At 44.4% G+C, this 72,089-nt stretch overlaps 1 pseudogene and 1 gene segment (V, D, J or C); both read left to right on the forward strand.

Annotated features, from left to right (window-relative positions):
- Window positions 1-5,823: 5,823 nt before the first annotated feature.
- On the forward strand, window positions 5,824-18,143 carry LOC147091657 (Ig heavy chain V region pseudogene; annotated as a pseudogene).
- A 1,159-nt stretch (window positions 18,144-19,302) lies between these two features.
- Window positions 19,303-48,282, forward strand: LOC147091658 (Ig heavy chain C region, secreted form-like). The segment is given in 8 exon segments: window positions 19,303-19,392; window positions 28,898-29,194; window positions 29,727-30,038; window positions 32,144-32,452; window positions 32,950-33,279; window positions 35,772-36,080; window positions 36,580-36,909; window positions 47,535-48,282. Coding segments are annotated over 8 exon segments (2,073 nt in total).
- Window positions 48,283-72,089: the final 23,807 nt, after the last annotated feature.

A 72,089-nucleotide genomic window follows, 5' to 3' on the forward strand; every position in this document is an offset into this window, starting at 1 on the left:
AAGTATATCCTTCCTTAGTTAAGGAGACCAAACAGTGCACAGTACTCCAGGTGTAGACTCACCAATGCATTGCGCAATTAGAGCAAGGCTTCCTTACTCTTATACTGCAACCTCCTTGCATTCAAGGCCAGCATTTCATTTGCCTCCCTTATTGCTTGCTGTACTTGCATGCTAGCTTTGTGTGTTTATTGCACGGGGACACCCAAAGCACTCTGAACATCAACACTTAAAAGCTTCTCATCAATTTTAAAATATTCTGTCTTTCTATTCTACCTATAAAGGTGAATAAGCCCACAATCACCTACTTTATACTCCATCTGCCACCTTACTGCCCACTCACTTAGTCTATCTATATCCTTTGCAGACACTTTGTGTTCTCCTCACAGCTTACTGTCCCACCTGGCTTTGCATCGTCAGCAAACTTGGATACATTACACTCGGTCCCTTCATCTAGGTCATTAGTATAGATTTTAAGTAGCAGGCGCCATCACTGATCCTTGAGGCTCCCCACAAGTTACAGCCTGCCAACCTGAAAAAGATCTGTTTATCCCAACTCTTTTAATGTTGTTATATTACCCCCAACTCCACTGGTCATTATCTTAACTTGCTTAGTTTCACACACTTGAAGTTTCGCTAAATGGACATCGAGTGAAATAGCAGAATTTTCCGAAATGAATTTTTAATTTTATTATTATCCCTTTGATATAAATCACATCTGTTCTATTTGAACAAAACTGTAACCGATGGTAATGTTCGAGATTTTTCTATTCATTCTGTACCAACTGTCAATATTCTTAAAATAAATCCTTGTGGGAGTTAAAACGAATCAATAAGTGACTTTGTTGACCTGGTTTTGCTGCTATGTTCACTTCATCGAAACCAGAAAGGCGTTTATGTAAATAAACACAGAAATAGAAGGCCCAGATTAGAGCATTGAGCGACAGAAACACAATAATGTTTTCCCCATCAAAAAAACACAGAAATAGAGTGAGCGAAATGCAAATGCCCCAACGGATTCCAGCAACTATTGATTGTTGTGACATTTCTTGAAGTTAAAGGTGAATAAAATAAAGATCATATCAATGGACAGAATGGGGAAAGTTTCCCTCTCGTCAATGTATATAGCGACATGGCAAATGTGTTTGTGAAAATGTCTTGTATTCTCTCCCTCTCTGCCTCTCTCTCCTATTTCCACCTTCTGTCTTGCCTCTAAAGAATGGGTCCTTGTCTTTACAACACAACAAGACGGCAAGAACTTACAAAACTTCTCTCTCAGACATATTTCTAGGCCTCGAGCCAAATCGATGGGAGTGTGCAGAGGGAGATTTAGCTAAAATGTGTCTTGCGATTTCAATGATCTGGGAGTGTTTGATGGGACAGTTTAGAGGGAGCTTTACTCGGTATCTAACACGTGCTGTACCTGCCCTGGGTGTGTTTGATGGGACAGTATAGTGGGTCCATTACTCTGCATTTAAACCATGCTTTAACTGCCCGGGGAATGTTTGATGGGACAGTGTAGAGGGAGCTTTACTCGGTATCTAACACGTGCTGTACCTGCCCTGGGTGTGTTTGATGGGACAGTATTGTGGGTCCATTACTCTGTATTTAAACCATGCTGTTGATGCCCGGGGATGTTTGATGGGACAGTGGATATTGACCTTTCGTCTGTATCAAACCCGTGATGTACCTGCAATGGGAGTGTTTGATTGCAAAGTGTGGAGGGAGCGTTACTTTGTTTCTAACCCGTGATGTAGTTGCCCTCTGATTGTTTGATGGGACAGTGTAGAGGGAGATTTATTCTGTATCAAACAAGTGCTGTACTTGCCCTCCGAGTGTTTGATGAGACAGTGCAGAGGGAGATTTACTATTTAGCTAACCCATCCTGAAAATTCAATGGGAGTGTTTGATGGACTGTGTAGAGGGGCTTTACAGTATCTAACCCGTGCTGTACCTGATCTGGGAGTGTTTGATGGGATCGGGTAGAGGGAGCTTTACTCTATATCTAACCCGTGCTGTCCCTGCCCTGGGAGTGTTTGATGGGACAGTGTTGACGGAATCTAGCTCTGGAACTAAACCATGCTGTAGCTGCTCTGGGAGTGTTGGAAGGGAGAGTATAAAAGCAGATTTACCCTGTATCATTCCGACCTGTCCCTGCCTTGGAAGAGCTTGATGGTGCAGTGTAGAGGGAGTTTAACTTTGCATCTAAACTGTGCTGTACCTGCCCTATGAATGATTGATGGGACAGTGTAGAGGGATCCTTACGCTGTATCTATCACGTGTTGCTACTGCTGTGGGAGAGTTTGATGGGAAAGTGTAGCGGGAGCTTTAGTCTTTCACTAACCCATGCTTTACCTGCCCTGGGAGTGTTTGATTGCTCAGTTTAAAGGGAGTTTTAGTCTGTATCAACCTGTGATGTAAATGCACTGGGTGTGTTTGATGGCACAGTGTAGAGGGAGCTTTACTTTTTACCTCACACGTGCTGTACCTGCACGGCAATTGTTTCATGCATTAGTTTAGAGGGAGCTTTACTCTGTATCTAACATGTGCTGTACTTGCCATGGAAGTGTTTGATGGGACAATGTAGACGGAAGCTAGCTCTGGAACTAATCCATGCTGTACCTGCTCTGGGAGTGTTGGATGACATTGTGTAGATGGAGCATTACTCAGAATAAAACGCACACTTTACCAGCAATGCGAGTTTTGGAAGGGACAGTATAAAGGTATATTTACCCTGTGTCTAGTCCGTGCTGTCCCTGCCTTGGAAATGTTTGATGGTGCAGTTTAGAGGGAGCTTTACTTTGTAGAAGACCGGTGTTGTACCTGCACGCTGAGTGACTGATGGGACAGTGTAGAGTGAACTGTACTCTGTATCTAACATGTGCTGTACCTGCCCTGGAAGTGTTTGATGGGGCAGTTTAGAGGGAGCTTTACTTTGTAGAAGACCGGTGTTGTACCTGCACGCTGAGTGACTGATGGGACAGTGTAGAGTGAACTGTACTCTGTATCTAACATGTGCTGTACCTGCCCTGGAAGTGTTTGATGGGGCAGTTTAGAGGGAGCTTGACTATGCATCAAAAACGTGCTGTACCTTCAATGGAAGTGATTGATAGGACAGTGAAGAGGGACCTTCACTTTATATCTAACCTATGCTGTACCTGCACGGTGGGTGTTTGAATGCAATGTGTAGAGGGAGCTTTACTGAGTATCTAACCCGTGCTGTACCTGCCCCATGAGTGATTGATGGTACAGTGAAGAGGGATGTTTACTTTGTATCTAACATGTGCTGTACCTGCCCTAGGAATGATTGAAGGGACTGTATGAAGGGATATTTAGCCTGTATCTAGTCATTGCTGTCACTGCCTCGGATGCTTTGGACCGTACAGTTTAGTGGGAGCTTTACGCTGTATCTTTCCCGTGTTGTAGCTGCCCTGGGAGTGTCAGATGGCACAGTGTAGATCGAGCATTATTCTGTATCAAACCCGTGATGTCCCTGTCCTGGCAGTGTTGGATGGGACAGTGTAGAGGCAGCTTTACTCTGAACCTAGCACATGCTGAACCTGCCTGGGAGTGTTTGATGGGACAGTTTAGAGGGAGAATTACTCTATAACTAACGCGTGATGTACCTGATCTGGGACTGGTTGATGAGACTGTTTAGTCGCAAATTTAATCAGTATCTATCCCCTGCTGTACCTTAAGTGGGAGTGTTTGATGAGACAGTTTAGAGTGAGCTTTACTCTGCATCCAGCAAGTGCTGCACCTGATCTGCAAGTGATTGATGTGACATTTTAGACGGAATTTTACTCTGAACGTATTCCAGGCTGTACCTGCCCTGGGAGAGTTGATTGGGACAATGTAGAGGGAGCTTTACTCTATACATAAAGCATGCTGTACCTGCCCTGAGAATGTTTGATGGGACATTATAGAGGGACCTTTACGCAGTACCTAACCCATAATATATCTACCATGACGTGTTTGATGGGATATTGTGGAGGGAGCTTTACTCTGACTCTAACCCATGCTGTACATCCCCTGGCAGAATTTGATGGGCAGTGTGGAGGGAGCTTTAATCTGTATTTATCCATCCTGTAAGTGCACTGGGATTGTTTGATGGAACAATGTTGTCAGAGCTTTATTCTGTGTCCAACCCATGCTGTAGCTGCCTTGGGAGCGTTTGATTGGATAGTGTAGAGGGAGCTTTACTCTGTATCTATCACATGCTGTACCTAACCTGGGAGTGCTTGTGGGGCCAATATAAAGGGAGATTTTCTCTGTAGCTAACCAATGCTGTATCTACCCTGAAGTGTTTAATGGGATAGTGTAGAGGAAGATTTCCTCTGTATATAACGAAAGCTGTACCTTCCCTGGGAGTGTTGGTCCAGAAAGTGTATAAGGAGCTTTACTCTATATCTAACCCGTGCTATACCTGCCCTTTGAGTATTTGATGGGACTTTGTAGAGGGAGCTATACAGTTTATCCAACACATGCTGTACCTCCCTTTGGAGTGTTCAAAGTGAGATTTTAGAGGGAGCTGTACTTGGTATGTTACCCGTGCAATACATGCCCTGGTGATATTCGTTAGGAGAGTGCAGAGGGTGTTTTACACTTTATCTAATTCGTGCTGTACCATCTCTGGGAGTGTTTGATGGGACAGTGTATAGGGAGATTTAATCTGTATCTAATCAAATCTGTACCTAACCTGGGAGTGATGAATGGGCCAATACAGAGAGAGTTTTACTCTGTACCTAACCCTGTACCTGCCCTGGGAGTGTTGGATGGGAAAGTGTAGAGGAAGCTTTAATCTGTATCTAACCGGTGCAATACCTGCCCTGGGAGTGTTGGATGGGACAGTGTAGAGGGAGCTTTAATCTGTATCTAACTGGTGCAATACCTGAATTAAAAACAGAAAATGCTGGAAATACTCAGCTGGTCAGGCAGCATCTGTCGAGAGAGAAACAGAGTTAACGTTTCAGGTCGATGACCCTTCGTGAAAACTGGAGAAAGTTGACGATGGAACAGGTTTTTGAACAAGTGTAGGGTCAGGGAGAGGGGGAGGTTAAGAAAGAAAAAAAGGGAAGGTCTGTGATTGGATGGATGTCTGGAGAGATTAAGAGACAAAAGGGATGATGGTGCAAGGGAAAAGGTGATGGTAATGGGACAAGTTAAGAAACAATGGATGACTCTAGATGAAATGTAAATTGCACTGGCAGGGCGATCAACAGCTGCCTTGTGAGAGAGAGAAAAAAATGATTGGGACTGAGGTTATGGTCTGAAATTGTTGAAATCGATGTTGATTCCAGAATGTTGTAAAATGCCTAATCGAAAGTTCCTCGAGCTCACGTTAAGCTACATTGGAACCGTGTAACAGGTCGAGGATGGAGATGTCAGAGAGGGAGTGGAGCGGAATATTAAAGTGACAGGCTACCGGAAGCTCGGGGTCAACTTTATGGATTAAATGGAGGTGTTCAGCAAAGCGATCACCCAATCTGCCTTTAGTCTGCCTATTGAAGAGGGGACCGCAAAGTGAGCGGCGAATACAGTATAATAAATTGCCAGAAGTAGAAGTAAATCCCTTTTTCACCTGGAAGGGGTGTGTGGGTCCTTGGACAATGGGAAGGGTGGAGTAAAAGGGCATGTGTTGCATCTCCTGTGCTTGCAAGGGAATGTGCCATGCGAAGGGGAAGTGGTGAAGGTGGTGATAGAGGTGTGGCCCAGGTTGCTGCGGAGTGAGTGCTTCCATCGGAATGCTGAATTGGGAGGTGAGGGTCCAATGTGCTTGATGGAGGTATCACGCTGGAGTTGGCAGAATTGGCGTAGGATGATACAATGAATGTGAAGGATGATGTGGTGAAATGTGAGGACAAAGGGACACTATCGTGGGTCTGGCTGGGAGGGGAAGGTTTGAGATCAGAAGAGGAGGAAATAGAATGGACTCTGTCAAGGGCCGTGTCAACCATGGTAGAGGGGAATCCTCTGCTGAGGAAAAAGGAAGACATATCGGAAGCACACGTATGGAAGGTGGCATCATCAGAGAAAATGAGGTGGAGATGGAGAAACTGGGAGAATGCAATAGAGTCCTTAAAGGAAGTGGGGTGGGAGGAAGTGTAATACATGTAGATGTGGGAGTCAGTGGGCTTATATTGAATGTTTGTCAATAGCCGATCGCTATGTAGGCAGAGAATGCGCAAAAGAGAAGGGCAGAGTCAGAGAAGAAGAATGGCAAGGTGAGGGAAAGATGGAAATTGGAAGCAAAGTGATTGAAGTTTTCTAGATTAGGGCCAGAGCAGGTAACGGCACAGATACAGTCATCAATGTACCCATATCGGCCCTGGAAGTGTTCGAAACGCAGTGCAGAGAGAGCTTTACTCTGTACCTTACACGTGCTGTATCTGCTTCAGGAGTATTTGACGAGATAGAATAGAGAGAGCTTTATTCTGATGCAGGAAGGCTGTTCCCGATGGCGGGGGAGTCCAGAACCAGGGGTCATAGTCCAAAGATAAGGGGTAAGCAATTTAGGACAGAGAGGAGGAGGAATTTCTTCACCCAGAGAGTGGTGAACCTGTGGAATTCTCTACCACAGATGGCAGTAGAGGCCAATTCATTACATATCTTCAAGAAGGAGTTGGATATATTTCTTAAGGCTAAAGGGATCAAGGGACATGGGGAGAAAGCAGCGACAGGGTACTGAATTTGGATGATCAGCCTTGATCGCATTGAATGGCGGAGCAGGCTCGAGGGGACGAATGGCCTACTCCTGCTCCTATCTTCTATGTTTCTAAGCTGTACAAGTTCTGGAATTGATTGATGGGACAATGTAGAGAGAGCATTACTCTGAAAATAAAGCTTGCTGTGCTGCCCTGCGAGTGTCTGATGAGAATGTGTAGATGGAGCATTCATCTGTATGTAATCCATGCAGTACATTCCCTGTGATTGTTTGAAGGGACGGCAAAATGGATCTTTACTCAGTATCTAGCCCATGCTACACCTGTCCTGGGAATGTTTGATGGGGCATTGTTGAGGGAGATTTAATCTGTACCCAACCCATGCAGTAACTTCCCTGCGAATGTTCCATGGGACCTTGAAGAGGGATTTTTACGCTGTCTGTAATCCATGCTGTAGCTACCCTGGGATTGTTTGCTGGGCCAATATAGAGGGGGCTTTAATATGTATCTAACCCATGCTGTATCTACCCCAGAATGTTTGATGGAATAGTGCAGTTGGAACTTTACTCTGTATCTAATCCTTGCTTTACCTATCCTGGCAGTGTTTGATGGGCATTGTAGGGGGAGCTTTAATCTGTATTTAACTCGCCCTGCACCTGTCCTGGAAGTGTTTGATGGGACAGTGTATTCAAAGCTTTACTCTGTAACTAACCCGAGCTTTACCTGCCCTGGCAAATTCGGATGGAACATTGTACATAAGAACAAAAGAACATTGGGAATAGGAGCAGGAGTAGACCATTAGTTCCTTTGAGCCTGCTCCGGCATTCAATAAGATCATGTCTGATCTATTATTTGCCTCAAATCCACTTGCCTGCCCATTCCCCATAACCCTTGACTCCCTTGTCATTCATAATTACGTCTATCTCCACCTTAAATATATTCAATAACCCAGCCTCCTCAGCTCTCTGGGGTAGATAATTTCACAGATTCTCAACCATCTGAGAGAAGGCATTCCTAACATCTCCCTTTTAAATGGGCGAACCCTTATTATAAAATTATTGCCCCTGCTTCTAGAGTACCCCACGAGGGGAAACATCCTCTCTGCATCTACCTAGTCAAGCCCCCTCAGCATCTTATATTTGTAATAGGATCACCTCTCATTCTTCTAAATTCCAATGAGTATAGGCCCAAACTTCGCAACGTTTATTCATAAGACAACCCCTTCATCTCAGGAATCAACCTAGAGTACCTTCTCTGAACTGCTTCCAATGCAAGATAAAAACCCTTAAGTAAGGAGACCAAAACTGTACGCAGCACACCAGGTGTGGTCTCATCTATACCCTGTACAGTTGTAGCAGAACTTCCCTACATTTATACTCCTTCCCACTTGCAATAAATGCCAACATTCCGTTTGCCTTCAAAATTATTTGCTGTACCTGCATGCTAACTTTTTGTCTTTCATGTACAAGGACCACCAGATCCCTGTGTGCTGCAGCATTTTGTAATCTGTCTTCGTTTAAATAATGATTTGCTTTTTTATTTTTCCCACAACGTGGATAACCTCACATTTCCCCACATTATATTATCCCAGCCACATTTCTGTCCGCTCCCTTAGCATTCCTACATCCCTTTGCAGATTATTTGTGTCCTCTGCACAACTTGCTTTCTCACTTATCTTTGTATCATCAGCAAATTTGGCTGCATTACACTGGCATCCTTCATCCAAGACATTAATATAGATTGCTATTAGTTGAGGCCCCAGTACCGATTTCTGTGGCACCCCACTAGTTACAGTTTGCCAACCTCAAACTGATCCATTTATCCGGACTCTCTTGTTTCTGTTAGTTAACTAATCCACTTTCCATGCTAATATATTACCCCCAACCACTTGAGCTCTTATCTTGTGCGGTAAACTTTTTATGTGGCCACTTATCGAAAGCCTTCTGGAAATCCAAATACACAACAGTTACTGGTTCCCCTTTATCCACCCTGCTCGCTACATCCTCAAAGAACTCCAGAAACTCTTACCCTCTGTTTTTATATCTCTTGCTTGCTTACTCTCATAATCTATCTTCTCTCTCTCTTCATTAATTTTTTAGTCATCGTTTGCAGGTATCTAAAAGTGTCCCAATCTTCTGGACTACCATTAATCTTCGCAACATTTTATGCCATTATAACAACAGAAAATGCTGGAAAAATTCAGCAGGCCAGGGAACATCCGTGGAGAGAAAATAACGTAAACGTTTCGGGCCAAACCCTTTGTCAGGACTGAAGGCCAGGTTGGCAGAGAACAAAAGAGAAGTGAAGAGAAGTTATGAGGTATTCAAAACGAGATGAGATGGTGATAGGACCAGTGGAGACAAATGACGGCTCTAGATTAGATGTGAAATGTGCTGGCAGAATGGAAGACAGCTGCCATGTGGGAGAGAGAAAAAGGGGGGGAAAGGGCCAAAACAAAGGTGTCGATTAAAAACAAGTATCAATGTAACGGGGCCAAGGTTATGAGCTGAAGTTGTTGAACTCAATATTGAGTCCAGAAGGCTGTAAAGTGTCTAATCAGAAGATGAGGTGCTGTTCCTCGAGGTTTCACTGAGCTTCTGTGGAACAATGCAAAAGCCCGAGTACAGTGAGGTCTGAGTGGGAATGGGGCGGTGAATAAAAATGCCAGGCGACTGGAAGCTCAGTGTCATCCATACAGAGTGAACGGAGGTGTTCCGCAAAGCAGTCCCCCAATCTGCGTTTGGTCTCCTCAATGAAGAGGAGACCACATTGTGAGCAGCGAATACAGTATACTAGTTTGCAAGAAGTACAAGTAAATCGCTGTTGCACCTGGAAGGAGTGTTTGGGGCCCTGCACAGTGGGAAGGCGGGGGTCTAAGGGCAGGCATTGCAGCACCTGTGCTTGCACAGGAAGTTGGCGGGCGAAGGGGAAGGTGTGCTGGGGGTGGTAGAGGAGTGGACAAGGGTGTCTGGGAGGGAGCTGTCCCTACGGAATGCTGAAAGGGGAGGGGAGGGGAAGATGTATTTAGTACTGGGATCTCTCCCAGCCTGGCCTTCAGTCTTGACAACGTGTTTGACCCGAAATGTTGACTCTACTTCCTCTCCACGGATGTTGCCTGGCCTGCTGAGTTTTTCCAGCATTTTCTGTTGTTATTTCGGATTTCCAACATCTGCAGTATTTTGCTATCATTTTATGCCATTGTTTTCAATGTGATAATATACCTTAGTTCCTTAGATAGCCACGGATGGTTCGTCCTTCTCTTAGGGTATTTCCTTCTCACTGAAATATATATTTGCTGAGAGTTACAAAGTATCTCCTTAAATATCTGCCACTGCCTCTCTACTGACTTATCCTTTAATGTTTTGTCCCCGTCAACTGTAGCCAACTCTGCCTTCATACGTTTGTAATTGCCTTTTATTAATTTCAAAGCACTGGTTTGTGAACCAACTTTCTCACCGTCAAACTGAATTTGGCGTCCTTTCATTCAATGCTCACTCTTTCCTAGAAAATCCTTTACTATGAGATCATTCATTAATCCTGTGCCATTACACACCGGAGGGAGCATTAACCTGTATCTATGCAGCACTGTACTGGGAGTGTTTGATTGGAGAGTGTAGAAACAGGTTTACTCTGTATATAAACCTGAATATACACGCCTGGGAGTTTTTGATGGGAAAGTTTAGAGGGAGTTTTACTCTGTTGCTAAGCGCGGGTATACCTGTCCTGGGAGTATTTGATGAAACAGTGGAGAGAGAGTTTTACTCTGGAAATAAACCATGCTGTTTATGTTCTGGAAGTGTTTGATGGGAAAGTATAGAGTGAGCTTTAATTTGTATCTAACCCATGCTGTTCCAGCCCTGTGATTATTTGATGCGACAGCATAAAGGGATTTAATCTGTGTCGACCGCTTGCTCGACCTGCCATGGCATTATTTGATGGGCCATTGTACAGTCTGTATATAACACATGATGATGTAACTGCACTGGGAGTGTTTGAAGAGAAAGTGAAGAGGGAGATTTACTCTTTATCCAACCTGTGTTGCAAATGGCCTCGGAGTGTTCGATGGGACATTGTAGAGGAAGTTTTACTCTGTATCTAACCCTTGTAATATCTGCCCTGGGAATGTTTGATAACAAAGTGCAGATGGAGAGTTAATCTGTATCTAATCCGTGCTGCATATTCCCTTGGATTGTTTGATGGGAAAGTATGAATGGAGATGTACTCTGTATCTAACCCGTGCTCTACCTGCCCTGGGAGTGTCAGATGGGATTGTATAGACAGAGCTTTACTCTTTATCTAACCAATGCTGTATCTACTCTGTAGTGTTTGAAGGGATAGTGTAGTGGGAGCATTACTCTGTTTCTAACCTTTGCGTACCAGTCCTGGCAGTGTTTGGTCAGACATTTTAGGGAGAGTTTATCTGTATCTAACCTGGTCTGTACCAGCAGTAGAAGTGTTTGATGGGACAGTGTCCAGGGAGCTTTGCTCTGTTTCTAACAAATGCTTTACTTGCCTTGGTAAAGTTTGGTTGGCAATGCAGAGGGAGCTTTCATCTTTATTTAACCTATCCTGTAACTGCCTTGAGATTGTTTAATGGGACAGCGTAGTCAGAGCTTTAATCTGTATCCAAACCTTGCTAAAACTTCCTGGAAATGTTTGCCTGCAATGTGTAGAGGGAGCTGTATTCTGTATTAACCCACGCTCTAGCTGCCCTAGGAAAGATTGATGGGACATTGTAGAAAGATCTTTACTCTGTATGTAACCCGTGCAATATCTGACCTGGTAGCGTTTGATGGAACAGTGTAAAGGGAGCATTAATCTCTATCAAATCCGTGGAGTACCTGGCCTGGGTGTGTTTTATGGGACAGTATGAAGGGAGCTTTACTCTGTTTCTAACCCGTGCACTAAATGCCCTGGGAGTGTTTATTGAGACAATATAAGGAAGCTTTACTCTGTATCTAAAGCGTGCTTATCTACCCTGGAGTTTAGTGGGACAGTGTAGCTGGAGCATAACTCTATATTTAACACGTACTGTACAGCCCTGGGACTGTTCGATGGGACAGTGTTGAGGGACCTTTACACAGTATTTAACCCGTGCAAAACATGTTGATAGGAGAGTGCAGAGGGAATTTGACTCGATATACAACCCGTGCTATACCTGCCTTTGGAGTTTTTGATGGGATATTTTAGAGGGAGCATTACTCTGTATATAATGCATGCGGTGCCTGAACTGAGAGAGTTTAATGAGAATGTGTAGAAGGATTTTTCTCTCTATCTACACCTCGCTGTTCGTTTCCAGGCACAGTTTGATTTGACAGTGTAGAAAGAGCTTTAATCCGTATCTAAACCGAACTGTACCTGCCCTGGGAGTTTTTGATGGGACAGTGTAGAGGGAGCTTTAGTCTGTATCTAACCAGTGTTGTACCGGCCCTGGGAATGTTTGATGGGACATTGTAGAGGGAGCTTTACTCTGTATATAACACATGCTGTACCTAGCCTGGGAGTGTTTGATGAGAAAGGTTAGAAAGAACTTTACTCAGTATCTAACAAGTGCGATAGCTGCCCTGTGAGTTTTTGATATAACAGTGCAGATGGAGTGTTACTCTGTATCGAATCAGTTCTTTACCTTCCATGGGAGTGTTTGAATGGTCGGTATTAAGGGATTTTAATCTCTATCTAAACCGTGTTGTTCCTGCCCTGTGAGTGCTTGATGGGATATTGTAGAGGCAGATTTACTCTGTATCTAACCCGTGCTATACCTGCCCTGGGAGTGTTCGATGGGACACTGTAAAGGGAGGTTTACAGTTTTTAGAACCTGTGTTGTAATTGACCAGGGAGTGTTTGATTGGGCAGTGTGGACGGAGCTTTATTTTGTACCTAACCCTTGCTATAGCTACCTCCGAGTTTTTGAAGTGCAATATGGAGGGAGTTTCACTCTGTATCTACCTCATGCTCTATGTATCCTGGAATGCTTTATGGGATAGTTCAGAGTGAACTTTACTCTGCCTCTAACCATTGCTGTACCTGCCCTGGCAGTGTTGATGGCACAGTGTAGAGGGAGCTTTACTCTGTTTCTAACCTGGGCTGTACCTGCCCGGGGAGTGATTGATGGGACAGTGTAAAGGGAGATTTACTCTGTTTCTAAACTGGGCAGTGCGTGCCCTGGGATTGTTAAATGACATAGTGTGTCTCCAGTGCCCTTGCAACATGTTTCTATAGGTTCAACTTCCTGTATATTGCATTACGGTTTTAGCAGTTTGGCTTCTTCACATCAGCAACACACATCATCATGATGTGTCATCATCATCAAAACAATTCAGCGTCATCAGTGCCACTAGGTCACCATAGCAACATGAGTGTGACCTCTAACCATCAGCCACTGGAGTACTCGATGTGACCTCATCAGAATGGCCTGAAATTGGACCTTGTGTTGGGGGCTGGGGACACTGCACAGGCGGTGTGGCATTGATCGCCCGTTATACGCACGGCCTGATATTCCAGTCCATGGACTACAACGTAGCTGAATATTGGGCATGTCGGATAACGGGCGGAGTACGTGATTGCGCCTGTTTTACACTCCCCACGACCAATGTATTATTCAATATCATTATTGGAAGGAAATCCCGTTACTGTGAAAAACCCTCTGCTCATTCCCTGTAGTGCTGGAGTAAAAAACACATCAACACGTTAAAAGGGTTAAGCTACTGATTATGTGGGGATCAGCAGTATGTGTCCACAAATACTGGAAGAGCTTGGAGAGGAAACTGTGAAGGGAATAGTCAAGAAATAGAAGATTGTGGAAACAGAAATAGTGTGAAATTCGCTGGAGGGTAACAAGTATCATTCCTTTCCAAACGAGAGAAATATTAATCAGGGATTTACAGATTTATTAACCTCACGTCAGGAACATGTACAGTTTCACTTTCACCATCACTTACACCAATCATCACACACTGGAGTGTTATATCATGAGCTTCTTTTTGAAGGTGAGGTGATGACTGGGCAATAAAGTGCAGAGACTGGTGGGTGGCTGCTCATTATCCTCGGTGTGATTTAATCCTCTTTCCAGCTGAATATAGTCGGAGTCATAGAGTCATAACGACAGAGAAGGAGGCCATCCGACGCATCGCGTCTGTGCCAGCACTCTCTAGAGCAATCCATTCAGTCACATTCCCCTGCTCTAGCCCTGTAGCCCTGCAAGTTTATTTCCCTCAAGTGCCTATCCAGTCTCCCCTTGAAAACATTGAGTGTCTCCGCTTCCATCGGCAGTGAATTCAAGGTCCTCACCACTCACTGCATAAAAAGCTTTTCCTCATATCCCCCCTCTATCTTTTGCCCAAAACCTTAAATCTGTGTCCCCTAGTCCTTATACAATCAACTGGTGGGTACAGATTTTCTCTGTCTAGCCTATCGAAACACGTCATAATCTTGTACACTTCTATCAAATCACCTTTCAACCTCCTTTGCTCTAATGAAAACAAATCCAAATTTTCCAACATCTCCTTCTAGCTAAGATCTCCCATCCCCGGAACCATTCAGGTAAATGTCATCTGCACCCTCTCAACGGCCTTCACATCCGTCCGATGGTGTAGTGGCCAGAACTGAATGCCATACTCCAGTTGTGGCCTAACCAGCGCTCTGTAAAGTTTCAGCATAACTTCACTGGTTTTGTACACAATACCTCTATTTATGAAGCCCAAGGTCCCATATGCTTTGACATCTACACTTTCAATATGTTCTGCCACCTTCGGGGACTTATGCACATTAACTCCCAGGTCCCTCTGTCCCTGTACACACTCTAAAACTGTGCCTCTAAGTGTATATTGCCTCTCTCTGTTCCTTCTGCCAAAAGGAATCACCTAACAATTCTCCTTGCTAAATTCCATCTGCCACTTCTCTGCCCACTCTGCTAGCTTATCTATATCCTGTTGCAGTCGATTGGTATCATCGTCACTGTGTCCCACAACTCCAAGTTGGGTCTCATCAGCAAAATTAGAAGTTCTACTTTTTATTCCAACATATCCAAATCATTTATATATAAATATATATATATATATAGCAAAAACCAGAGGCCCCCGCACAGACCCTTGGGGAACACCACTGTGCACCATCCTCCATTCTTCAAAAACAGCCATTTACCACTACACGCAGTCTTCTGTCCTAAAGCCAACTCATTATCCAAGCTGCCACTGACCCACCTATTCCATCAGCCTCATTATATTTAAGCAGAATTCTATGCAGTACTTTGTCAAACGCCTTCCAAAATCCATGTGAACAGCACCCATTGCATTCCCTTCATCAATCCTCCCTGTTACATCATCAAAAAATTGAAAAAACTATTTATAATGGGAAGAGACATGCTCAACTTGGGAGCGGAATGGTCAATGTGACATTGCTTTCTAAACAAGAGCCCGCAAGTGAATGGGTTATCAATAAATGTTAAAGATATTAAAGGCTCTACAATTACATTTTGAATAAAACAAAATAAAACGTTAAAAAAAAAATTGTGATTTGAATCCTTTATCTCTGTTGAATTCTCTAGCAAAATTTAAGAATCATGCGTTTTGTCCACACACACCGACACACATGTATATTATATACATATATGGCAAATACATTGTGTGTGCATTTTCAGTTGTTCATCTTAACCAGATGAGTTAGTGTTCTGTATGGATACTAGGACCCTTCATCAGCCCACCCTGTGGGGTCAAGGTTCCAGGCTCCGTCTAAAACAATCTGTGGGTCGCTCGAAAGCTAAATGGAAAATATTGCAGGAAAAATAATCCTTAACTAAAAAATCTGTGAGCAATTGGCACAGAACAGCACAAGTGTAAATTTGTAAAGCTCGATCCATCCATCCATCCATCGTCCATTTATCTAATCCTCCATCCATATATATATATGTATATATATATTTATATATCTAACTACTGCCTATATATCTATCATTCTAAATCGCTATCTCGCTACTTGTCTATCTGGCTATCTATCTATCTATCTATCTAGCTATCTATCTATTTATCTATCTATCTATCTATCTATCTGGCTATCTATCTATTCATCTATCTATCTATCTATCTATCTATCTATCTATCTATTTATCTATCCCTCTCTCTCTCTCTCTCTATCTATCTATCTATCTATTTATCTAGCTATCTGTCTATCTATCTATCTATCTATCTATCTATCTATCTATCTATCACTCTCTATCTATCTATCTTCTATCTATCTATCTATTACAGGGCTGTGAAGAGCTGGACAGATCCTCCAGCTGACTGCTGTCTGAGACGTTGGGTATATTTCCATTCCTGTGAGATGGGAAGAGTTACAACTAGATATACAACTAAAATAGTTAATTTTTCTCCCGTAGTGTTGCTGGGTAGATTTGTATATAAATAGGCCTGATTGACAATGTAAAGGGTTTGAAGTTGACTTTCAGCCAAGCGGTCAGTAATGAGGAAACAGATCTTTGATTTACTGCACTGAACCCCCAGATGCTTCCTGTAAATGACACTGGGCGTTCAGCCTCGCTAACGGCAGTCGGCTGGGTTGCTGCCAAATACTGTATGGGGCAGATTAGCGTCAATATGAATGGAATCATGATGAGATTTTACTATTTGAGCATTAAATGATTCAGTAGCGCTCTTAAAAGAAATAAACATTTTAATGATATTAAATTGTAAAGAATGATTTTCGGTAAATTCCATACTCACAATATCATAAAATAGGATCCGAAAATAGAAATTGATCCATATGGTATTCAATTAAATCTATTTTCAAATAAAGTTAATTCTAGATAATTCAGCCCATTTATTCGGTACTGCATGAAGTGCCGGGGAGAGATTTAATGAACCCATACACACAAGTTAATGAGCTGAGTGGGAATCGCAAAGTAAATAATACAGCGGTGGAATTGCCTTGAACCCGCTGGGCTACGCTGTATATTCTCAGAGTTGTGTGCCTGATTTAAAATAAAGGCTCCCTTATTACTGATTAGCAGCCGCGCACTGTGCAGTTTAATTGGTGCTGATTTGGATTCCTGAACAAGCCCGCTCACAGCCCAGCTACCAATGGGTAGAGAAATATCCAGTTTGTGATCTGTTTCAGCGGGAGATAAAGCATTTAATCTTGTGACATTCTGTAACATGCCGCTGTGTCCTGATATACTGTGTTCCTGATACCAGTGTGTTACACAGTCGGTCGTTATTAAAGGTCGCTGCAAGGATTTGGATGCCGGGGTTTACTGATCGCATTATCGGTTCTCATTCACCAGCTTCTCTCTTAAGAAGCTGATCTGAAGTGAGCGGGCCCCAAATTGTTATGTGTCTCTGTCAACTCAATCCTTAATTATCAGGCAAGCGGCCTTATTATACAGCTAATTTTATAAAGGACTGTCTTAGGGTCACAGACTCGGGGGGCAGTAAGAGAAATGCAATGAGAGACACTTGTATAATGTGAGAGGATTGTACTCGTCTCCAGACACAAATCGTGCAGCTATAGTCATCCACATTGTAAATACAATCACATTACCCATCTCCCGCATTCAGTTACATAGACCTAAAGCAGTTCATAATAGAGTGGATACTTTATTGGTGCAGAGTGAAGGGATAGGTACCGGGAGATGGAGTAACACACACTGGCAGTCTCTTTAGCCCTGATAATTTAATTTAAACTTAGAGATCCACTCCTCCTTTAATAGTGAGGATATAAAGGGATTAATTTACAGACCAGATGTAAGTCCTTTCTCTTGGTGATGTGGACGGTGTGACGTGGCTCCAGCAGACACCTCTATCAGTGAATCAATAGGCGGCGCCTCCAACCACGCCCCCATCTGCCGGGTATTTAACTGCCGGTCACTGGGTCCGTAACACAAGAGTCCGGGAGTGGGTTTGCTCAGTGAGTTCCTGCCAGAACCATTTCCCACACATTGCCAGAAGGATGGGGTCGGCGATTTTTCTCAGTCTGTTGCTGGTTTTCTTATCCGGTGAGTAGTTTTAATTGTCCAAGTCTCTCAGTGTTAAAGTCTCAGTGTTAGTCTCTCTCTTACAGAGTCAGAAATCATTTCACCAGGATTAATCCTCGGGGTTTTTGATTTTTTTTTCAGGTGTCCAGCCGGATGAAATAGTGTTGACTCAGCCCGAGGCCGAGACCGGACATCCCGGGAACTCCCTGAGACTGACCTGTAAAACCAGCGGGTTCAATCTTGGTAGCTACAGCATGTACTGGATCCGACAGGTTCCCGGACAGGGGCTGGAGTGGCTGGTTCGCTACTACAGTTCATCCAGCAACAGCTACGCCCCCGGGATTGAGAGCCAATTTACTGCGTCCAAAGACATTTCAAACAACATCTTCGCGTTGGACATGAAGACCCTGAAGACCGAAGACACCGCCATCTATTACTGTGCTAGAGACCACAGTGAGAGGAACCAGGGCTGGACCCGTACAAGAACAGACCGAGGGGAAATTCAGCAACTTCCATCGTAACCTGATGGTCAGTAATTGTGTCAAATGCAATATTAACGGCCGTGTTCAGAACAAGACCACAAGCCGCTTGTTACAGAAATAACAAACTGAACATTCAATGGTAAATGTCTAACCCACTAACCGATGTACTGAGGAGATGTTCTCATTGTGCTCCTGTTTACAGTTAACAGTGTCAGCAATTGTAGAGCTGGATATGATGCTCGGTTCAATCTGACTGGTACCAGGAGGGAGATGGTTGGAACTGTGTTCAGTTTCATTCAGTTTTGCATACTGTTGGAGTAAATTCTAAACTGGATCAGAAATGAATGTCTATTTGAAGTGAATGTCTATTTGAAGTGAATGTTGAGAGTCAGTACTGCACAGAGAGTGAGTGCAGTATTTGTGCGGGTTCCTGTCACTGTGGGAGGATATGGGGGTCACGGTGTTGTACACAGCGAGCTCCACATACAAAAACCCCAAACTGGGAGTTTGCTCAAACCTGCGATCACTACCACGCCAGGAGCTTCGCAGGAATTTAGGCTTACATACACATAATGAGTAGAAGTAATATATATTGTATTAAAGTATAAAGTGTTCTGCATTATTAATGTTGACACTCATGTTAAATCTGCACAGATGCTTCACAAGTAATCCAATCCGTTTTATAAATATAATGACCAGAACAAACTGACATATCTCACTGGTGCACTCTTAGTGGAGTCGGAACCAGGTTTTTTAGACCGCTGTGGAATTTAATCTCTGTATTTTACAAGTTAACAGTCCGCCGGAGTATTTGACATGGCGTGTCTCACTGTGATATACTGGGATGGCACAGCAGTTAGTGTCAATACAAAAACCCCTCAGCACTAATTGACTGAGTTTGGGTCAGTGATCGCTTTTACAATCCAACTGTATATGCAATAGAGTATTATTTGTGTCCAGCACTGTCCTACTAGCACGTTTCAATATGAATACACTGTGATATTTATTCATTCAACAGTTGGTGATTTCGATAAATGTTCTTGGGCTACTCTGTGAAACATAAACCATCACGTTATTTTGTGAAGAGTGAAAAGTTTCCATTAACGCATTTAGCATTTTATGAAGATCCAGCGTGATTTTCTTTGCCCTGGGATATGGATATTTAAACTAATGTTGTGTTTCTGTCTCTTCCCTGCAGTGCCGGTTATTGCGTGACCAGCCCGGGGAATGTAACACTGTGACTATCTCGACTACTGGGGACAAGGGACCATGGTGACGGTGACTGCAGGTAAGAAACATGCACTCATTCAGTAACTGTTGTCTTCGTATTTTGATTTTATATTTCTGTTAATTTTAACAATGAATTCGTTCACTGAAACTTGGGCTCGGTCGATCCTGTATTGAGATTTTTTGCAATGTGTTATTTGATTCTGCTGCAATGGGATCATCGATTTAAACTGTTTCTTCACTGAAACTGCTGTTGAGGGCTTGAGTCTCTGATTGATGTGATTTGTTGTTTATCGGCTGATGAGATTGTGGGCCTGGGTTACTTTAAAAACCTAACGGTTTTTAAACTGATAGGAGTTTTTGCAATGTTTAATCTCGGTGACATCGATTTTTCTACAGGTTTTCTGATCAAAACCAAACATTGTGTTTAAATGTGTCTGAAAGGAGATTGTAGGCACAAAACAGAGAGCGTTAGTGCTCAGAAATAACCTTAAGATATTTTAACGATTTTTTATTTGTGATACTTACAAGACATCTATTAATCTAATGTTCATGAACGTTTATATTTAGTACGTGATATGTTACTGTAATTAAGAAATTCAAAATTAACAAATTAGCAACCGGAACAGAATTAAATTAATATTACTTACAAAATTAGTAATATCACCCAATATTATTAAAATATGCTATAAAATCAATATTAATGTATTGAACATGATCTGCTTAATCACAACTCTGCCATCATTATTTTATATTCCTGCTTATTTCAATAATGAATTAGGTCAGTGACAAGCGGATTCGTTGGATTGTGTATTGAGGTTTTATGCAATGATACATTTGATTCTGCTGAAAGAGTTTATAGAATTAAGCAGCTGCTCCATGAAAGGTTCTGTCGCGGGATTCAGCCCCTCGGTGACATGATTCAGTGTTGATCTGCTGAGGAGAGTGTGGATTCAGCCCCTCAGTGACATGATTCAGTGTTGATCTGCTGAGGAGAGTGTGGATTCAGCCCCTCAGTGATGTGATTTAGTGTTGATCTGCTGAGGAGAGTGTGGATTCAGCCCCTCAGTGATGTGATTTAGTGTTGATCTGCTGAGGAGAGTGTGGATTCAACCCCTCAGTGATGTGATTCAGTGTTGATCTGCTGAGGAGAGTGTGGATTCAGCCCCTCAGTGATGTGATTTAGTGTTGATCTGCTGAGGAGAGTGTGGATTCAGCCCCTCGGTGACATGATTCAGTGTTGATCTGCTGAGGAGAGTGTGGATTCAGCCCCTCAGTGATGTGATTCAGTGTTGATCTGCTGAGGAGAGTGTGGATTCAGCCCCTCAGTGATGTGATTTAGTGTTGATCTGCTGAGGAGAGTGTGGATTCAGCCCCTCAGTGATGTGATTCAGTGTTGATCTGCTGCGGAGAGTGTGGATTCAGCCCCTCAGTGATGTGATTTAGTGTTGATCTGCTGAGGAGAGTGTGGATTCAGCCCCTCAGTGATGTGATTCAGTGTTGATCTGCTGAGGGGAGTGTGGATTCAGCCCCTCAGTGATGTGATTTAGTGTTGATCTGCTGAGGAGAGTGTGGATTCAGCCCCTCAGTGATGTGATTTAGTGTTGATCTGCTGAGGAGAGTTTGTGTCTGTGTTACTCTGAATACCCAGAATTTGTGAAACTATTTGGCGTTTCTACAATGTTTAATCTGGGTGACATCAAGCGGCAGCAGGTTTCTGATCTAAAGCAAACATTATATGTGTTTCAAACTATCACAAAACAGGAATGTTTTAGAAATAAAAAGTAATTGAAGGGTATTTAAAGTAACTTTATATTGAAGTGATAATTATGCATTTAACTATTAATCTATAGACTATTATGCTCATATTTAATACGTGAAATGTTACTGTAATTACTATCTACATCATTAACAAGTGTTCAGGTTGTAGTTAATTTTAATTAATATTAATCAGCGATAATAACGCGATAATGCCTCCCAATATTACTAAAATATGCTACAGTAAAAATATGAATTACTAAAGTTTATTCGCCTTCCACAGTTCTGCAGTACACTGGGGAAAATTAACATGAGTGGAAAGGTTTATTCACCTTCCACAGTTCTGCAGTACACTGGGGGAAATTAACATGAGCGGAAAAGTTTATTCGCCTTCCACAGTTCTGCAGTACACTGGGGAAAATTAACATGAGCGGAAGGTTTATTCACCTTCCACAGTTCTGCAGTACACTGGGGGAAATTAACATGAGCGGAGAAGTTTAGAGGCTGGAGAGAGTTGTTAATTATGCCTGCAATGATTCTCATAACATCCTGATTTCACCGCTGTGTTCAGATGGATTAGGGATGTTTTACACAGATGAATGACGGGTTGTATTCAAATACTACTTAAATCCGTGTTGTAAATTGCAGTTTGTCAATTTAATATACGCGGCGAGTTATGAAATTCATACTGTGCTGCCGAAACCATATTATTCCTTCAATAATATTGATTGTTTGACAGTGGGACAATTATCACTAAACTAATCAGCAAGTCCAAAGTCTAAGAGAAAAAAGGTCGCTGGCAGTCAAATAATTGTTCATGTGATTCTATTTTAATTCAAGGAAGGTTCAGACTGCGTAAGGCTGGAGACAGAAAAATAATCTATTGAAAGTCAAACATTTTAATTTAAACACAAGAGGTTCATATTATCTTAAATTTAAAACAACATCCTGTCTCCCATAGCTCTGCTCTATATGGGATAGAACGAAAGGCAAAGGACAGATTATTTCTGAGAGTTATGTTTCATTCTTATTAATATTAAATTGATTAACAATATTTCTCCTCCAATTGCTCAATAAGTTTCAGTGCCGCAGATGGTCTGAATGAATTGTTCTCCTCCAGTTTTATTTGATCATAATGTAAATAGCAGACTATATATAATAATGAATTTACGGGCATTCTGTGAGTTACAGGAGTAAAATATAAAGGATTGTCTGTTATTAAATAGCAGAGGCTATGTTACTGACTGCAAACTGCACCGGTGGTTTTTAATTAACACAAATATTTGTTATTTTTAAGATTGAGGAGAATATTTCAACTCGAGAGTCCAGCTTTAGGTAACAGGTGGTGTTACAGCCCGTCGGTAGTTAGTGAGATGTGACCCCGGCCGGAAATTGTACTATTTAAAACAGTCCACTCCGAAATCCATAATGTGAAATACACTCTGAGAGTAGACAGACTTCAGGTTATATCAGAGTTCAGAAAAATGATGAGATTGAACACGTGTAGGCAGAGAGCTGGAGAGTATTACATTTTCCTGATCATTTTTAATTATTCAAATGTGATTGGATTTAAGTAAAAATAATACATTTATCTGATTGTATTGATGTATTATACTATTTAATATTTTAATTATGTCGAATTATCCTTCCAATTGAAGTAAAACCCTATTATATCAAAAGTAAATAGTCAGAATTAGGTTTAAAATTACTATTAATTAATTTTATTAATAAGGCTGGAGATGACAGGCAACACAATGAATTTCAAGCAGATTCATTTCATTACACAAGTTCCAGGAGCGGGTGGTTCTGAGGAGGAAGGTCCAGAAAGGCTCACAGAATATTAACACGGAATCACCAGTGGGGACCCGAATTTCCGGCCCAATGAATTGATAATCTTTAAACATTTTGAGTATCAGCTAATTATTGAATGAGATTGGCGTGATCCTGAGCTCACTTTCTGAATAAACATTTTCAGGAAGTGACGGTAACGCTCCAGAAAGCAGCGCCGATTCTGATCTTCCGGGAAGCTGGAAGTTATTTTGACAATTTAAACAGATAGTGTAATGCTTTACTCAGTATCTGACCCGTGTTGAACCTGCCCTGTGAGTGTTTGATGGGACAGTGTAGAGGGAGATTTGCTCTGTATCTAACCCGTGCTTTAACTGCACTGGGAGCGTTTGGTGGGACAGTGAAGAGGGAGTGTTACTCTGTACCTAACCCGTGTTGTACCTGCCCTGGGACTGTTTGACGGGGCAGTGTAGAGGAGGTTTTATTCTGTATGTAACCTGCGCTGTACCTGCCCTAAGTGTGTTTGATGGGACAGTGCAGAGTGCGCTTTACTCTGTATCTAACCCGTGCTGCACCTGTCCTGGGAATGTTTGATGGGACAGTGTAGAGTGAGCTTTAGTCTGTATCTAAGCCGTGCTGTACCTGCCCTGACTGTGTTTGATGGGACAGTGTAGTGGAGATTTTAGACTGTATCTAACCTGCGCTGTACCTGCCCTGAGTGCGTTTGAAGGGCAGTGCAGAAGGAGATCTAGCCTCCTACTTACAATGACGTGGAGGTGATGGGCACGTTCAATACAGATTCACCTTCTATCCAATCATTGCTATATGTGAGCTGGAACGCTTTAATGAAATAGTGTATTTGAAGCTTTATGTTGTATATAATTGTGCTTTACCTAACTGAGCAAATTGTAAAAGCATTTTATGGAGAAGTTATTTTGTATCCAAACTGTGCTTTTGTAGAGCTGGGAATCGTTGATGGGACAAAATGGTAAAAAGTTTTACTCTGTTTCTGAACCGAGTATCAACTTGCCGCACAGTCTTTGGTCGGACCGTGTAGAAGGAGGTTTACACTGTATGTAGTTTCTGTTGTATGTGAGCCGTGAATATTTGCCTGGGCAGTGCTTATGGAGCTGTTTTCTCTATCTAACTCGTCTTGAATCTGACCTGGCAATTTAAAAATATATCTATCTCTTACTATATTTGACCCAGAGAGCCTGACAGGACAGTGGAGAGGGAGCATTTCTCAGCATCCAAACCTTGCTATTCCCGATCTGACCAGCAGGTTAATTCAGAGCGATCGTCATTCTATCTTATCCGTGCTATATCGGACCTGAGAGTGCTTGGTCAGACCCTTAAACTGCAGCTAACCAATAACTTGAGAGTGCTCGAGTCAGATATGTAACAATAAATTGTTCCATTGCCCAGGTTGAACAAGGCACATTTATTGATGGCAACATTTTTTGGAAAACATGCCCAAATTTGAATAAAGTGTTAATGTTTAATCATTTTGGATATCAGCTAATTATTGAATGAGATTGACCTGATCCTGAGCTCACTTTCAGAACAAACAGTTTGAGGAAGTGGCTGTAGCGCCAGAAGGCAGCACCTGTTCTAATCTGATGGGAGGCTGGAAGTTATTTTAAAAATTTAAATGCAGAAAGATGATAGTCCCGCTCGGTGTAACCATCTTGGGAACTTTAAGTTTGACATCATAACTTCGTTCATTTTTCTTTTGAAAAGGGACAAATTCGACCGAGTTGCATTTGTTGGACTGGGTCACAACACAAGGCAGACAATCACTGAGCTGCACTTCTGTGAAACAATTAAAGATTTACATTCAGCCTGCAATGAGTCATCATTCACAATGAGCTTTAAGCCTTTATAATATAACCAAGTCACACATTTGCGTCAGATTGCTCAGATCCCTTTGTTTTAAATATCCTCTTTCATTGTAACAAACAATAAAATAGATCTGATAGAAGTGGCATAAAAATAAAACAAAAAAGGTGACTCAATCGCGGCTAACAAGGGAAATTAGGGACAGCATAAGATCCGAGGAGAGGACATATAAATTAGCCAGAAAAAGCAGTAAACCTGAGGACTGGGAGCAGTTTACGATTGAGCAAAGGAGGACAAAAGGATTAATTAAGAGGGGGAAGATATATTCTAGAGTAAGCTTGCAGGAACATAAAAACTGACTGTAAAAGCTTCTATAGATATGAGAAGAGAAAAAGATTGTTGAAGTCAAGCATAGGTCCCTTGCAGGCAGAATCAGGGGAATTTATAATGGGGAACAAAGAAATGGCAGACCAATAAAATACATACTTTGATTCTGCCTTCACAAAGGAGGATACAAAGAACCTCCCAGATATGTTAGGGTACATAGGGTCGAATGAGTGGGAGGGATTGCATGACATCAGTATTTGTAGGGAAATGGTGTTAGGGAAATTGATGGGATTGAATGCTGAGAAATCCCCAAGTCCTGATAATCTACATCCTAGGGTACTTAAGGAAGAGGCACTGGAAATACTGGATGCATTGCTGGTCATCTTCCAAAATTCTATAGGCTCTGGAGCAGTTCCAATGGATTGGAGGGTAGCTATTGTACCTCCACTATTTATAAAGGGTGATAGAGAGAAAACGGGGATTTATATACTGATAAGCCTGACATCGGAACTGGGGAAAATGCTAGAGTACATTATAAAAGATGCAATTGCAGAGCACTTGGAAAACAGTGACAGGATCGGACAAAGTCAACATGGATTTAGAAAAGGTAATTCATGCTTGACTGTTCCACTGGAAGTTTTTGAGGATGTAACGGACAGAATAGATAAGGGAGAACCAGTCGATGTGGTGTATTTGGAATTTGAGAAGGCTTTCGAAAAATCCCGCATAAGGGATTAGCGTGCAATGTTAAAGCACATGGGATTGGGGGTAAGGTAATAACTTGGATAGAAAACTGGTTGGCAGAAAGGAAGCAAAGTGTTGGAATAAACGGGTCTTTTTCTGAGTGGCAGGCAGTGACTAGTGGGTACTGCAGGGTTCAGTGCTAGGACCCCAACTATTCACAATATATATTAATGAACTAGACGAGGGAACTAGATGTAATATCTCCAAGTTTGCAGACGGCACAAAGCTGGGTGGGCGTGTGTGCTGTGAGGAGGATGCAGAGAAACTCCAGTATGATCTGGACAGGTTGGGTGATTGGGGAGATGCATGGCAAATGCAGTATAATGTGGAAATATGCGAGGTTATCCACTTTGGTGGCAAAAACAGGAAGAAAGATTATTATCTTAATGGCAATAGATTGGGAAAAGAGGAAGTGTAACGAGACCTGGGTTACCTTGTTCACCAGTCGCTGAAGCTAATCATGCAGGTGCAGCAGGTGGTTAAGAAGGCAAATGGTATGTTGGCCTTCATAGCAAGAGGATTAGAGTAGAGGAGCAAGGATGTCTTGCTGCAGTTGTACAGGGCCTTGGTGAGACCACACCTTGAGTATTGTGTGCAGGTTTGGTCGGCTTATCGGAGGAAGGATTCTCTTGCCATGGAGGGAGTGCAGCGAAGATTCACCAGGCTGATACCTGGGATGTCGTATGAAGAGAGATTGGATCGATTAGGCTTATATTCGCTAGCGTTTAGAAGAATGAGAGTTGATCTCATTGAAACTTATAAAATTCTGACAGGACTAGACAGACTAGATGCAGGAAGGATGTTCCCCATGGCGGGGAGTCCAGGCCCAGAGGTCACAGTCTACGGATAAGTGGTAAGCCATTTAGGACTAAGAGGAGGAGGAATTTCTTCACCCAGAAAGTGGTGAACTTGAGGAATTCTCTGCCACACAGGGCAGTTGAGGCCAATTCATTACATATTTTCAAGAAGGAGTTAGATATATTTCTTAATGCTAAAGTGATCATGGGATATTGGGAGAAAGCAGGGACAGGGTAATGAGTTTGGATGATCAGCCATGATCTCATTAAATGGTGGAACAGGTTCGAGGGGCCGAATGGTCTACTCCTGCTCCTATATTCTATGTTTCTATGTTTCAGAATATGAAGTGTTTCCTTCCATTAAATCGGGAAGAACAATTTCCGCTGACTCCTCTAGAATCAGAGCAACGTACATCACAGGAAGAGGCCATTCGGCCCGTCCTGCCTGTGCCAGCTCTGAAAACTGTCCAATTTCCTCAAAAACCCCAGCCTTTTCCTCCTAACCCTGCAAATGGGTCCTCTTCAAGTACATGTCCAGCCAGCTGGTGCTTTCCAGTAATTAGCAACCCTCTTGTGGGAAATACCCCAATTGTCCCGCTAGATCTTCGGGAAATTATTTTAAATCTGTCACCTTCGGTTAACAACCTACTTGCCAAAGGAATCAGTTTCTGCCTATTTGCTCTAGCAAACCTCCCATAACTTTGAACAGCTCTGTTAAGTCTCCACTTAACCTCTGCTCTAACTAGAATATCCCAGCTTCTCCAATCTCTCCACAACTGAAATTCCTCATCCCTGGTAACTTCCTGGTAAACCTCTTCTCTACCCTCTCAAAGGCCTTTCATCCTTCCTGAATTGTGCTGACAGGATTGTGCTCAATACTCCAGCTGAGGCCTGACCCCTGATTTGTAAAGGTTTTGCATAGCTTCCTTTTTTAAATAATCCGTGTATCTTTTTACAAAGCCCAGTGTCCTATACGCCTTCATAACAGCTTTATCAACTTTCCCCGCCAACTTCAATGATTTGTGTATATGCACATCCATATCTCTCTGTTCTTGCATCCTCTCAAAATAGTACCATATAGATTATACTGCTTCTCCATGTTGTTCCTCCCAAGGTGCGTCGCTTCACACTTATCCACACTAAATTGCACCTACCATGTGCCTGTTCTTTTCACTAGTCTGTTTAAGTCCTCCTGAAGTCTGCTACTATCCTGCTCACTATTTGCTACTTTGCCAAGATTTGAATCATCTGGGAACTTCAAAATTGTACTCCCTATACCCAAGTCCAGGTCATTTTTATATAACAAGAACAACAATGGTCCTCATACCGATCCATGGGAGACCCCACTGCATTATTTTCTACAGTTTGTACAACATCCGCTCACCACTACTCCCTGCCTCATATAAATGTATAATATTTAAGTGTTACCAATATTAGATTTTTATAGAAGAAACCTCTCCCCATGATTAGATTATGCTCGATACAATCAGCAACAAGAGGTGCCTGTTACGACCCAGAAAGCAGTGCCTGTTCTCATTGGTGGGAGGTCATCAGGTACTTTTGTAACTGAAATGGGCCATTTAAAGAGACACTACCATTAACCGGATTTCGGAATCATATATTATAGTCGGATAATTAATTGAGTGGGAGCGAGGAGGAACTTCATGAAGCATCCATTCAATAGAATGGGACAGAGCACAAATGACAGGGCGTTGAAGTACATCGCTCAAATACTGAGCAGGAAAGAGATAGATTCGACCCAATCCCGATTCATCTGCAGCTTTTATCTTAGAAACTAGCCGTGAAAAAGTTTCCTGTTCAATTCTGTGTGTGTCGGATTTGAGCTGATGTTTTGCTAGTTTTATAAGCGCGGATTACGCTGTTACCTTTGAAGTAGAGTCACTGCTGTTTTGTAGGGAAAAGCATTAGTCAATTGACACAGAGCAAATTTCCAAAAACTGCAATGAAGTAAATGACCAGAAGTGGTGTTGATTGATAAATAAATGCTGGCCGAAATTGCAGGAAAAACTCTCTGCCCTTCTATTGTAAGATCGAATGAAAGATGCCTTATTGAGGTGAGGTGAAAATGTTCTTATATTTGCAATATGATAGAACTCGGACAGAGAGGTGTGTTCCCGACCAGGGGGTCGACAGGCGCGTATGATGGACCTGACAAAAGCGCAAATGCCGCTGTAGTTTTTGATCGTCAAATGATGGAAAGAGTTTATCCTGGAGTCAAATTTCGCGTTGTTTGGTTGTTTTATGAGCTCGGATTACAGATTCTAACTTGCCTAATTGGCCATTCTTTCCCAGCGACACCATCTCCTCCCACCCTCTACGCTCTACTCTCCTGTGAACCACCCAACACAGACGGCTCCATCATTTTCGGCTGTTTGGCAATGGACTACAACCCCGAAATCACCAGCGTTTCCTGGACAAAAGATAAACAGCCGATCAACACTGGATTGATGACTTACCCGTCAGTGCTCAACAAGAGGGGAACCTACACACTGAGCAGCCAGTTAACCATCACCGAGTCAGAAATGGGGAGCAGCACAATCTACTGCGTGGTTCAACGAAGAGATTCCGTGTGGATCGTTCCAATGCCAGGTTAGTGTAGTGGGATGCAGGGGCAAACTGTGAAAAGCAGGGAAGTTATGTTCAACTTGAATAGAAACTTGGTTATTCCACACTTAGCGTATTGTGAACAGTTCTGGTCTCCACTTCACACTTAGAGTACGGAGCACAATCCTAGACTCCATATCACACTTCGAATGCCGTGTACAGTCCGGTTACCTTCTCACACTTGCAATACTGTGCAGACTTCTGGTCACCGTATCACACTTAGAATACTGTGCACATTCCTGGTCTCCATATCACTCATAGAATACTGTGCAGAGTTCTGGTCTCCATATCACAATTAGAATACTGTGCAGAGTCCTGGTGTCCATATCACTTTTAGAATATTGTGCACAGTCCTGGTCTCCATATCACACTTCGAATATCGTGCAGAATTCTGGTCCTTGGAAATGCCTTGCTAATGTGTGCCAGATAGTAAAGGACTTGTTTAATGATAAGGACACTATGCATTTCTTAATCATTTATTTTGCAATGAATGTCCAAAACATGTATTCCCCAGAAGATGGTACAGTGGTCCATCCAACTGTTATCCTCACGGCGAGTTCCAGTGACCAAATCACCAGCAGCAGATATGCAAAGGTCGTGTGTTCAATCATGGACTTCCATCCAGAGTCACTGACCGTGAATTGGTTGAAGAATGGACAACTCATGCATTCGGGCTTCGTCACCTCTCTCGTCTGTGAAGTGAACGGGACCTTCTCGACCACCAGTCTGCTGACAGTCCCCGCTGGCGAATGGTTCAGCGGCTCGGTCTACACCTGCCAGGTCACTCATGAAGGGGTTACCCAAAGCCGAAACATTGCCAACTCTCAGGGTAAGAGGCACAGTCGGGGAGTTCCAACCCATTTCCAGTGCCGCTCTGAGTCAGAATTTTATTGGAATTAGTCCATAGCACAGCACAGTTTCTAATTTACAAGCAAACACTTTGGTGTTTCCTTCCGATATAAGTGGGATTCCTCAAGGTTTAGGATTCCATCCCTTCACCAGCAAAGAAGAATTCCCTCAGCTGTAATGTCAGACAGTGAGTGAGGTGTCCTTATTTTCAGATTTACCCTGTGTTAGCTCTAATTATAATATACAATCATGCAGTTTGTGTTTCCTTCGGATGTAAAAGATAATAAAGAATTGGCTTTATACAGCGCCTTCCGGGACCTCAGGCTACCGCAAATCGATTGACAACCAATGAATTACGCTTGAAATGTGGCCACTGTTGTAATGTACAAAATGAGGAAGACATTTTGTGCACAACAAGCTCCCACAAACAGCAATGTGATAAAGACCAGATTTTTTTTTGTGATATTTGTTGAGGGGTAATTATTTGCCATGGCACCGGGACAACTCCCCTGCTCATCTTTGAAATGGTGCCATGGGATGTCTTACGTCCAATTGAGAGGGCAGATTGATCCTCGCTTGAACACCTCATCCAAAATACAGTGCAGCGCTCAATCAGTACTGCATTGGGAGTGTCAGTTTCCATTCTGTGTTCAAGTCTCTGGAGTGGGACTTGAACCAACCATCTTCATCAATTAGGATTCCTCACAGTTCTGGATTTAATAACCTCGCTATAGGTTTCCCTCGACTCTGATGTCAGACAGTGAGTGAGGTGTCCTTGGGCTCCGGTTTATCCTGAGCTGGCTGATCATATTCCGAGCGGCAGTAGGTGTCTGGAGGCCTTTACTGATAATTTTCCAGGAACCCACTGCTAGAAAGGTCATTTACCCTATTTAGAGAACTGTGTTCAGTTCTGGGCTCCACACATCAGGCAGGATATAATGACCTTGGAGGGGGTGCGTTGCAGATTTACCAGAATGTTACGGGGCAAGAAGTATTACATTTTGAGGACATATTGCACTGACTAGGCGTGTATTGCTTTGAGTATAGAAGATTAAAGGGTGAACGAATTAAGATAATTTTTGGAATTGGTGGTCATATAGAGATAAAGTATTTCCTCTGCTGGGGAAGTCCAGAACAACGGGGGATAATCTTAAAATTTGAGCTAGGCCGTTCAGGGGTGAGGTCAGAAACCACTTCTTCGTGCAAAGGGCTGTGGAAATCCGGAACACACTCTCCCACAAAGCTGTTCAAGATGGGCGTCAATTGATAATATCAATACTGAGATTGATAGATTTATGTTGGGCAAGGGTTACAGAAACATTGCAGGTAGATGGTGTTGAGGTGCAGATCAGCCATGATCTCATTGAATGGCGGGACAGGCTGGATGGGCTGAATGGCCTCCTCCTGTTGCTGTGTTTCTATTGCTGCCATGAGGTCATATTTCATTCTGAGTCTCTCTCACCAGGCATGAGAAAAGCTCACTATGACAGAAATAAACAAACTGCCTCACACCGGCTTTACAAATTATTCCCCACCAAAAACACCCCTTTGGAATTCCAGCTCCCGACAATTCACTTCTACTCTGAGTATTCCTACACATTTTCATCGCCCCAAATATCGGAACAAGAAACCAGAAGATTCAGTTTTTTCTTGTTGCACCGAAAATCATGGATTTTATTTGACAGCCTTTTTGAAACAGTGTAATTTTCGTGAAGAGCTCTTGAACCTGGGGACAGAGACATTATAATGAGCGGAGATGTGTTCGGGCACCAGGATGTATGGACGGGCATAAAGGAGCAAGGGATTATGGGAAGAGCTGTTTTCAGTGCGTAAATAAATTGCACCCGAACTTATTCATTGTTTAACGCCGGGTAATTGCTTCACAGCCCATTACAGGAGTTCTGGGGGCAAATACACAGGAAATATTAAAGAGTCCCCCAGAATCGTTGACAATTTATTGTCATTCCAATAACGCTGGTGCTTAATCAACAGGGAGATTTATTCTGCTTGAGTCAGAAATGGGTGAATACTGGTGTCCTGATTCTGAAGATGAAACATTGCTTGACTTTCATTTCTGTTTCACAGATTGTTCCTCATGCAGCGATCTAGTGATTACTCTTCACCAACCGTCACTAGAACAGGTCTTACTGGAGGCGACGGTCACCTTAACCTGCGTCCTGTCTAATGGTCCTTATGGAGTCACCGTGACCTGGACCCGAGGAAAGGAATCTTTGAAATCAGAGATTGCAGTTCAACCCGGAGAGGATCCCAACAGCGTGATCAGCAAAATAAACATCTCGACACAAGCCTGGCTGAGTGGGGATGAGTTCTACTGCGTGGTGAGCCATCAGGATATGCCAACTCCTATCAGAGATTCCATCCACAAAGAAACAGGTGAGCAGTGAGAGTGTAGCAATAAGTGAGACACTGTGGCTGTTTCCTAGGTTTGAGTAAGGACCAATTCGTTCTATTATGAGTTCTAATGGACTACTCTGATCATTCAGATTGATAATTCCACTAACTAAATACCCTGGGAACCGAGGTAATGCACTTAAGGGGAAGATAGATAAGTTCATGAGGGAAAACAGAATCGAAGGATATGCCATTAGGGTTTAGATAAATGAGGTGGGAGGTGTCTCTTGTGGAGCATAATCACCGGCTCAGAGCTGTTGGGCCGAAGAGCCTGATTCTGTGCGGTAAACCCAACTCTTCAGGCTCACAGAGAAGGATTGCATATCAGTCAGCTCAGGCTTGGAAACCGAACAGGGTCCAGAGGAGAATATAAATCCTTTAAAAATCGGCGTGAAGCACATTTCTCTCACATCTAACCACCGCTTCCATTGTCTCTGGAATTCTCCAGCTTATTGTTCTTTATTCTAATTGTCCTGCAGCTCAAGATCCACGGCAACCGTCCGTGTCTGTCCTCCTGCCCTCGGCAGAAGATGTCTCCGCTCAGAGGTCCGTCACCCTCACCTGCTTAGCGAGAGGTTTCTCCCCACGAGAGGTCTTCATCAAGTGGACCGTTAATGACAAGCCGCTCAATTCCAGCAACTACAAGAACACCGAGGTGTTGGCGGAGAACGGCAGCAGTTCCTTCTTCATCTACAGCCTGTTATCCATTGCAGCGGAGGAGTGGGCCAGCGGCGCTTCCTACTCCTGTGTGGTGGGACATGAAGCGATCCCCTTGAAGATCATCACCAGAACGGTCAATAAATCCAGCGGTAAAGAATGCTAATGAACATTTCCCTTGTACTGATGGACGCCGTTAATTCTTGTCAATGAGAAACACTCGCTTGCATTTAAGTTCTTAAATAAACATCAATAAAGGTCTTTTCTTCCATTCCTGAGTTAAAAACACACCTTTCAATTAATTTTGTTTCCATTTTTGCCAAGGTTTCAGGTCGATTACCTTTCGGCAGCCCGTTTTGATGAAGGGTCGTCGACCTGAAAGTTTGACTCTGTTCCTATCTGCACAGATTCCGCCTGACTTGCTGAGTTTTTGCAGCCATTTCTGTTTTTATCCCAGTTACCATTGTTGTCCATCCCTTCAGAATTGGGGACATTTACATTTCAATAATCGCAGCAACTGCGAACTGATGTGAAGGCCACAAACGAGCACGAAATGTACCCCCACCAGAGAGAGAGGGAAGGCCAATTGTTAACCCACAGTAGCCTCACTGTCCCACCAGAGAGAGGGTAAAGGGCAATTATTAACCAACTGTACCCCCACTCTCCCAGCACAGAGAGGGGAAAGGGCAATTGTTAACCCACACTAGCCTCACTGTCCCACTAGAGAGATGGTAAAGTGCAATTATTAACCCACTGTACCCCCACTCTCCCAGCAGAGAGAGGGGAAAGTGCAATTATTAACCAACAGTACCCCCACTGTCTCACAAGATAGAGGGGAAAGGGCAATTGTTAACCCACAGTAGTCACACTGTCCCACCAGAGAGAAGGGAAAGGGCAATTAATAACCCACTGGACCCCTACTGCCCCACCAGAGAGAGGGGACAGTGAAAATCTTCACTCACTGTATCTCCACTCACCCACGAGAGAGATGGTAAGGGCAATTGTTAACCAAATGCACCCACACTCCACCACCATAGATAGGGAAAGGGCAGTTGTTAACCAACTCTACCGCCACTCCATCACCACAGAAAATGAAAGGGCAGTGTTTAACCCACTGTGCCCCACACACCCTCCAATGATAGGGCAAGGGCAGTTGTTAACTCACTGTACTCCACTCCCACACCATTGATAGGGAAAGGACAATTGTAAGCCCACCGTATCTTCAATCGCCCAGCAGAAAGAGGGGAAATGGCGACTGTTAACCCATGAACCCCACTCTCCCACCAGAGAGAGGTGAACAGGCTATTGTTAACCCACTGTACACCCACTACCCCACCAGAAAGAGGGGAAAGGGCAATTTTTAAGCCACTGTATCTCCACTCACCCACCAGCGAGAGAATGAAGGGCAATTGGATTACCACTCTACCTCCCACTCCCCCAACAGAGAGAGGGGAAAGTGCAATTGTTATACCCACTGTATCTCCACTCACCCACCAGAGAGAGAATAAAGGGCAATTGTTATACCATTGTAACTCCCACTCCCCCAACAGAGAGAGGGGGAAGGGCAATTCTTAACCCACTGAATCTCCACTCACCCACCAGAGAATGAGGAAAGGGCAACTGTTATACCACTGTAACTGCCACTACCCACCTTCGAGTGGGGAGAGGGCAATTGTGAAGCCACTGGTTCTCCAGTCATCCACCAGTGAGAGAGGAAAGGGCATTTGTTATACCACTGTATCTCACAATCTCTCCCCCAAATGACGTTGAGGATGGGCGGCAACTGAAAATAGCAAAACAGAGATTGATAGATTTTTGTTAGGCAAGGTTATCAAGGGTTACAGAAAGAAAGCTGGTAGATGGTGTTCAGGTGCAAATCCGCCATGATCTCATTGAATAACAGAACAAGCTGGATGGGATGAATGCCCATCTCCTATTCCTGTGTTCCTATTGCTGCCCTGCGGTCATACTTCATTCTGACTGTCACACCAGACATGAGAAATGCTCACTAATGACACAAATTAGCAAACTAACACACCACGGCATTTCAAATCATTCCCCACCACAAAAGAGGCCTTGGAGCTCCATTCTCCCGACGTATCACCTCTCCTCTGATGGGGGCTGCAACAGGTTCCTGCCCATATTCATCGCCCCAAAAATCATAACAAGAAAACAGGAAATTCACTTTTTTCCTGTTCCACCTAAAATCCTGGATTTTATTTGACAGCCGTTTTGAAGCAGTGTAATTTTCGAGCTCCTGACACCTTGGGGCAGATGCATTATAATGATCAGAGATGTGTTTGGGCACCAGGATCTATAGACGGGCATAAAGGAGCAATGGATTTCGGCAAGAGCTCTAGTTAGTGCGTAACACAATTGCGCTTGAATTTATTCTTTTTTTTACGCCACGTATTTGCTTCACAGCACATTACAGGAAGCTCTGGGTGCAAATACTCAGGAAATGTTAAAGAGTTAGCCGGATTCGGTGCCATTTCTTTGTCAATCCAATAACGATGGTGTTTAAGCAACAGCGACAGGGTGAACTCACAATGGTGATTGAATCTCCTTGAGCCAGTAATGGCTGAATGCTGGTGTCCAGATTCTGAAGATGAAGCTTTGCTTGACTTTCATTTCCATTTCACAGATCCTATCACAAACAGCGATCCACTGATTATGCTTCGACAGCCATCACTAGAACAGGTCTTACTGGAGACGATGGTGATCTTAACCTGCGTCGTGTCTAATGCTCCTTATGGATTCACCGTGTCCTGGACCCGAGGAAAGGAGACTTTGAAATCAGAAATTGCCATTCAACCCGGAGAGGAACCCAACAGCGTCATCAGCAACATAAACATCTCGACACAAGCCTGGCTGAGTGGGGATGAGTTCTCCTGCGTGGTGAGCCATCAGGATATGCCGACTGCTATAAGCGATTCCATCCACAAGGAAACAGGTGAGCAGTGAGAGTGTAGCAATAAGTGAGACACTGTGGCTATTTCCTGTGTATGTATACGGGCCAATTCATTATAGTAAGAGCTTTAATGGACCACTCTGATAATTCAGATTGGTAATTCCACTAACTAAACATTCTGGGACCCGAAATAATTCACCTAAGGGGAAAGTAGATAAGCCCATGAGGGAAAAGGTAATAGAACGATATGCTATTGTGGTTAGATGAAGTAAGGTGGGAGGTGTCTCCTGTGGAGCATAAACACCTGCCCAGATTTGTTGGGCCGAATGGCCAGTTTCTGTGCTGTGAATTCAACTATTCAAGCTCTCAGAGAGAAGGATTGCATATCCCTCAACTGCGGGTTGAAAACCGGACAGGATCCAGAGGGGAAAATATGTACTTTAAAATTCAGCGTGAATCACATTTCCCTCACATCTAACCACCGCTTTCATTGTCTCTGGAATTCTCCAGCTTATTCTCCTTTATTCTAATTGTCCTGCAGCTAAAGATCTGCGTCAACCATCCGTGTCTATCCTCCTGCCCTCGTCAGAAGAAATCTCCACACAGAGGTCCGTCACCCTCACCTGCTTAGCGAGAGGTTTCTCCCCCCGAGAGATCTTCATCAAGTGGACCGTCAATGACAAGCCGCTCAATTCCAGCAACTACAAGAACACCGAGGTGTTGGCGGAGAACGGCAGCAGTTCCTTCTTCATCTACAGCCTGTTATCCATTGCAGCGGAGGAGTGGGCCAACGGTGCTTCCTACTCCTGTGTGGTGGGACATGAAGCGATCCCCTTGAAGATCATCACCAGAACGGTCAATAAATCCAGTGGTAAACCAAGTTTTCTGAACATTTCCCTTATACTGATGGACACCGTCAATTCTTGTCAATGAGAAACTCTCGATTGCATTTCCGTTCTTAAATAAATATCAATAAATGCGTTGTCTTCCAACCATGAGTTAAAAACACAGCCACTTAGTAAGTTGTGCTTCCCATTGTTGTCAAGGTGCGGGCTTTGTATCTGAAGTTGGGAGTTTTTGGGTCTTGGGTCCATGGCTTGTATAGTCAGCGCTCCCTGCTCAGATTCACCGTGAGTTAGAGATAAAATGAAGCTTTCTCATAAAACTTTACTCAACGTAACTTCAGCAACTTTCCTCCCGCTGGGGGAAGCTTAAAATTCCCATTTCCGACAAACAAAAGCAGCAGATTAAGATCTCGGTCTCCGCATTTCTTGTTCAATAGCAGAATCCTGCAGATGGTGGAAATCTTAGATAAAAACAGGAAATGCTGGAAATTCTCAGCATTCAGGCGGCATCTGTGCAGAGAGAAATAGTTAACGTTTCAGGTCGATGACCATTTGCCTGCCTGTTGTTAACCCAATGTACCACAACACCCCTACCAGAGAGAGAGGAAAGGGCATTTGTTAACCCACTGTGCCACAACTCCACTACCAGAGAGAGGGGAAAGTGCAATTCTTAACCCACTGTACCACAACTCCCCTTCTAGAGAGAGGGGAAAGTGCAATTCTTAACCCACTGTATCACAACTCCCCTTCTAGAGAGAGGGGAAAGTGCAATTCTTAACCCAATGTACCACAACTCCCCTTCTAGAGAGAGGGGAAAGTGCAATTCTTAACCCACTGTACCACAACTCCCCTTCTAGAGAGAGGGGAAAGTGCAATTCTTAACCCACTGTACCACAACTCCCCTTCTAGAGAGAGGGGAAAGTGCAAGTGTTAACCCACTGTACCACAACTCCCCTTCTAGAGAGAGGGGAAAGTGCAAGTGTTAACCCAATGTACCACAACTCCCCTACCAGAGAGAGAGGAAAGGGCAATTGTTAACCCACTGTACCACAACACCCTTACCAGAGAGAGGGGAAAGGGCAATTGTTAACCCACTGTACCACAACTCCCCTAACAGAGAGGGGAAAAGGTAATTGTTAACCCACTGTACCACAACTCCCCTAACAGAGAGGGGAAAAGGTAATTGTTAACCCAGTGTACCACAACACCCCTTACCAGAAAGACAGGAAAGGGCAATTGTTAACCCACTGTACCACAACTCCCCTAACAGAGAGGGGAAAAGATAATTGTTAACCCACTGTACCACAACTCCCCTAACAGAGAGGGGAAAAGGTAATTGTTAACCCAGTGTACCACAACACCCCTTACCAGAAAGACAGGAAAGGGCAATTGTTAACCCACTGTACCACAACACTCCTACCAGAGAGAGGGGAAAGAACAATTGTTAACCCAATGTACCACAACACTCCTACCAGAGAGAGGGGAAAGGGCAATTGTTAACCCAATGTACCACAACACTCCTACCAGAGAGAGGGGAAAGTGCAATTGTTAACCCACTGTACCACAACTCCACTACCAGAGAGAGGGGAAAGGGCAATTGTTAACCTACTGTACCCCAACTCCCCTTCCAGAGAGAGGGGAAAGGGCAATTGTTAACCCAATGTACCACAACTCCCCTTCCAGAGAGAGGGGAAAGGGCAATTGTTAACCTACTGTACAACAACACCCCTGCCAGAGAGAGGGGAAAGTGCAATTGTTAACCCACTGTACCACAACTCCACTACCAGAGAGAGGGGAAAGGGCAATTGTTAACCCACTGTACCACAACACCCCTACCAGAGAGAGGGGAAAGTGCAATTGTTAACCCACTGTACCACAACACCCCTACCAGAGAGAGGGGAAAGTGCAATTGTTAACCCACTGTACCACAACTCCACTACCAGAGAGAGGGGAAAGGGCAATTGTTAACCCACTGTACCACAACACCCCTACCAGAGAGAGGGGAAAGTGCAATTGTTAACCCACTGTACCACAACTCCACTACCAGAGAGAGGGGAAAGGGCAATTGTTAACCCACTGTACCACAACTCCCCTTCCAGAGAGAGGGGAAAGGGCAATTGTTAACCCAATGTACCACAACTCCCCTTCCAGAGAGAGGGGAAAGGGCAATTGTTAACCTACTGTACAACAACACCCCTGCCAGAGAGAGAGGAAAGGGCAATTGTTAACCCAATGTACCACAACTCCCTAACAGAGAGACAGGACAGGGCATGTGTTATTCCACTGTACCACAACTGCCCTACCACAGAGAGGGGAAAGGGCAATTGTTAACCCACTGTACCCCAACTTCCCCACCAGAGAGAGAGGAAAGGGCAATTGTTAACCCACTGTACCACAACTCCCCTACCAGAGAGAGGAGAAAGAGCAATTGTTAACCCACTGGACCACAACTCCCTGCCAGAGAGAGAGGGGAAAGGGCAATTGTTAACCCACTGTACCACAACTCCCTGCCAGAGAGAGAGGGGAAAGGGCAATTGTTAACCCAATGTACAACAACACCCTGCCAGAGAGAGAGGAAAGGGCAATTGTTAAACCACTGTACACCCACTCCCCCACAGAGAGAGGGGAAAGGACAATTGTTAACCCACTGTACACCCACTCCCCCACAGAGAGAGAGGAAAGTACAATTGTTAACCCACTGTACACCCACTCCTCTACAAGAGAGAGAGGAAAGTGCAATTGTTAACCCACAGTACACCCACTCCTCTACAAGAGCGAGAGGAACGTGCAATTGTAAACCCACTGTACCCCCACTCCCCCACCAGAGAGAAAGGAAAGTGCAATTGTGAACACATTGTACACCCACTCCCCCACCACAAGAGAGAGAGTGGAAAGGTCAATTGTTAACCCAATGTACCACAACTCCCCTACCAGAGAGAGGAAAGGGCAATTGTTAACCCACAGTACACCCACACCCCTTCAGAGATATGTGAAAGGGCAAATGTTAACCCACTGTACGACCACACCCCTACCAGAGAGAGAGGAAAGAGCATTGTTAACCCACTGTACACCCACTCCCCCACCAGAGAGAGGAAAGAGCAATTGTTATCCCACTGTACACCCCACCCCACCACAAGAGAGAGAGTGGAAAGGACAATTGTTAACCCACTGTATCACAACCACACAACCAGAGAGCGAGGAAAGGGCAATTGTTAACCCTCTGTACTCCCACACCCCTACCAGAGAGAAGGGAAAGTGTAAATGTTAACCCACTGTACTCACACACCCCTACCAGAGAGAGAGGAAAGGGAGATTGTTAACCCACTGTTCCCCGACTCCCTCTCCAGAGAGAGAGGAAAGGGCAATTGTTAACCGACTGTTTCTCCACTCCCCCAAAAGAGAGAGAGGAAAGGGCAATTGATAACCTACTGTTCCAACCACGCACACACCAGAGAGAGAGGAAATGGCAATTGTTAAACCAATGTACCACAAGTCCCCCACCAGAGAGAGGGGAAAGTACAATGGTTAACCCAATGTACCACAAGTCCCCCACCAGAGAGAGGGGAAAGTACAATGGTTAACCCAATGTACCACAACTCCCCCACCAGAGAGAGAGGAAAGAACAATTGTTAACCCAATGTACCACAACTCCCCCACCAGAGAGAGGGGAAAGAACAATTGTTAACCCAATGTACCACAACTCCCCCACCAGAGAGAGAGGAAAGAACAATTGTTAACCCAATGTACCACAACTCCCCCACCAGAGAGAGGGGAAAGTACAATTGTTAACCCAATGTACCACAACTCCCCCACCAGAGAGAGGGGAAAGAACAATTGTTAACCCAATGTAACACAACTCCCCCACCAGAGAGAGAGGAAAGAACAATTGTTAACCCAATGTACCACAACACCCCACCAGAGAGAGAGGAAAGTGCAATTGTTAACCCTGTGTACCACAACACCACACCAGAGAGAGAGGAAAGGGCAATTGTTAATCCAATTTACCACCACTCCCCTACCAGAGAGAGAGGAAAGGGCAATTTTTAACCCACTGTACCAAACACCCCACCAGAGAGAGAGGAAAGGGCAATTGTTAACCCACTGTACTACCACTCGCCTACCCAAGAGAGAGGAAAGGGCAATTGCTAACCCACTGTAACACAACACCCCACCAGAGAGTTGGGAAAGGTCAATAGTTAACCCAGTGTATCTCCACACCCCCCACCAAAGATACAGCAAAGGGCAATTTTTAACCCACTGTACCACAACTCCCACACCTGAGAGAGGGGAAAGAGCTCTTGTTAACCCATTGACTGCCCCACCAGACAGAGGGCAAAGAGCAAATATTAACTCACTGTACCACACATTCCCCCACCAGAGAGAGGGGAAATGGCATTTGTTAACCCACTGTACATTCATTCCCCCACCAGAGAAATGGGAAAGGACAATTGTTAACCTAATTGTTCTCCACTCACTCACCGGAGAGAGGGTAAAGGGCAATATTTAACCCACTGTACTTCCACACACACACCAGAGAGAGGGGAAAGGGCAATATTTAACCCACTTTACTTCCACGCACACACCAGAGAGAGGGGAAAGGGCATTTGGTAACCCACTGTACATTCATTCCCCCACCAGAGAAATGGGAAAGGACAATTGTTAACCTAATTGTTCTCCACTCACTCACCAGAGAGAGGGGAAAGGGCAATATTTAACCCACTGTACTTCCACACACACACCAGAGAGAGGGGAAAGGGCAATATTTAACCCGCTGTACTTCCACGCACACACCAGAGAGAGGGGAAAGGGCAATATTTAACCCACTGTACTTCCACGCACACACCAGAGAGAGGGGAAAGGGCATTTGGTAACCCACTGTACCTCGCAGTCCCCCACCAGAGAGAGGGCAAAGGGCCATTGATAACCCTCTTTAACCCACACTCCCGAGAGAGAGAAAGGGGAGGTGACCCAATATCTATTGTATGTACTCAGTTATCGTTAGTTAAAAAGCAGTTTCTAACTCACTGCTCAAAACTGTTCAAAATGCCGCATGAGAATCATATTGTAAAAAAATATATTCAACATGCTATTTTTATATAGGGTTTGGGATAAATTTGTCCCATTTATTTGTAAAGTAATATATTATTATGTTAGACCAGATACATGCTGATGATTGACTCCACTTCTCATTTATCACGGTTGTGTCCCTGATGTTGCTGAGGACCATCGGTTGAAATGTTGCATTCCACCCTCTCTGTGCACACTTACACTTAAACACACACAGACACTCATATTAACACACACATCAATACACACACACTAGCACATCAAAACACAGACACTCACCCTAACACACACATCAATACACTCACACTTACACAAAGCACACACAGACACCTGTATTAACACACACATCAATACACACACCCTTACACAAAGCACACACAGACACTCACCCTAACACACACATCAATACACACATACTTACACAAAGCACACACAGACACTTACCCTAAAACACACATCAATACACACACACTTACACATCATCAGACACTCCTATTAACACACAGATCAATACACACACTCTTACACATCAACACACACAGCACACACCCTAACACACACATCAATACACACACACTAACACATCAACACACACAGACACTCACCCTAACACACACATCAATACACACACACTTACACATAAACACACACAGACACTCCTATTAACACACACATCAATACACACACATTTACACAAAGCACATGCAGACACTCATATTAACACACACATCAATACACACACACTTACACATCAACACACACAGACACTCACCCTAACACACACATCAATACACACACACTTACACAAAGCACATGCAGACACTCATATTAACACACACATCAATACACACACACTTACACATCAACACACACAGACACTCACCCTAACACACACATCAATACACACACACTTACACATCAACACACACAGTCTCTCACCCTAACACACATCAATACACACACACTTACACATAAACACACACAGACACTCATATTAACACACACATCAATACACACACACTTACACAAAGCACACACAGACACCAGTATTAACACACACAAACAGGCACCCACAATAACACACACACAGACACACGCACAAACATACACATTAACACACAATTATACAAAACACACGCGGACACCCATATTAACACACACAAACAGACACTCACATTAATACACACACACACAGACACCAGCACAAACATATACATTAACACACACTTACAGAAAACAAACACACACACCCGGATTAACAAACACACACATTCACTCATATAAGCAGACACATCGACACAGACACACTTACAGAAGAGACACACAGACACCTGCATGAGCACACACATCAACACACACACTCATTAAAACAAAGCACACACAGACTCCTGCATTAACACAAATTTCAACATACACATTTGCACAAAACACAAACAGACACCCAAATTAACACACACATCAAGACACACACACGTACACAAAACACACACTGACACCCAAATTAACAAACACATCAATACACACACACTTACAAAAAACACACACCGACACCCACATTAGCACACACATCAATACACACACACTTACACAAAACACACACAGACACCCACAGTAATGTAAATATCAACACACACAGACCATTACACCAAACACACACAGACACCCGCATTAACACAAACATCAACACACACACACACTTACATAAAACACACACAGACACCCGCATTAGCACACACATCAACACACACACACCCTTGCACAAATCACACACAGAGACACCCGCATTAACACAAACATCAACACAGACACCCTTACAAAAAACACACACAGGAACCCACATTAACATAAATATCAACACACACAGACCCTTATATAAAACAGACATAGACACCCGCATTAACACACACATCAACACACACACACCCTTATAAAAAACACAAACAGACACCCGCATTAACACAATCATCAACACACACACTTACAAAAAGCACAAACAGACACCCACATTTATGCACACATCAAGGCACATACACTTACACAAAGCACACACAGACACCCACATTAACGCACACTTCCACATACAGACACCCTTACACGAAGCACAAACAGACACTCGCATAAAAACTCACATAAACACACAAACACAACACAACCACACACAGACATCTGCATTAACACATCCATCAACACACACACCCTTACACAGAACACACACAGACACGTGCATTACCGGCACATCAACACACACACACACACTTACACAAAACACACACAGACACCAGCATTAACACACACACAACACACACACATTCTTATCCAAGGACACACAGACACCCATGTTATCAAACTCAACACACAAACAATCCCTTACACAAAAACTCACAGACACCCACATTAACACATACATCAACACAAAAACAAACACTTACACAAACACACACAGGCACCTGCATTAACAGACAAACAAGCCCTTACACAAAAACACTCAGACACCCGCATTAACACACACATCAACACACAAACAAACCCTTACACAAAACACACACAGACACCCGCATTAACACACATCAACACACACACCCTTTCACAAACTCACAGACACCATCATTAACACAAACATCAATACAAACATACACAGACAACCGCATTAACACACATCAATAGGCACACACACCCTTACACAAAACACAGACAGACACCCACAGTAACACACATAACACACACACACACTTACACAAAACACAGACAGACACCCGCATTAACACACACATCAACAAACACACATCCTTACACAAAACACACACAGACACCTGCATTAACACACATCAACAGACACACAAACCATTACACAAAACACCCAGAGACACCAGCATTGACACACTCATCAACAGACACACACACGTACATGAAACACACACAGACACCCGCATTAACACACATATCAACACACACAGACCCTTTCACAAACACACAAAGACACCCGCATTAACACACATCAACAGACACACACACCATTACACAAAACACACACAGACACCCGAATTAACACACATCAACAGACACACACACCATTACACAAAACACCCAGAGACACCAGCATTGACACACTCATCAACAGACACACACAGACACCCGCATTAACACACATATCAACACACACACCCTTACACAAAACGCACACAGCCACCAGCATTAACACACACAACACACACACACTTACACAAAACACACAGACACCAGCATTAACACATACATAAAAAACACACCCTTACACAAAACACAGACAGACACCCGCATTAACACACACATCAACAAACACACATCCTTACACAATACTCACACAGACACCGCATTGACACACACATCAACACACACAAACCCTTACACAATACACAAACAGACACCAGCATTAGCACACATCAACAAACACACATCCTTACACAAAACACACACCGACCCCCATATTAACACACAACAACACACACACACCATTACACAAAATACACACAGACACCTGCATTAGCACACACATCAACACACACACAAATCCTTACACAAAACACACACAGACACCCGCATTAACACATGTCAAAACACAAACACATACACCTGCATAAACACACATCAACACATACACCATTACACAAAACACACAGAGTCCCCCGCATAAACAAACACATCAACTCGCACACACTTACAGAAAACAAACACCGACACCCACCTTAAAACACACATCAACACCCACACACGCTTACACAAAACTCACACAGACACTCGCAAAAACAAACACAACACACACACACCCTTGCACAAAACACACAGAGACACCTGCATTAACACACACAACTCACATACACACCCTTACACACAGCACAAACAGACACCCTCATTAACACACAAAACACACACACCCTTACACATAACACACACGGACACCCACATTAACACACATATCAACGCACACAATCGTACAAAATACACACATACCCGCATTAACACGCACAATACACACATTTACACAAAACGCACAGAGAACCCCACGTTAAAACATATATCAACACATGCACACAACATTACACAAACACACACAGACACCCGCATTAACAAAAACATCATCACAAACACAACCTTGCAAATAACACACATAGAGATCCGCATTGACACACACACACACTTACACAAAACACAAACAGGCACCTGTATTAACACACACATAAATACACACACACCCTTACAAAAACACGCACATCATCGAGCATACACCCTTATACAAAACACACACAGAGACCCGCATTTTGATACAGAACACACACACACACTTACACAAAACACACACATAACCCTGCATTAAACACACATCATCACACACACTCGCTTACGCACAAAACTCAGACAACTGCATTAACACATATTAACACACATACAGAATTACACAAAACACGAAGACACCAGCATTAACACACAAATCAACACACAAACCCTTACACAAAACATAAACAGACACCCACAATAACGGATAAAACACACACACACCCTTACACAAACAGACAAAGACACCCACAATAGCACACACAAACACACACACCCTTACACAAAACACATGTAAAACCCTGCAGTACCACTCTCACAACACAAACACTAACACAAAACACACACAGAGACCCACATTAACAGAAACATCAACAAGACACAAAACACACACAGACCCCTGCATTAACACACACAACACACACGCACCCTTACACAAAACAAACACAGACACCCGCATTAATACACACAACACACACACACCCTTACACAAAACACACACAGCCACTCGCATTAATACACAAAACACAAACACACCCTTACACAAAACACACACAGACACCCGCATTAACACACACAACATACACACACCCTTACACAAACACACACAGGCACCCGCATTAACACACAAATCACACATACACCCTTACACAAAACACACAATGGCACCCACATTAACACACACAACACACACAGGCACCCACATTAAAACACACAACACACTCACACCCTTACACACAACACACCCAGACACCCGCATTAATACACACAACAAACACACACCCTTACACAAAACACACACAGACACTCGCATTAATACACAAAACACGCACACACCCTTAAACAAACACACAGCACCAGCATTAACACACACAACACACACAAACCCTTACACAAAACACACACAGAGACCCGTATTAAAACACACAACACACACAAACCCTTACACAAAACACACACAGGCACCCACATTAAAACACACAACTCAAACACACCCTTACACAAAACACACACAGGCACCCACATTAAAACACACAACTCAAACACACCCTTACACAAAACACACACAGACACCCGCATTAACATGCAAAACACACACACACCCTTACACAAAACACACACAGGCTCCTGCATTAAAACACACAACACACTCACACCATTACACAAAACACACACAGACACCCACATTAACACACAAAACACCCACACACTATAATTATATGATATCTTGGATTAAAAATGATCTGAATTTATTTCCTCCTCTACATCCCTGTAGATTCCTCAGACCACATCTGGATTGAAGACTATGAGGACGAGAGCGGCAATATTTGGACAACCGCTTCCACATTCATCCTCCTGTTCTTCCTGAGCATTTTCTACAGCGCTGCTGTCACGCTGGTGAAGGTGAGAAGATTCAATCCACTCAAACTTCGACATGACTGAAGCGGTTTGACAAATCTCTGAAAGTTTCATTGATAAAAATACTGAGATAATTATCCTAGACCACTAAAGTCCTGCTTCATTCTTTTATCCCTCTTTTAAAGGTCAAGTGATGGGCTGAATTTCAGATGCCATGGATTTTCCTCATCTGTTTATTAACATCGCTGTGTTCTGAAAATAAAATATTTCCACTTGTTGATTCTCAAAGTAAAATGTCTTCAGTTATAAAGATCCGAATCTATAGCTGAGAAAAATATAACCTTGAATTCCGTCTTTCTGTTTGAAATGTGTGAGATAATCGGGGCTACAAGGTATATGTATCTTAGAGTTGTTTGAATGTTTCACATGTAAGTAAGTCACTTTTTTCTATTCTAATTCACAATTGTTCCCTTCCCTTTATGTGGAGCCCCTGTTTTCTCTCTCTGGTGTCTGTAAGAGATGTACAGATAACTTGCAGCTCAGACCACATGTATTCAGTTCTCAATGTGACGCTCAGTTATTATATTCACTTTGTGTTACCTTTTTAAACCATTCTCTGTAAATTGTATGCTGTGAAATTGTTAATAAATCTGGAATGAAAAATTGACTAACTTAGACTTTGCTGATTTCCTTTCACCGAGGCTCCTCCACACTGCTCCAGTTTCCCTATCACACATTCTTTATTTCCCTGACAGGTATTTTTCACCCGTCCTGTCTGAGTTATAATTGAACCCAAGTCCCTTTGGTTAAGGAGCCGCTGCGCCACCCAGTGTCCCATCAGAGAAAAGACACTTTTACCCAGGCCTTTTTATGTCAGGCAGTATAGGTGGAATGATTGCAGAGAGCCCAGATGCACCATGCAGTCTCCTCTGATATTATGGTCCGTACGATTCACATGTCAGGCTCTGTTAAAGGGCAGGGCTCTGCTCTATCGCAGCCTGATACAGTGCAGTACATGGCAAAGTAAATCTCCCTTTAAACTCCCCAGCTACCACTGCCAGGCAAGGCACAGCACTGGTTAGTTAGAGAGTAACGCTCCCACTTCACTCCCCATCCAACACTCCCAGTGCAGGTTCACAACATGCGTTATGCAGAGTAAATCTCCCTTGACACTGACCCATCAAAGAGTCCCATGCTGGTGCAGCACGGGTTAAATACAGAGTAAAACACCCTCTATAATGTCCCATCAAACATTCCCAGGGAAGGTACAGTTCTGGTCAGATAGAGAGAACAGCTCCTTCCACACTCTCCCATCAAATAGTATCAGGGCAGGTACAGCATGGCTTAGATACAGCGTAAAGCTCCCTCTATACTGTCCCAAGACACACTCCAAGGGCAGGTAGAGCACGTGTTTGATACCGAGTAAAGTTAAGAACATAAGAACATAAGAAATAAGAGCAGGAGTAGGCCAATCGGCCTTTCGAGCCTGCTCCGCCATTCAACAAGATCATGGCTGATCTGATCCTAACCTCAAATCTACTTCCACTCTCCATCCCACCAGATCCCATGTGATCTCCCGGGAGAGGCAAAAAACCAGGTAAAAAACCCAATGGCCAATTTGGGAGAATAAATCTGGGAAATTCATCTCCGACCCATCTAGGCGATCGAAACTCGTCCAGGAGATCACTCTGTACCTATACTTGCTGCAATACTTACCTTCTGTAAAAGGCGATCTCCACCCCAGCCAGGAACAGGCCCAATTTACTCTTGAAGGACTCCTAGCTGGCAGCCTGTTCCCGAGGTCTCCACTAATCCCTGTGAATAAAACCATCTCCTGAAATCTAACACAGAATTAGAACACAAGAAGTAGGAGCAGGACCAGGCTACACGGCCCCTGGGCCCGCTCCGCCACCCACAGGGCCATGATTGATCCGAACCTAGACTCATGTCCAATTTCCTGCCAGCTCCCCGGAACCCCTAATTCCCTTTACTTCTAGGAAAGTGGCTATTTCTGTTTTAAATTTATTTAATGATGTAGCTTCCACAGCTTTCTGGGGCAGCAAAGTCCACAGACCTACTACCCTCTGAGTGAAGAAGTTTCTCCTCATCTCAGTTTTGAAAGAGCAGCCCCTTATTCTAAGATTATGCCCCCTAGTTCTAGTTTCACCCATCATTGGGAACATCCTCACCTCATCCACCCGATCAAGCCCCTTCACAATCTTATATGTTTCAAAAAGATCGCCTCTCATTCTTCGGAACTCCAATGAGTAGAGTCCCAATCTACTCAGCCTCTCCTCATATGTCCACCCCTTCATCCCCGGGATTAACCGAGTGAACCTTCTTTGTACTACCTCGAGAGCAAGTATGTCTTTTCTTAAGTATGGACACCAAAACTGTATGCAGTATTCCAGGTGCGGTCTCACCAATACCTTGTATAACTGCAGCAATACCTCCCTGTTTTTATATTCTATCCTGCTAGCAATAAAAACCAACATTCCATTGGCCTTCTTGATCATCTGCTGCACCTGCATACTAAATTTTTGAGTTTCGTGCACCAGGACCCCCAGATCCCTTTGTAATGCGTTACTTTCCAGTTTCTTGCCATTAAGATAATAACTTGCTCTATGACTTTTGCTGCCAAAGTGCATAACCTCACACTTTCCAGTATTGTATTCCATCTGCCGAATCTCTGCCCACTTACTTAGCCTGTCTATGTCCCTTTGCAGGTTTTTTGTATCCTCCTCACTCCCTACTTTCCCTCCCATCTTTGTAAGTTGCCTCTATACTGTCCCTTTAAACATTCCCAGGGAAGTTACAGCACTGGTCAGATACAGAGTAATGTTCCCTCCACACTGCCCCATCAAATACTCCCTGTGCAGCTACAGCACTGGTCTGATACAGAGTATATCTCCCTCTACATTGTCCAATCAAACAGTCCCAGTGCAGGTACAGCACGGTACACATCAGAGAGCGCAAAGCTGGGAATGATTCCCAGAGTCTGGTGCCTATCAGACAGACACACTCTCACGATCGTCTTGTGTTATACACACCGACTCTCTCCATGTTTCAGTTAAACACACAGAGTGTCTCCAGCTTTCAGACAGTATTTGAGGTAGATGAGAGGGGGGATCACATTGTGTCCGCGGGCATTTTGAGCCTTCTGCGCCAGTGGGCATCGCTGGACACAGGTTCAGGATAGAATCATAGAAATTTACAGCACAGAAGGAGGCCATTAGTTCCATCATCCATGCCGGCCGACAAAGAGCAATCCACCCTGACCCCAGTTTCCAGCATTAGGCCCGTAGCCCTGTAGGTTACGGCACTTCAAGTGCATATCTAAGTAATTTTAAATGTGTTGAGGTTCTCTGTCTCTACCACCATTTCAGGCAGTGAGTGCCAGACCCCACCAACCTATGGGTTCACAAAATTCTCAAATCCCCTCAAAACCTCCGACCAACTACTTTAAAACTATACACCCCTGGTTACTGACCCTTCTGCTATGGGAAATAGGTCCGTCGTGTCCACTCTATCTGGGCCTCTCATAATATTTACACCTCAATTAAGTCTCCCCTCAGCCTCCTCTGTTCCAATGAAAATAACCCCATCCATTCCATTATTTTCTCATAGCTAATTATTCCCCAGCCCAGGCAAAATCCTTGCATATATCCTCTGCACCCGCTCGAGTGCAATCACAGCCTTCTTATAATGCGGTGAGCAGAACTGCACGCAGTATTCTAGCTGTGGCTTAACTAATATGTTATAGAGATGAAGCACAACCTCCCTGCTCTTATATATTAAGCCTCGGCTAATAAAGGCATGTATCCCGTCTGCCTTATTAACTAGCTTATCGACCCTTCCTGCTACCTTCAGGGATCTGTGGACAGGCACTCCAAGGTCCCTCTGATCTTCCGCACTTCTCAGTGTCCTACAAGTTATAGTGTCTTCCCTTGCTTTGTTAGCCCTCCCCATAAGTATTATCTCACACTTTTCCAGGTTGAATTCCATTTGCAATTCTTCTGCCCACCTTTCCAGTTCATTGATATCTTCCTGCAGTCTACAGGTTTACTCTTCATTATCAATCACACGACTAAATTTTGTATTATCTGCAAACTTCTTAATCATACTTCATACATTCAAGTCAAAACCATTGATATATACCACTAACACCAAAGGACCCAGCACTGGACACTGCAGAAACCCACTGGAAACAGTCTTCCAGTCACAAAAATACACTTCGACCAATGCCCTTTGCTTCCGGCCTCTGAGCCAATATTGGAACCAACTTGCCAGTTTGCCTTCGATCCCATGGGCTTTTACTTTCGCGACCAGTATGCCATATGGGACCTTATTAAAAGCCTTGCTAAAATACATATGAACTACATCAAATGCACTACCGTCATCGAACCTCCCTGTTACCTCTGCAAAAATTCTATCAAATTATACAGACACGACCTTCCCTTAACAAATCGACGCTAACTGTCCCTGATTAAACCGTGTTCTTCTAAATGATGATTTTCCTGGACCTCGGAATTTTACATACAATTTTCCTCCTACCGAGGTTAGGCTGACTGCCCTAAAATGTCTCGGTCTATCCCTTTCTTCCTTTTTAAACAACGGTACCACATTAGCACTCCTCCAGTCCTCCGGCACCATAATCTAACCAGATAGGATTGGAAAACAATGGTTAGTGCCTCTGCTATTTCCGATTTTACTTCTCTTAACCGTCTGCGATGCATTTCATTCAGGCCTCGAGATTTAGCCACTTTCAAAGAGGCTAAACCTGTTAATACTCCCTCTTTCACTCTATTTATTTCTTCTAATATTTCACATACCTCCCCCCTGATTGCAATGTCTGCATCGTCCGTCTCATTTGTGAAAACATACGCAAAGTACTCATTAAGAACCATACCCATATCTTCCCCTTCCACACACAGGTTACATTTATTGTCCCTAATAGGCCCAACACTTACATTGTTATCCCCTTTCTCTTAACGTATTTGTAAAACATATTTTATTGCCAATGTTTTTTCATGCCCCCTGTTTGCTTTTCTAAATTCCTTTTGAACGTCACTTCTGCACTTTTTATATCCACTAGGCTTTCTGCAATATTGCGTTCTCGATATCTGTCATAATCTTCATTTTTTAAATCTTTATCCTATCCTGTAGGCCCCTTGACATCCAGGGTGCTCTAGATTTGTTAGTCCCTCACATTTACTTTAAGAGAACATACTTGCGCAGAATCCTCACTATCACCTCCTTGAATGCCTCCCACTGCTCTGATAATAATTTACCATCAGGTTTCTGTCTCCAGTCCACCTTGGCTAAATCACCTCTCAGCTTAGTAAACTTATCTTGTCCCCAATTGAGAAATTCAATTCCTGGTCTGTCCTTAGCCTTTTTATAAACTGCCCTAAATATAACTGAGTTATGATCACTACCAGAAATATGCACTCCCATTGATAACCTTTCCACCTGCCAAGATTTGTTCCCTAAAACTAGATCCCAAACCGCCACCTCTCTTGTTGGACTTGCTATGTACTAGGTAAAAATTACCTCCTGAATACAATTTAAGAATTCTGCTCCCTCTATACCTGTCAAAGTACTTTTATCCCAGTTATTATTAGGGAAGTTGAAATCCCCTTCTATAACTGTCCTATTTCTGCAAGTTTCAGAAATTATCCGACATATTTGCTCTTCTAACTCCTTCTTACCAGCACTGCGATTGCCTCTTTTTTTGTTTTTCAGTTCAACATATAAGGACTCACTTGATGATCCTTCTAAGATATCATCCCGCCTCACAGCTGTAATTGATTCTTTAATCAATATTGCGTCCGCCTCTTTTTTATCCACCTCTCCATCTCATCAGAAATCCCAGTAACGAGGAATGTTGAGTTGCCATTCCTGTCCTTCGTTCAGCCATGTCTCAGTAACACCTGTAATATCAAACTCCCACGTGTCTGTATGTGCGCTCAGCTCATCTGCTTTATTCCCTTGACTCCTTGCTTTGACGTCTATGTCATTTAGCACTGCCAAACTCATTTCTTGTCTATTTAATAGTCTTTCTTTCCTCTGCCTTACAAATTCGCTTACTAATTTGTTGAATTGCAGGGTTGCTTCTTGCCCTTCTGAAAATACTCTCAGGTTCCTATCCACCTGCCAAGCTCGTTAAATCCTCCCCAACAGCACTAGCAATGACCACCCACCCTCAAGCCATGAGGACATTGATCCAAGTCTGTTGAGGTGCAACCTTCCAGTTTTTGGCGGTATAAGCGAGTTGTCTCTCTTTATATTAAACTAGATCCTGTCTATGTTTATATTACACTAGATCCAGTCTCTGTTTATATTACACTAGACACTGTCTCTTTTATTTTAAACTAGACCCTGTCTCTGTTTATATTACAATAGGCAATGTCTCTGTTTATATTACTCTAGATGCTGTCTATATTTATATTACATTAGACCCTGTCTGAGTTCATATTACATAAGACCCTATCTCTGATTATATTAAACTAGATCTTGTCCCGGTTTATATTACACTAGACCCCGTCTCTGCTTATATTTCACTAGACCCTGTCTCTATTTATATTACACTAGAGCCTGTCTCTGTTTATATTACACTACACGCTGTCTCTGTATATATTACACCAGACCCTGTCTTTGTTTATATCACACTAGACCCTGCATTTGCCTATATTACACTAGACCATGTCGCTGTTTATTTTATACTAGGCCCTATCTCTGTTTTTATTTCACTCGACCCTGTCTCTGTTTATATTACACTAGGCACATTCTCTGTTTATATTTCCCTAGGCCTGTCTCTGTTTATATTGCGCTAGACCCTGACTCTGTTTATATTACTCTAGACCCTGACCCTGTTTATATTACACTAGACCCTGTCCCTGTTTCTATTTCCCTAGGCCATATCTCTGTTTATATCACATTGGGCCCTTTCTCAGTTATTAATATACCAGACACTGTCTATGTTTCTGTTACACTAATGTCTGTCTCTGTTTGTAGTACACTCGGCATTGCCTGTTTATATTACACTAGACCCTGTCTCTCTTTATATTACACTAGACCCTGTCTCTGCTTATATTCCCCTAGGCCCTGTCTCCTTTTATATTACACTAGACCCTGTCTCTGCTTATATTACCCTAGGCCCTGTTTATATTACCCTAGGCCCTGTCTCTTTTTATTTTACACTAGACTCTGTCTCTGTTTCTATTATCCTAGGCCATATCTCTGTTTATATTACATTGGTCACTTTCTCAGTTATTAATATACCAGACACTGTCTCTGTTTCTGTTACACTAATGTCTGTCTCTGTTTGTAGTACACTCGGCATTGGATGTTTATGTTACACTAGGCACCGTCTCTTTTATTATTGCACCAGAGAATGTCTGTTTCTATTGCACTAGACATTGTAGCTGATGCTGATGCAGTAGACCATACTGCTTTTTAAATTACACGATACCCTTTCTCAGTTATTACTGCCATGTCAATGTTTAAACACATCATGACTGATCAATATATTGACTCTATCAAGCTATCGTTTCCTAACTAAAATCTACCAATCAATCTCTGGCAGCATAGAGAAATTAATGCCACTGCCTTTCCAAGCTTTCTCTGCATGAAGGGGTTTGAGCGATCTGATAGTGAGGTACAATTTCAACTGACAGGAGTGTCGGTATCCAGAGGACACAGATTTCATATATTTAGCAAATAAAATCAGTGGGGGGAAGATGAGAATTTTTGGCCAGCGAATTGTTTTAATCTGGAATGCACTGCCTGAAAGTGTCAATAGAAAATATCAAAAGGGACATGGAAATATGTTGTAATGAAATATTTGCAGGCCGTTGGAGAAAAGCAGTAGAGTGGGACTAATAGGATATCTTTTCAAAGAGCGGACACAGGAGCAATGGGCCGAATGTTCCTTCTGTGCAATAAGATTGCACGATTCTCTTAATTTAAATTACACTAATCACAAATTTTCTAAATGTACTATTGAAGTTGATATTTGTGATATTAATGTGCGGATGCTTAATGACAATGATATTATCCAATATTACTCTAAAATAGTACATATAAAATTCCACCTGAGACCATGAAACATTTTAGCAGCAGCTTGTCTAAAGTGGCTTGATTCTTGTTTCAGAATCAGTAGATTGTGGATTCCAGCTCAAACTAATCACACATTAACTCGGTGTCTAATCATAGAATCATAGAAATTTACCGCAGAGAAGGAGGTCATTTCGGCCCATTGTGTCCACGCCGGCCAACAAAGAGCTATCCAGCCTAATCCCACGTCCCAGCTCTTGGTCCATAGCCCTGCTGGTTACAGCATGCCGAGTCTGCATCCAAGTACCTTTTAAATGTGGATAGATTTTCTGGCTCTACCACTCTTTCAGGAAGTGAGTTCCAGACCCCCACAAACCTCCGGGTGAAGAAGTTTCCCCTCAACTCCCCTGTAAACATTCCACCAATTACTGTAAATCTAATCCACCGGAATAAAGACAGGGTCTAGTGTAATATAAATAGAGACAGGGTCTAGTGGCTTATAAACAGAGACAGGGTCTAGTGTAATATAAACAGAGACAGGGTCTCGTGTAATATAAAAAGAGACAGGATCTAGTGGCTTATAAACAGAGACAGGGTTTGGTGTAATATAAACAGAGACAGGGTCTCGTGTAATATAAATAGAGGCAGGGTCTAGTGGCTTATAAACAGAGACAGGGTCTAGTGTAATATAACAGAGATAGAGTCAAGTGTAATATAAAGAGAGACAGGGTCTAGTGTAATATAAACAGAGACAGGGTCTAGTGTAATATAAACAGAGACAGGGTCTAGTGTAATATAAACAGAGACAGGGTCTAGTGTAATATAACAGAGATAGAGTCAAGTGTAATATAAACAGAGACAGGGTCTAGTGTAATATAAACAGAGACAGGGTCTAGCGTAATATAAACAGAGACAGGGTCTAGTGTAATATAAACAGAGACAGGGTCTAGTGTAATATAAACAGAGACAGTGCCTAGTGTAATATAAACAGAGACAGGGTATAGTGTAATATAAACAGAGAGAGTGTCTAGTGTAATATAAACAGAGACAGGGTCTAGTGTAATATAAACAGAGACAGGGTCTAGTGTAATATAAACAGTGACAGGGTGTAGTGTAATATAAACAGAGACAGGGTGTAGTGTAATATAAACAGAGACAGGGTCTAGTGTAATATAAACAGAGACAGGGTCTAGTGTAATATAAACAGAGACAGTGCCTAGTGTAATATAAACAGAGACAGGGTGTAGTGTAATATAAACAGAGACAGGGTGTAGTGTAATATAAACAGAGACAGGGTCCAGTGTAATATAAACAGAGACAGGGTCTAGTGTAATATAAACAGAGACAGGGCCTAGTGTAATATAAACAGAGACAGGGTCTAGTGCAATACAAACAGTGACAGGGTCTAGTGTAATATAAACAGAGACAGGGTCTAGTGTAATATAAACAGAGACAGGGTCGAGAGTAATGTAAGCAGAGACAGGGTTTAGTGTAATATAAACAGAGACAGGGTCTAGTGCAATACAAACAGTGACAGGGTCTAGTGTAATATAAACAGAGACAGGGTCTAGTGTAATATAAACAGAGACAGAGTCTAGTGTAATACAAACAGTGACAGGGTCTAGTGCAATACAAACAGATACTGGAGATAGCGTAATACAAACAGTGACAGGATCTATTGTAACAGAAACAGAGACAGTGTCCAGTGTAATTCAAACAGAGACAAGGGCTAATGATATATACACAGAGACCGGGTCTAATGCAGTAATAACGTAACTGGGGTCTTCTGTAAAACTATAAGAAACAAGTCACTGTGCAATAATAACTGAATCAGGTGATATTGTAACACTAACAGAAGCCGGGTCTGCTTTAACAATCCCAGATACAAACTCTGTTGAATACAACAGAGACAAGTTCTACAGTTATGATAATTGAGGCATGCACTAGAACTGGGATAACCGGCAGGTTATTTTCTAATAACAGCCGAGGCAGCATCTAGTGTAACAATTAAAGAGACAGGGTCTCACACAATAAGAAATAAGAACAAAAGAATATAAGAAATAGGTGCAGGTAATAGGCCTTTCGGCCCGTCAAACCTGCTCTGCCATTCAACCTGATCATGCCTGATGTTCTACCTCAAATACACTCTCCTGAAACCCTCACAACATTTAAGAAGCATTTGGATGTGCACTTGAAATGCCATAGCATACAAGGCTACGGGCCAAATGCTGGAATATGGGATTAGATTAGACAGGGCTTGATGGCCGGCGCGGACACGATGGGCCGAAGGGCCTCTATCCGTGCTGTATTACTCTATGACTCTATGACTCTATCTCCATATCCCTTGATTCCCTTAATATCCAATAACCTATCGATTTTAAATATATTCAACGACTGAGCCTCCACAGCCCTGTGGGGTAGAGAATTCCAAAGATTCACCACCCACTCAGTGAAGATATTTCAACTCATTTCAGTCCTAAATAGCAGACCCCTTATTCTAAGATTGTGATGCCTGATTCTAGACTTCCCAGCCAGGGGAAACATCCTCCCTGCATTAACCCTGTCAAGTCATGTCAGAATTGTGCATGTTTCAAATACATCACCTCCAGTTCTTCTAAACTCGAGAGAATATAGGCCTAGTCTACACAATCTTTCCTCATAGGAAAATCTCCTCATCCAAGGATACTTCGTTGCAATCCCTCTATGGCATGTATATCCTTCCTTATGTATGGAGACCAAAACTGGGCCCTATATAATTGCAGTGCGACATCTTTACACTTACACTCAAATCATCGTGTAATGATGGCGAACATATAATTTGCTTTCCGAATTGTTTGCTCTACCTGCGTGTTAACTTTCAGTGATTCGTGTACAGGGGCGCCCAGTTATCTCTGAACACCAAAATGTCCTAATACCTCACCATTGAAAATACACTATGCTCTTCTATTATCCTGCCAAATTGGATAACTTCACATTTGCCATGTCCCTTCCCACTCGCTTAGCCTCTGTATATCCCCTCACAGCCCCCTCACAACTTACATTCCCACTAAACCTTGTATCATCAGCAAACTTGGAATAGTAAATTTGTTCCCATCATCCAAATAATTGATGTAGATTGGAAATCGCTGAGGCCCAAGCACTGATCCTTGTGGCACACCAGTAGTTACATCCTGCCAATCCGAAAATAAACCGTGTGTTCCTACTCTCTGTTTTCTGTCCATTAACCCATCCTCAATCCATGCATGTACATTACCACCATTCTCATGACCCCAAATTTTGTTCAAAACTTCTTGAGTAGCACCTTATGGAATGCCTTCTGAAAATCCAAATTCAACACATGCACTGATGGTTGCCCTTCATCTATTCTGCTAGGTACAACCTCAAAAAACTAACCATGACGGGTGTGTAGTTTAACAAGTGTGATATGGAAAATTGTTTAAGAATAACATAGGGAAGTGATAAGAAGAGTACCGAGGTCTAGTGCAAATATAAAGGGGCAGGAGAGGTCTGAAAGCTGGAAGTTACATGAGTCCTTTTGAGGCCATAAGTAAGGCCCCGGAACCTTTACCTGGTTACCTGCATGTTAACTTTCAGTTATTCATGTACAGGGGCGCCCAGTTATCTCTGAACACCAAAATGCCCTAATACCTCGGCGGCAGTTCAAACCGATGGCAGTGAGTCAGGAGCAGCCCGACTAGAGCGGGCCTTGTGGGGACACAGCATCGGCAGCAGTTCAAACCGGCGGCAGTGAGTCAGGAGCAGCCCGACTAGAGTGGGCCTTGTGGGGACACAGCATCGGCGGCAGTTCAAACCAGCGGCAATGAGTCAGGAGCAGCCCGACTAGAGTGGGCCTTGTGGGAACCCAGCATCGGCGGGAGTTCAAACCGGCGGCAGTGAGTCAGGTGCAGCCCGACTAGAGTGGGCCTTGTGGGAACACAGCATCAGCGGCAGTTCAAACTGGCGGCAGTGATTCAGGAGCAGCCCGACTAGAGTGGGCCTTGTGGGAACCCAGCATCGGTGGCAGTTCAAACTGGCGGCAGTGATTCAGGAGCAGCCCGACTAGAGCGGGCCTTGTGGGAACACAGCATCGGCGGCAGTTTAAACCGGCGGCAGTGAGTCAGGAGCAGCCCGACTAGAGCGGGCCTTGTGGGAACACAGCATCAGCGGCAGTTCAAACCGGCAGCAGTGAGTCAGGAGCAGCCCGACTAGAGTGGGCCTGTGTGAGAACACAGCATCGGTGGCAGTTACACCGGCGGCAGTGAGTCAGGAGCAGCCCGACTAGAGTGGGCCTTGTGGGAACACAGCATCGGCGGCAGTTTAAACTGGCGGCAGTGAGTCAGGAGCAGCCCGACTAGAGCGGGCCTTGTGGGAACACAGCATCGGCGGCAGTTACACCGGCGGCAGTGAGTCAGGAGCAGCCCGACTAGAGTGGGCCTTGTGGGAACACAGCATCGGTGGCAGTTCAAACTGGCGGAAGTGATTCAGGAGCAGCCCGACTAGAGCGGGCCTTGTGGGAAACCAGCATCGGCGGGAGTTCAAACCGGCGGCAGTGATTCAGGAGCAGCCCGACTAGAGTGGGCCTTGTGGGAACACAGCATCAGCGGCAGTTCAAACCGGCAGCAGTGAGTCAGGAGCAGCCCGACTAGAGCGGGCCTTGTGGGAACACAACATCGGCGGCAGTTACACCGGCGGCAGTGAGTCAGGAGCAGCCCGACTAGAGTGGGCCTTGTGGGAACACAACATCGGCGGCAGTTACACCGGCGGCAGTGAGTCAGGAGCAGCCCGACTAGAGTGGGCCTTGTGGGAACACAGCATCGGCGGCAGTTACACCGGCGGCAGTGAGTCAGGAGCAGCCCGACTAGAGTGGGCCTTATGGGAACACAGCATCGGCGGCAGTTCAAACCGGCGGCAGTGAGTCAGGAGCAGCCCGACTAGAGCGGGCCTTGTGGGAACACAGCATCAGCGGCAGTTACACCGGCGGCAGTGAGTCAGGAGCAGCCCGACGAGAGCGGGCCTGTGTGAGAACACAGCATCGGTGGCAGTTACACCGGCGGCAGTGAGTCAGGAGCAGCCCGACTAGAGTGGGCCTTATGGGAACACAGCATCGGCGGCAGTTCAAACCGGCGGCAGTGAGTCAGGAGCAGCCCGACTAGAGTGGGCCTTGTGGGAACACAGCATCGGTGGCAGTTACACCGGCGGCAGTGAGTCAGGAGCAGCCCGACTAGAGTGGGCCTTGTGGGAACACAGCATCGGCGGCAGTTACACCGGCGGCAGTGAGTCAGGAGCAGCCCGACTAGAGCGGGCCTTGTGGGAACACAGCATCGGCGGCAGTTACACCGGCGGCAGTGACTCAGGAGCAGCCCGACTAGAGCGGGCCTTGTGGGAACACAGCATCGGCGGCAGTTACACCGGCGGCAGTGAGTCAGGAGCAGCCCGACTAGAGTGGGCCTTGTGAGAACACAGCATCGGCGGCAGTTACACCGGCGGCAGTGAGTCAGGAGCAGCCCGACTAGAGCGGGCCTTGTGGGAACACAGCATCAGCGGCAGTTCAAACCGGCAGCAGTGAGTCAGGAGGAGCCCGACTGGAGTGGGCCTTGTGGGAACACAGCATCGGCGGCAGTTACACCGGCGGCAGTGAGTCAGGAGCAGCCCGACTAGAGCGGGCCTTATGGGAACACAGCATCGGCGGCAGTTCAAACCGGCGGCAGTGAGTCAGGAGCAGCCCGACTAGAGCGGGCCTTATGGGAACACAGCATCGGCGGCAGTTCAAACCGGCGGCAATGAGTCAGGAGCAGCCCGACTAGAGCGGGCCTTGTGAGAACACAGCATCGGCGGCAGTTACACCGGCGGCAGTGAGTCAGGAGCAGCCCGACTAGAGTGGGCCTTGTGGGAACACAGCATCGGCGGCAGTTACACCGGCGGCAGTGACTCAGGAGCAGCCCGACTAGGGTGGGCCTTATGGGAACACAGCATCGGTGGCAGTTACACCGGCGGCAGTGAGTCAGGAGCAGCCCGACTAGAGTGGGCCTTGTGGGAACACAGCATCGGCGGCAGTTACACCGGCGGCAGTGACTCAGGAGCAGCCCGACTAGAGCGGGCCTTGTGGGAACACAGCATCGGCGGCAGTTACACCGGCGGCAGTGAGTCAGGAGCAGCCCGACTAGAGTGGGCCTTGTGAGAACACAGCATCGGCGGCAGTTACACTGGCGGCAGTGAGTCAGGAGCAGCCCGACTAGAGTGGGCCTTGTGAGAACACAGCATCGGCGGCAGTTACACCGGCGGCAGTGACTCAGGAGCAGCCCGACTAGAGTGGGCCTTGTGGGAACACAGCATCGGCGGCAGTTACACCGGCGGCAGTGAGTCAGGAGCAGCCCGACTAGAGTGGACCTTGTGGGAACACAGCATCGGCGGCAGTTACACCGGCGGCAGTGACTCAGGAGCAGCCCGACTAGAGTGGGCCTTGTGGGAACACAGCATCGGCGGCAGTTACACCGGCGGCAGTGAGTCAGGAGCAGCCCGACTAGAGCGGGCCTTGTGGGAACACAGCATCGGCGGCAGTTACACCGGCGGCAGAGTCAGGAGCAGCCCGACTAGAGTGGGCCTTGTGGGAACACAGCATCGGCGGCAGTTACACCGGCGGCAGTGAGTCAGGAGCAGCCCGACTAGAGCGGGCCTTGTGGGAACACAGCATCGGCGGCAGTTACACCGGCGGCAGTGAGTCAGGAGCAGCCCGACTAGAGTGGGCCTTGTGGGAACACAGCATCGGCGGCAGTTACACCGGCGGCAGTGAGTCAGGAGCAGCCCGACTAGAGCGGGCCTTGTGGGAACACAGCATCGGCGGCAGTTACACCGGCGGCAGTGAGTCAGGAGCAGCCCGACTACAGTGGGCCTTGTGGGAACACAGCATCGGCGGCAGTTACACCGGCGGCAGTGAGTCAGGAGCAGCCCGACTAGAGTGGGCCTTGTGGGAACACAGCATCGGCGGCAGTTACACCGGCGGCAGTGAGTCAGGAGCAGCCCGACTAGAGTGGGCCTTGTGGGAACACAGCATCGGCGGCAGTTACACCGGCGGCAGTGAGTCAGGAGCAGCCCGACTAGAGCGGGCCTTGTGGGAACACAGCATCGGCGGTAGTTATACCGGCGGCAGTGAGTCAGGAGCAGCCCGACCAATTCAACAGCAGGGGAGAGAGGTAAAAAGTAATCAAAGTGTGACGTCACCAGGAAGCAGGTAAGTGATTGGTTGGTGAGTATTTGGTTGGTGAGTATATCTCTTTTTTTTTTAAACTTTAACTCTGGTTTGTAGTTTCTAAGGTCTCTCTGGTGTAGCAGGGACTGTTGGTAAACCAGTTAACTGTAGTGTAATTAGTGGGATTGATTGATTTAATTTAAATTCAATTTATTAAAGGGTAAGTCATGGCAGGAAAGCCGGGCCCCGTGATCTGCTCCTCCTGCGATATGTGGGAACTCAGGGACACTTCCTGTGTCCCTGACAACTACATGTGCTGGAAGTGCATCCAGCTGCAGCTACTGACAGAACGCATTGCGGCGCTGGAGCTGCGATTGGACACATAATGGAGCATTCACGATGCTCAGGACAACGTGAATAGCTCATTTACAGAGTTGGACACACCGCAGGTAGAGGTTGGACAGGAATCAAGGGAACGGGTGACCAAGAGGCAGAGTACTAGGCGCAGGCAGGTAGTGCAGGGGTCCCCTGTGGCTATCCCCCTCGCCACAGATACACCACTTGGAGTACTGTTGGGGGGGATGGCTTATCAGAGGAAGGCAGCAGCAGCCAACTTCCTGGCACCAGGGGTGGCTCTGCTGCACAGAATGGGAGGAAAAAGAGGGGTAGAGCTATAGTAATAGGGGATTCAATTCAAAGGAGAATAGATAGGCGTTTCTGCGGCCGCAAATGAGACTCCAGGATGGTGTGTTGCCTCCCTGGTGCAAGGGTCAAGGATGTCTCCGAGCGACTCCAGAACATCTTGGAAGGGGAGGGTGAACAGCCAGTTGTCGTGGTGCATATAGGCACCAACGATATAGGTAAAAAGCGGGATGAGGTCCTCAAAGCGGAGCATAGGGAGTTAGGAGATAAATTAAAAAACAGGACCTCAAAGTTAGTAATCTCAGGATTGCTACCAGTGCCACGTGCTAGTCAGAGTAGAAATAGAAGGATACTTCAGATGAATACGTGGCTAGAGGAATGGTGCCAGGGGGAGGGATTCAAGTTCCTGGGACATTGGAACCGGTTCTGGGGGAGGTGGGACCAGTTCAAACCGGACGGTTTGCACCTGGGCAGGGCTGGAACCAATGTCCTAGGGGGAGTGTTTGCTAGTGCTGTGGGGGAGGGTTTCAACTAAAATGGCAGGGGGTTGGGAACCTGAGCAGGGAGACAGAGGAAAGGGAAACAAGGATAAAAGCAAAAGATAGGAAGGAGAAAAACAAAAGTGGCAGTCAGAGAAATCAACGGTTTAAATCAAACATGGCCACAGTAAATATTAATTCTAATAGGTCTAAGAGCATTAAAAAAACAAGCCTGAAGGCTTTGTGTCTTAATGCGAGGAGCATTTGTAATAAGGTGGATGAATTGGCTGCGCAAATAGAAGTAAACAAATACGGTTTGGTTGGGATTACGGAAACGTGGCTCAAGGAAGGCTAGGACTGGGAACTCAACATCCAGGGGTATTCGATATTCAGGATAGATAGGCAAAAAGGAAAGGGAGGTGGGGTAGCATTACTGGTTAAGGAAGGGATTAACACAATTGTAATGAAGGATATTAGCTCTGATGAGGTGGAATCTGTATGGGTAGAATTGAGAAATACTAAGGGGAAATAAACGTTAGTGGGAGTGGTTTATAGACCTCCAAACAGTAAGGCGGAGGTTGGGGATGGCATTAAACGAGAAATTAAAGAAGCGTGCATTAAGGGCACAGCAGTCATCATGGGTGACTTTAATCTACATATAGATTGGGCCAACCAAATTAGTACCAATACTGTGGAGGAGGAATTCCTGGAGTGTTTATGGGATGGTTTCCTGGACCAATATGTCGTGGAACCAACCAGAGATCAGGTCATCTTAGACTGGGTATTATGTAACGAGAAAGGATTAATTAGCAATCTTGTTGTAAGAGGCCCCTTGGGTCGGAGCGATCATAATATGATCTAATTCTTCATTAAGATGGAGAATGAAGTAGTTGACTCGGAGACTAGGGTCCTCAATTTAAATAAAGGAAACTATGATGATCTGAGGAGCGAGTTGGGTAGGATTGATTGGGGAATGGCACTCAAAGGGTTGACGGTGGTTTGGCAATGGCAAACATTCAAAGACCGAATGGATGAACGACAGAATTTGTTCATCCCAGTTTGGCATAAAAATAAAACAAAAAAGGTGACCCAACCGTGGCTAACAAGGGAAATTAGGGGTAGCATAAGGTCCAAGGAGAGGGCATATAAATTGGCCAGCAAAAGCAATAATCCTGAGGATTGGGAGCAGTTTAGGATTCAACAAAGGAGGACAAAGGGATTAATTAAGAAAGGGAAAATAGAATATGAGAGTAAGCTTGCAGAGAACATAAAAACTGACTGTAAAAGCTTTTATAGATATGTGAAGAGAAAAAGATTGGTGAAGTCAAGCGTAGGTCCCTTGCAGTCAGAATCGGGGAAATTTATAATGGGGAACAAATAAATGGCCGACCAATTAAATACATATATTGGTTCTGTCTTCACAAAGGAGGACACAAATAACCTCCCAGAGATGCCGGGGAACATAGGGTCTGATGAAATGGTGGAACTGAAAGAAATCAGTATTTGTAGGGAAATGGTGTTCGGAAAATTGATTGGACTAAAGGCCGATAAACCCCCAGGGCCTGATAATCTACATCCCAGGGTACTTAAGGAAGTGGCCCTAGAAATAGTAAATGCATTGCTGGTCATCATCCAGAACTCGATGGACTCTGGAACGGTGCCCATGGATTGGCGGGTAGCTAATGTTACCCCACTATTCAAAAAAGGTGGTAGAGAAAAGGCGGGGAATTATAGACCAGTAAACTTGACATCGGTAGTGGGGAAAATGCTAGAGTCCATTATAAAAGATGTAATAGCAGAGCACTTGGAAAGCAGTGACTGGATCGGACAAAATCAACATGGATTTACAAAAGGTAAATCATGCTTGACTAATCTACTGGAATTTTTTGAGGATGTAACTGGTAAAATAGATAAGGGAGAACCAGTGGATGTGGTGTATTTTGACTTTCAGAAGGCTTTCGATAAGGTCCCGCATAAGAGACTATCGTGCAATATTAAGGCACATGGGATTGGGGGCAAGGTATTGGCTTGGATAGAGAACTGGTTGGTGGACAGAAAGCAAAGAGTTGGAATAAACGGGTCGTTTTCCGAGTGGCAGGCAGTGACTAGTGGGGTACTGCAAGGATCGGCCCTAGGACCCCAGCTGTTCACAATATATATTAATGATCTGGACGAGGGAATTGGATGTAATATCTCCAAATTTGCAGACGACACAAAGCTGGGGGGGAGGGTATGCTGTGAGGAGGATGTCGTGAAACTCCAGCACGATTTGGGCAGGTTCGGTGATTGGGCAGAAACATGGCAAATGCCCTGTAATGTGGATAAATGTGAGGTTAACCACTTTGGTGGCAAAAATAGGAGGGCAGATTATTATTTGAATGGTAATAGATTGGGAGAAGGGGAAGTGTAAAGAGACCTGGGTTTTCTTGTACACCAGTCGCTGAAGGTAAGCATGCAGGTGCAGCAGGCGGTTAAGAAGGCAAATGGTATGTTGGCCTTCGTAGCAAGAGGGTTCGAGTACAAGAACAAGGATGTCTTGCTGCAGTTCTACAGGGCCTTGGTGAGACCGCACCTTGAGTATTGTGTGCAGTTTTGGTCGCCTTACCTGAGGAAGGACGTTCTTGCCATGGAGGGAGTGCAGCGAAGATTCACCAGGCTGATACCTGGGATGGCAGGAATGACGTATGAGGAGAGTTTGTGTCGATTGGGCTTATACTCACTGGAGTTTAGAAGATTGAGAGGGGATCTCATCGAAACCTATAAAATTCTTTCAGGCCTGGACAGACTAGATGCAGGAAAGATGTTTCTGATGGCCGGGGAGTCCAGAACCAGGGGTCATAGTCTAAGGATAAGGGGTAAGCCATTTATGACTGAAATGAGGAGGAATTTCTTCACCCAGAGAGTGGTGAACCTGTGGAATTCTCTGCCACAGAGGGCGGTGGAGGCCAGTTCATTAAGTATATTCAAAAAAGAGTTGGATATATTTCTTAAGGCTAAAGGGATCAAGGGATATGGGGAGAAGGCAGGGACCGGGTACTGAATTTGGATGATCAGCCATGATCTCATTGAATGGCGGAGCAGGCTCGAAGGGCCGAATGGCCTACTCCTGCTCCTATCTTCTATGTATCTATGTATCTATATATCCTGGGACAGAATTACTGCCCGGGAGTTAAGTTGAAAATATCTTGCTGGTTCGTTAGTGTAACCATAACAATACGAGTGACTTGTGCCAAAATAATCGGTGCATTACCTTGTTCAGAAGGGACAGAAGCCTTACTGGGAGAAAATACTGCTTTGTTTTGCCCACTATTTTCATGCTAAGGCAAGGATGTTATTGATAAAGCTTTATAAATCAGAGGTGAGGCTTCAGCTGAAGTGCTCTGTCCAACTTTGTAGTCTAAACTTTTATTTATGATTGCCAGAAGGACTGAGTAAGAGAGAAATAAAGAGAGAAAGAGACTTTAAAAGAGGAGATACAATGAGGTAAGTGATAAAAGCTGTGAACTAGAATTACCAAATGAAATATTACAGGAAGAGGCCATTCAGCCCATCGTGCCTGTGCCAGCTCTTTGAAAGAGCTCTCTAATTAGTCCCACTCTCTGCTCTTTCCCCAAGTCCTGTCTCTTATTTTTCAATAAAGTATGTATTCAATTCTCTTCTGAAATTTATTATAAAAGCTGCTTCCACCACGCTCTAAGGCAGTGCATTCCAGATCATAACATCTCGCTGCCTAATGAAAAATGTCCTCATATACTGAAAGGGAGCAAACTACCAGCTCCCTGCTTCAGAGAGCAGAGGGAGCTCAGTGACTGATCCACAGAAACCGCCAGTCATGTCCGGGAATGGAGACCCTAAACACAATCAACAATTGCAAATGTCACCATCATGTGATCTGTGTGGCTCTGCACCGACTCTGTGGCCAGATATAGGCCGCCTTGCCAGATGTTTCCACCAGATTGTGGCCCCTGGATTTATTTTCTGCTCAGAACTGAGATGTGTGGCTTGGAGCCGGCAGTGAGAAAGAGGAAGTTGAGTTCCCTGAGACTGAAATCGCAGGTGTCAGTCTGATGTTATTACCATGAACAGGCTTCCTGTCTGTGGGGGCGGCCTCACTGTGACAGCACCAGGAACCGCAACACAGAGTGTTCCTCATCTCAACATTACTGTCACACCCAGTCTCATTTTAAGGACTATTTAGTTTTAACAGATTCAAAAAACATGGAGATTGACTAATGACGCCGCTGAGGAGACCAGCCAACGAAGCTGAGGAGTGCTACAACTCCAGCCACATTACCACCAGATGCATTATTGAGCAAAACATCGGATTGCTGAAGATGCGCTTCAGATGCCTCCATAGATCAGGTGGAGCCCTACAGTGCTCATCAGCCAGGGTCTGCAAAATCGTTCTGGTATGCTGTGTGCTTCTCAACATGGCGCAGTGTCGTGGCTTGCCGATTCCGCAGGACCAAGAGGCTCCTCACAGAGCCGCCTCGGATGAGGATGATGCTGAGGAGGAGGAGGAGGACAGAAACGAGCATCCTGCAGAGGCACGCCAACCAGCGGCACCAGTGCGCGAGAACATTGCTGGGAACGCACTCATGCTGGGCAGATTTGCGTAGCCTGGAACTTCAAATACTGCAGCCTCACTGCTTCTGAATTGACTATGGACAATGGCCCATGCCTGCACTTTCCAACAACTTTGACCAGCTTGCAGTCATCTGCAAGTTATCCTAAGACCTCTATGTGACATCCCCATTCGCCAAATGACAGACGCCATAACTGCAGCAGCTGGCACCAGATTTCTTATGTACAGGAAAATAATGGCATTAAAACTATTTACAAGACTGGACGGTGGAATAGTTCTGTGAATGTGAGCATGGAGAGAGATGGAATGGGTAAGGGAGCATGGATGTGACTGTGAAGTGGGATGTGGAAGAAGAGATTGCTGAAGCTGAGTGCTGTTGGGGAAAGGCAATGGGGATCAGGTTGAGGTTGATGGAAACTTCATACTTGCTTTCCCTGTGCAGTGAAGGTCATGGAAGCGCTTCCTGCACCGCAGTCAGGTGCGACTGGTGACACCCAGAGAGTTTACCTCTGATGCCACCTCCATCCAGGCAGCCGTGGATTCTTTGGGAGGCCTCTTCCTCCCTGAGCGAGGGTAGAGGACCTCCCTGTGGGCCCTTACCCCATCCACCAAAGTCTGCAATGACGTCCCGTTGAATTTGGCCGCAGCTCAGCCTCTGCCGCTGGCAGCAGCTGGTGCAGACTCCTCTGCCATTGTGCAAGAGTGATTGAGAAGCCTGCAGAGGTGGAGACGCTTGCTGGACACTTTGAAAGCACCACGAATGATGACACCACACTGTGGGGCTTTCTGACACGAATTGGACAATTAGCAAAGCTGCCCACATGCTGGGAATTAATTGGCCACTTGAGGGAAAATTGCATGGATCTGGCTGACACATTTTTTTGTGTGTCAGGAGCTCCACATTCGGGGAAATCCGACCATTTCCCACACAAGCCAAAAATCGGGCCCAGTGTCTCCCATAAAATAATCAGATTCAGGGTCTAGTGTAATAATAAATATGAAATCTGTGTCCTCTGTTTAATAACCCCCTACCACTGGAAGCAGTTTCCCCCTAATGTCTCGATCAAACCCGCTCATAATTTCGAAAACCTCTATTAAATCTCCCGTCGCCATTCTCGGCTCTAAAAAGAACAATCCCAGCTCCCAACTGCTCTCATGGTGCTTCTCCCGCAGTGTAGAGCTCAAGTTAAGTGAGCATTTCAGCCTCGGAAACTTCCAACTGTTCCTTTGCGGAGTCACTGACACTTCTATATGGATTCAGTGGAAATCCCGTGCACAGTTACAACAATGTCGCAAAAGCATTCCAGGCAAGATACGCCCCGTGAATTAAATGGATCAGTGTAATACTGAGCTCAGGCCCTGAACTTTAGCCACACTGATCTAAATGGCAGCTTTAAAAATACAAGCTGTGATATGTTAAACCTGTAATGATATCAGCAAATAGTGATGGTATTTGCCTGTTTGATTATTTCTGCCTTACCAGCATATTTGCCTGATTGATTATTTATGCCTGACCAGCAGAGGGCATGTGAGAGACAAGCAGTTTAGTTTTAGCTTCGTTTTAGATGGATCTCTAAGATGGTGTCTCCTGTAATGCTGTTAACAGAGTTGAACGTACTTTAGATAAAAAGACATTCTCTTTCATGAATGTGTCATCATTGAACCCACATACAAATCAATACATGGTGTCAGAAGTGATTGAAAGAGATGAAGAGGAAAAATCTGAAGTTAAATCAGCTCTCCACATATTAGCAAGCCAAAAGAGAACATTGTTACTTACCTTTGGAGAATAGCTAACGAAGTGAAAAATGGTAGGATTGCACCCACCGGCGAAGCTTCAGTTGACAGGTAATGTGGCTGAAAATTGGAGGAGGTTCAAACAACGTTTGGAGTTGTACCTAGCGGCAATCGGAGCTGACGAGAAAAGTGATCAAATGAAAGCATCAGTGTTCTTACATGTCGTGGGTGATGAAGCGCTGGAGGTGTATAATAACTTCACATTCGCTGCTGATGGAGACAAAATGAAGTTGGATAAAATAATGGAACAGTTTGAAGCCTACTGCATACCTAAACATAACGTGAAGTTTGAGAGGCACAGATTTTTCACGTGTACAGAAAACGGGAGAGACTATTGATCAGTATGTGACTGAACTGAGAAACAGAAGCAAAACATGTGAATTTGGGGGACTGACAGACTCGCTGATAAAGACAGACTGGTGTGTGGTATTCCAGATAATGGTCTAAGGGAAAGACTGCTAAGAGAGCAAGATCTAGACCTGGGAAAATCCATAGCACTGTGTAGGGCTACAGAGACTGTGAAGTCGCAGGCAAAGGAGCTGTTCAGTGACAGTAGCTGCAACGTGGATGCAGTGAGAAAGAACGGATACAAACCGTTTAACAAAAAGAGCGCCAATGTGAAAAAAGAGGCGTGGCCAGCGAACAAAAATGAAAGGGACAATCGAAAGTCATGTAGTCGATGCAGTACACAGCATCCATCAAAAAAGTGTGCAGCATATGGTAAAACATGCAATAGTTGCAACAAAAACAACCATTATGCCCGTTGCTGTAAGAACCAAATGCAACAAAGCAAGGTCCATGCAGTAGATGAAAGCGAGATAGAGGAGTTCTATGTGGATGTTGTGTCTGAAAACAAAAAAGAAAAAAGAGACTGGATGTTGACACTAAAAGTGAATGACATACACATTCCATTTAAATTGGATACTGGAGCACAGGTTAATGTGATATCAGAGACTGATTTTAAGAAAATTAGACCCAGACCAAAGATACATGGAATAAAAGTGAAAGTGACAGGTTACTCAGGTACTGATATACCAGTAAAAGGAAGATGCATTGTCAAAGTGACACACAAGGACAGAGACCACACGCTAGCATTAACCGTGGTGCCAAAGGATGTGCAAGCCATACTAGGTTTAATAGCCTGTGAGAGGCTGAATCTGGTAAAGAGAGTCCTCGTTGTGGAAAGCGAAGGAGAGACAGTCTATGATGAACTCATGAAAGAGTACAACGACCTATTTCAAGGTCTCGGCTGCCTGCCAGGAGAACACACGATCAGAGTAGATAAAAGTATGCCAACGGTCATACATCCATGCAGAAAAGTCCTGTTTGCTCTTCAAAAGCAACCGAAGGCAGAGTTGGACAGGATGGAAAGCCTGAACGTGATTCAGAAGATAGATGAGCTAACTGAGTGGGTGAGTTCCCTCGTCGTTGTGGACAAAAAGAATGGAAAGCTCAGAATTTGCCTGGATCCAAGAGATCTAAAGAGAGCAATAAAGAGAGAGCACTTCAAGCTTCCTACACATGAGGAAATCATGTCACAGTTTGCAAATGCAAAGTATTTAAGCAAGTTAGATGCATCATCAGGATTTTGGCAGATGAAACTGGCCGAGGCACGTTCAAGACTGTGCACGTTCAACAGTCCATTTGGCAGATACAGATTCCTAAGGTTACCATTTGGCATTGCCTCAGTTCCTGAAGTGTATCACAAAACTATCCATATGATCT

This window comes from Somniosus microcephalus, unplaced genomic scaffold, assembly GCF_052327205.1.
Source record: "Somniosus microcephalus isolate GS21.2 unplaced genomic scaffold, FLI_Smic_1.0 unresolved_chr3, whole genome shotgun sequence".
Classification (NCBI taxonomy): domain Eukaryota; kingdom Metazoa; phylum Chordata; class Chondrichthyes; order Squaliformes; family Somniosidae; genus Somniosus; species Somniosus microcephalus.